Below are 72,089 nucleotides of genomic sequence, written 5' to 3' on the forward strand. Positions count from 1 at the left end.
TTCGAAGTACTGGCGCAGTTTCCTTGAGGCCATGAAAAAGCCAAAAATTAACTTTTGTACACTAGATTACCTGGATCTAGCCCCTGCAATAGGGAGCTGATGAAGTATACTGGGCGCTGCACCACCTTCCTCCTTGCTGCGTCCTTGTGGTTGCCTCCACTAATGTGCTCTCATCTATCTTGATTCACGTCTGGCCTTGCCGAGCTGTGCTCACTCTTTCCCCTAGAAGGGACACTGGCTGAGGCTGCTGCCTCTTCCACTTCCCGCTGCGCCACTAGTGCAGCATTAACTACTTGATTAGTTGCGGCCATTTATAGCACCAACAGCTCTTGTGGTTTGGGAGCAACCAAAGTGGCCACAGAAGACAAGTAGGTCTTTAAATGATATAGTGCTACGTCCGCTTCCAAAGTCCACTTCATGGGCCCGTCCTTCTTCAAGATTTTGAAGAACGGCAAGGCGCGCTCGGCAGACTTGGAGATTAATCTGCTAAGCAGGGCAACGCACCCTATCAAACGCCTCACATCCTTAACTATCTTAGGTGCTTGAATCTGATCGATACCCTTGATCTTATCGGGGTTGGCCTCTATCCCGTGATGGGACACAAAGAAACCAAGTAGCTTGCTGGAGGGAACGCCAAATACACACTTCTCCGGGTTTAGCTTCAAGTTGATATTGCACAGATTAGCGAACATCTCTTCTAAGTACTGGATGAGGGTCGACCTGTCCTTGGCCTTGACCACAATATCATCCATGTAAGCTTCAATGTTCTTCTGCAACTGTGATTCAAAACCAATCTAGATCGCTCTTGCAAAAGTGGACCCGACACTCTTCAACCCGAAAGGCATTCGCACAAAGCAGTATGTGCCACATGGGGTGATGAATGACGTCTTCTCTTTGTCCTCCTTGTACATAAAGATAGGGTGATATCCATAGTATGCACCCAGAAAGGAGAGGAAATCACACCCAGAAGTGGAATCCACCATCTTGTCGATGTGCGACATGGGAAATGAGTCCTTCGGGCATGCCTTGTTCAGATCCGTGGAATCTATGCAAAGCCTCCATTTCCCATTAGTCTTGTGTAAGACCACTGGGTTTGCTAACCACGTTGGATGTAGTACTCCTCTGACCAAACCAGCTGCCTCAAGTTTCTTGATTTCCTCGACAATGAACTGCTGCTACTCCAAGGCCTGCTTTCAGACCTTCTGCTTGACAGGTCGGGCATGTGAGCAGACAGCAAGGCGGTGCTCGATTACCTCCCTGGAAACACCGGGGATATCGGATGGTTGCCAGGCAAACACATCGATATTCACCCGCAGGAAGCCAATGCGCGCGCTTTCCTATTTTTCATCAATGGTGGCACTGATAGTGAAAGTAGCATCAGTGCCAGCCAGCCCTGCCGGGACCTTTTTCACATGGGGTGCAGCAGCCTTGGATCTCCCGCTGTTGGAACTCTCTGGCAAATCCTTAACAGGTGCAACATACTCCGAAGTGGTATGCTTCCCAGATTCCTTATTGGTGTCCTTGCTAGCCTTCGTCTTCCCATTTCTTTCCTTGGCGGGAATTGTGCCATCAGCGGCCTCTGCCGCGACTATGTCCCGGTACATCTTATCCACGCAAATGCTTGCATCCTTCTGGTCTGACGAAATGGAAATGGTGCCCACCAGCCCTGGCATCTTCATGGTGTTATAGGCATAGTGGGATGCCGCCATGAATTTGGCCAGAGCTGGACATCCAAGCATTCCATTGTACAACAGGGGGAGGTTGACCACATCAAACACAACCTTCTCAGTCCGGTAATTCAACTCTCCCCCAAATGTCACCGGCAATGTGATCTTTCCCTTAGGATGACTCCTGCTGGGGTTGATTCCTTGAAACGTGCCCGGGACCTTGAGCTCTTCCTCTGCTATCTGGAGTTTGTTGATGACCTTTGGGGAAATCAGATTCAACCCGGCCCCACCGTCAACCAACATCTTTGTGTCCTTGAGGTTGCGAATTGTTTGTGAGACTAACAACGGCAAGGAACCTACCACGGTGGTGTTTTCAGGGTGGTCCCCTTCGTCAAAGATGATGGGCGTGCGTGACCACTTGAGCGGCTTCTAAGAGTCTGCCGCTGCTCCACGGCATTAACTTCACACGCCCACTATTTAAGCTGGCGGTGAGAGGAGTGCAGAGATGCACCCCCGTCAATGCAAAGGGTGTCAGTGGCCTTCTGGAATTCTGGCTCACTGGTTTCCTCTCCATCCCCTCCATCACTATCATCATTGCAATCTTCCTTCTCATAATCTATGGCGGGTTTTCCTTGATTCTGAGGAGCCTTGCTGGGGTGACTTGCTTTGCCGCCTCAGCCCTTCTCGCCAGCGCCATTCTGACCTTTCTCCTTATCACGCTTCTCATACTCAGCCCTCTTCTTCTTGACGAGGTGTTCAACTTGATGACACTCTTGGAGATCATGACCATTGGTCCGATGAATCGTGGAGTACGACCCATCACCTTTCCTAGCCTTCTCGGCAGCCGCAGCCTCCCGGTAGTTAGTGCATGCGGCAACTTCCTTGCTGGGGGCTTCGGCCTTAGCCTTCTTGTCGGTAAACGATGTGCCCGATCCCACAACGGTCATTACTACCTTATCCTTGCGCCTCTTGTTGCGCTTCGTGTTCTTCTTCTTTTGACTGGTGGCCTCATCGTCATCCTTTGAGTCGATGTCGACTCCATCTACTTCTCCAGGTAGTTTCCACCCCTCCTCCACCTAAGCACACATTTCCACCAAGGTGTAAAGCTCCTTCACAGTCTTAGGCAACCGAACGTTCATCTTGTAACGTATCAGATGATTGCGCACGTTGGATTGGAACCCAGCTATCACAACTGCCGGTTGGATATTTGGAATATTTCTATGGACTCGGCTAAACCTCTACATGTACTTCCGCAGGGTCTCTCCTTCCTTCTGCGGGAGAAGCTGCAAATCACTGGGCTGCCCTGGTTCTTGATGGCTACCCGTGAATGCACCAACGAACTCATGGCACAAGTCAGCCCAAGTCGAGATGGAGTTCTCCCGCAGGTGCATCAGCCAAGACCTCATGTTTGGCTTCGGTGCCAAAGGGAAGTAGTTGGCAAAAACCTTCTCATCTCCTCCCCTGGCAGTTTGAACAATGATGGTGTAGATTCTCAAGAACTCTGTCGGGCTTAGTCTCCCATCAATCTTCTCTAGTATCTCTGGCTTGACATGCGAGCGGACGGCTGATAACCCAGAAGTATAGGGGATTGCAATAGTTTTCGAGGGTAGAGTATTCAAACCAGATTTATTGATTCGACACAAGGGGAGCCAAAGACTATTCTCAAGTATTAGTAGTAGCTGAGTTGTCAATTCAACCACACCTGGAAACTTAATATCTGCAGCAAAGTATTTAGTAGCAAAGTAATATGATAATAATGGTAACGGTAGCAAAAGTAATATTTTTGGGTTTTATAGCGATTGTAACAAAAGCAACGGAAAAGTAAATAAGCGAATAACAATATAGGAAAAGCACGTAGGCATTGGATCGGTGATGGAGAATTATGTCGGGTGTCATCGATCATGCAACAGTTATAACATAGGGTAACACAGAACTAGCTCTAGTTCATCAATGTAATGTAGGCATGTATTCCGAATATAGTCATACATTCTTATGGAAAAGAACTTGCATGACATCTTTTGTCCTACCCTTCCATGGCAGCGGGGTCCTATTGGAAACTAATGGATATTAAGGCCTCCTTTTAATAGAGTACCAGACCAAAGCATTAACACATAGTGATTACATGAACTCCTCAAACTACGGTCATCACCGGTAATGGTCCCGATTATTGTCACTTTGTGGTTCGTGGATCATAACACATAATAGGTGACTATTGACTTGCAAGATAGGATCAAGAACTCACATATATTCATGAAAACATAATAGGTTCAGATCTGAAATCATGGCACTCGGGCCCTAGTGACAAGCATTAAGCATAGCAAAGTCATAGCAACATCAATCTCAGAACATAGTGGATACTAGGGATCAAACCCTAACAAAACTAACTCGATTACATGATAAATCTCATCCAACCGATCACCATCCAGCAAGCCTATGATGGAATTACTCACGCATGGCGGTGAGCATCATGAAATTGGTGATGGAGGAAGGTTGATGATGACGATGGCGACGGATTCCCCTCTCCGGAGCCCCGAACGGACTCCAGATCAGCCCTCCCAAGATAGTTTACGGCTTGGCGGTGGCTCCGTATCGTAAAACGCGATGAATCCTTCTCTCCAATTTTTTTCTCCCTGAACACGAATATATGGAGTTGGAGTTGAGGTCGGTGGAGCATCAGGGGGCCCACGAGGCAGGGGGCGTGCCCCCCACCCTCGTGGATAGGGTGTGGCCCCCCTGACGTGGATCTTTTCGCCAGTAGAATAATCTCCGTTGATTTTTAGGTCATTCCGAGAACTTTTATTTCTGCACAAAAATAACACCATGGCAATTCTGCTGAAAACAATGTCAGTCCGGGTTAGTTCCATTCAAATCTTTCAAGTTAGAGTCCAAAACAAGGGCAAAAGTGTTTGGAAAAGTAGATACGATGGAGACGTATGAACAACCAACAGACTAGTTGCAGCTCACGGGTGAAGGCAGGGCCCCTAGCCTCAAAAGGCAGGTACCCGCCTCCGCCGAGCGCAGGCTCGTCGACAGTGGCGGTTTTCGCGGCATCGCTCGATGGTGACGCACGCGCCCTTCCTCTGCATATCCTCTGGGGCTCGCCGTCGGCCTTGATGTGCTCAAGGATCAGATGAAGCCATCAAGACAACATCAAGCTCTTGGTCGCGTTGCTCTCGTGCTGGTTGCTGCGGTGGGGATTTCACCGTGGGGGTGGCCCCTTCCGCGTGGTCAACAGCGTGGGATACCATCGTCGTCTGGGGAGGCCACGGCGGGCCAGCTCGCTGTGAGCCTCCAGCCTCAGCAAAGCCAATAAGGCTCCGGATTGTGGCTCTCCACTCATCCATCTAATCAGCTGCCAGCGGAAATCTCAACAGTAGCTGGGCCCTCGCCATGGACTCCGAAGCGGTTGTCGTCGTTCTGGGAACGGGGGTCCCCAGACTTGCCTGCCTGCGGCCTGCGGCGTGGCTCAAAGGGGGGCCCAGCACGACCCGTCTTCATCAACATAGACCCAAGACCCTCGCGAGGGGCCAAGCCTCGCGGGGCGGACGACACGGAGGTTCCTCAGGCACGGCCTCATCAGGCTGGCTCGCGAGGAGGTGGAGAGATCAAGGCGGGGTACCTCACGAGGTGCCCGTGACGCAAGCCATGACGACCAAAGGCGCCAGGCGGGTGCCAGCCGCGCAATGTCCTCCTTTCCTCTTTGGTGCAAAGGGAGCAAGCGCAGGTGAGAGCATCAAGCAAAGGCACCCGTTTCGATGCAACGAGACCAAGACCAGTCCAACGGTAGGGAGGAAGTCATTGTGGAGCCCCAGCCACCGTCACCACCAGAGCCTTTGGCAGGCGAGGACCAACTTTAGTCAGGATAAGTGTACCAGATGTTCCCCTTCAAAGTGGCCAATTGTTGGCGCCCTTCCCGCTCAATATTTGGGAAGAGGCCCAGGGCCTTTGCCTATAAATAGGACTAGCCACCCACAGGGTAAAAAAGATCGGATCCCAATCGAGAAGAGAGAGAGAGAAGGGTGACTGAACTCCTCCTAGCAGTTCGTCGCCCCAGCCAAGAACAGACCCTCACGAGGCTGTTCTTCCTTGTATTGCTCATCATCATCAGCCCAAGAGGCAATCCACCACACCACACACTGGAGTAGGGTATTACACCACAACGATGGCCCGAACCAGTATAAACCCTGTGTCTCTTGTGCTGTTCTTTCCATAGCTTAGATCTTAGCGAGGCGGAGGGGTGCAGGTAGGTAGAAGGTGAAATCTCCGCGTGCACCCCAGTGTTCGTACCTCAAGGGTCTGCCGGAACCCGAAATCCGACATTTGGCGCGCCAGGTAGGGTTGCGCCGGAATTCGTCTTCCACCACCCCGTTCTCCTCCGACCATCGCGTCCATGTCTGACGCTCGTCGGGCCCGCGCCGAGCGCCGGGCCGCTCTCGCCTCCCGCGTCGCCCAGACGGCTCCTGTCGGCGGGCGTCCTCGCCGTTCCCCGTCACCTATCGTCAACGCCGCCACCGGCCCGGCGGGGGACGAGCAGCAAGCGTCGTCTCAGCATCTGTCCGTCCCGCAAGACGGCCGCACCGCTACTCCCTCGCTCACCCCAGCTGGTTCTTCGTCCCGCGCGCTCCGCGCACCCATGGAGGCTCGAGCTGCGCTCATCGCGGCAAACGAGCTCCTGCGCTACTGTCCCGTCGACAACGTCTACTAAGAATGGCTTGACCGCGTCGCCGAGCTCGTCCGCGCTGTAGGGGGCTCTCCTGCGCCGTCCGTTCCGCTGCACCGCACCCCGCCCCACGCGGGTGACGAAGCTCCGGGGGTGCCCCAGCCGCCTCCTCCTCAAGAAGGCGCCATGGCTCCAAGGCGCGTGGCCCCTGGGCAGAACCCGCTCCATCAGGTGCCAGCGCGGCAAGAGCAGAGCTGCCAAGAAGTCCCTCGCCCGCAAGAAGCTGCCCGGGCGCTCCCTACTCCAGCACGCCGCGACCATCCTCCTACTCCCGCATGTCAAGACCCCGCGCTGCTCCCAGCTGCAGTGCGTGGGAACATGCAATACCAAGCTCTCCGTCACCCAAGGCCTCCCGTGGCCACAGCAGGCTGCCGTGCCTTCACCACCGAGCTACGCAGCATCGTGTGGCCCGGCAAGTTCAAGCCAGACCTGCCTCCTCGTTACGATGGCACGGCCGACCCTGCGGAGTTTCTCCAGCTCTATGAGCTGGGCATCGAAGCTGCCAACAGAGACGAGAAGGTCATGGCGAACTGGTTTCCCATGGCGCTCAAGGATGGGGCCCGCACCTGGCTCCTGAACCTGGCTCCAGGCACAATCTCCTCTTGGGACGAGATGCGCACCCGCTTCATCGCCAACTTCCAAGGTACTCGCGACCGGCCACCCGCCGTGAGCGACATGCGCCGCATCAAGCAACAACCCGGAGAGATCCTGCAGAAGTACATCCAGCGCTTCAACAACGCATGCCTCAAGATTCCCAAGGTGACCGAGGAGGCCATCATCTCAGCCTTCTTCGACGGCGTGCGTGATGTCAAGATGAAGGAGGAGCTGGCGATGCATGAAGACCTGTGCACTTCCTTGGAGTTGTTCAACTTGGCAACCAAGTGCGCTAGGGCTGAAGAAGGGCGTCTCTCCCTCCTCGAGGTGCCTGCCGCAGACCCAGAAGAGAAGAAGCCCAAGGCCAAGGATGTGAAGCGCAAGGGGGCTGCCGTGCTTGCGGCAGAACCAGACACCAAGCGGGGCAGAGATCAGTCCGAATCTTCCAAGGGCAGTCGGTACTGTGTGTACCACGACCTCCACACCCACAACACCAACGAATGTCAAGAGCTCCGAGCCGTGCGAGAAGGAAGGATCGGCCGTCGCCCCGACCGCGATGACCGAGGCTACGGTCGAGGAGGAGGAAGGAATGCAGGACACTGGGAAGACCGCTGCCCGCGCCAAGGGTGGTGCGATCGACCTCGCGAGGATCGCTGGCAAGACCCGCCTCGCGAGGAAGACTGGAGGGATCATCCTCGCGATGATCGCCCGCAAGGCAACGCAGGCCTCCATCCGCTGCCGCCGTAGCCAAGGAGAAATGAGGACCGCCATCAGGATGAGGGGGCTGGGGGCTTCTAGGAGCCGCGCGCGATCGCCTGCATCCTGGGTGGGGCTCAAGCCCCAGCCTCTCAACACATCTTCAAGCAGTTCGCCTGCGAAGTGAATGTAGTCCTCCCCAAGCTCGAAGCCACGCGCCCTCTCAGGTGGTCGGCGTGCGCCATCACGTTCAGCTGAGCAGATCAGCTCAAGTGTGCGGCCACAGCCGGAGTCCTCCCGATGCTTTGTTCCCCAATCATCAGCAACGTGGTGGTCACCAGGACCCTCATTGATGGCAGGGTAGGGTTCAACGTCCTGTCCGTGGAAACATTCAACAATCTCCAAGTGCCCTACAACCAGCTTCAGCCAACCAAGCCTTTCTCCGGAGTCACCGACGGCTCCACGGTCCCGATTGGGCAGGTCCGCCTCCCTGTCACCTTCGAGGCACGCGACAACTACCGCACCGAGCTCATCGACTTCGACGTCGCCCACATTCGCCTGCCGTACAACGCCATCCTTGGGTACCCAGCGCTGGAAAAGTTCATGACCATAACTCACCACGGCTACAACGTCCTCAAGATGCCAGGAAGTGGCGGAGTCATCACGGTGCCCTGTGAAGAGAAGGACGCGGTGCGTTCCCTGGAACGAGCCTTTAAGGCCGCATCACTGGAAGACCCGGACTGCGGAAGCAGGAGGCTTCCCAAGACCGCCCCCAAGAAGAAGAAGAAGACATCGTCTGGCCCGGCCCCTCAGGAGGCAGGCCCCTCAGGGCCCGCAACTGCCCATGGGGAACCTCCTTCCATCGCATAAGAAAGCGCGCCCGGTGCCCTCCTCTGGCAGGGCTCGGGGCTCTCCCCTGGAGGGCCACCGACCTGGCTAAGGTCACGAGGGAGGCGCTTGGGCACCACATGGAGGCGTGTTTCGAAGCACGTTTCCCTCAAGAAGGAGTAAGGCAAGGAGAGCCAGACCCTCAGGAGTTCGTCAGCAAGGCCATTCAGGAGCTACAGGAGTCAAGAGTCATGAAAGGCGGCCACCGCCTACCAGCTGTGGCTCCCCATCCAGGCGAGGATGGTGGGTTGTGCGTCTACATCGACATACCAGGGCTCAATCGAGTCACCTCTCTGGAGCGCCTCTGGCCCTCACGAGTGGGGCGTTGCGATGGTCCACCCCACAACTATGTTCGCATGCCTTATGGCTTGCCGAACGTGGCTGCCACGTACCAGCGCCTCATGAGGGGTATCATGGAGGCTCAAGAGGCCAGGCGTTCCGCAGCCCTGGCGGAGATGGAGATGGTCCGCGAGGAGCCACCAGCGCCTCCGGAGCCTCCCGAGGCCCCTGGGCCTGGGGGCTCGTGAGGATCGGCTTCCGCAGCCCACCGAGTCTGCTACACCAACACTCCTTCATCCTCAACATCATCAGGTGACATCTTTCAAGTCTCATTTCCAGCTGGGAGCGCTCCCCCAGGGCTGCATTATTCCCAGGCCGCGTGGGTCCATCCCTGCAGCATGTATCCCTTTTATTTCATGTTGTTAGCTTACCTTGTTGGGGGCGCCCCTCGGGCTGCATCATCCCCCAAGTCGCTCGGGCCAGACCTAGCGGCATGTATCCCTTTTGCGTTTATTTCCGGCTATGCGTTCGACCCAACATGCTTGATTATTTGATGCCTGTCCATGGCACCTCTTCTTCTCCATGCCGACCACTTGCACGTTAAAGGGGGGGGGGTACCTGAGCATCGCGACTCAGGGCTCTTACTGGCTCTCCAGCCCTGACCCTCTGGCCTTGTCCACGGCATCGCGTCCTGGCATACCAGCGACGGCTGAGACCAGCTCGAGGGCCGGGACCCGAGAACGTAGAGTGCCAGCATCTAACCAAATTTGCAGGGACACATCACAAGATAAGGCCCAGTGCCAGGCGCAACCCGCCTAGAGGTAGGGCTCTGTGAGTCCCGCGCTGGCTCACGGGTGCCCAGATACACCTTGCCAGGCCCTACCGTGCTAGCCACGTGTCAGGGCGGGGCTATACACGCCCCGGGGGCTCCTCCCGGAGGGGAGCCCCCTCCCACGTACCAGTGGAAGCACCATGCTCCGTGCTGGCTGACGACACTGCCAAGGAGCGGCTATGCCCGTACACATACGGAAGCGCTATGCTCCACGCTGGTGATAAACAACTGAGGGCGGCCCCCGGGCCGCATCAACCTCAGGGAGCCCAGAGCTCAGTGTCTAGCCTCATCATAATGCCTCCCCTCGGGAGTGCCGCGCGAGGGGGCTGGGCACGGGGGCTGTGCCTGGGTCACGCTCAGACGCATGCCACCTAGCCAGGCCCCCCCGGGCCTGGTTCGTCGCGCGTCTCTCCCCGAGCGGAGCCAAGGTATGAAGGCCGTTTGAGCGTCAAGGGGGACTCCTGAGCATCGCGACTCAGGAGCCTAACTGGTCATGTAGCCCCTCACTCCTTAGTTCCGAAAGGCTAACGGCGGTTCAGGTTTGCGCGCGGCCGGGCTCTGCAGACATAGAACAGTACATCCACCCACATCACACCTCCCTACTTGTTGTTCGTGCGCCAAGGGGGACTCCTGAGCATCGCGACTCAGGAGCCTAACTTGTCACGTAGCCCCTCACTCCTTGGTCCCATCCTGGTTTCCAGTCGGGGCTAACGGCGGCTGAGGTATGCGCGGGGCCGGGCTTTGCCGGCGTAGAACATAAGCAAGTAGGAAGGAAAAGCGTAAATTTCAAGGAATTCAAAAGAAAATATTACAGTCCACACTGTTATCTCAATGCCAAACGCAAGTTTAAACGCCTCCCCGAGGCATAATACATGTGCAGGAATTAAAGGCAGGACAGGAGCCACAACGGAGTCACTTGTCGGCGGTGGAGCAGCGGGGAGTGGGTTCGCCTCATGGAGCAGCGGGGTCGGAAGCGCCTTGCTTCGGCTTGGTGCTGAAGGCCCGGAACTTCCCCAGCAGAGCCTCCGCGCAACCCTTCACGGCCTCGGCAGCGGCAACGGCACGCTCGCCGCTTACTGGCTCCAGCAGGCTGTCGAGGTCGACGCCGGGATCGCGAAGGTAGATGTGGGTGAGGGCCCGCGTCAGCACTACAGAAGACAGGACACATGCCTCGGCCTCGGCCGTGGGGCCAAGGCCAAGGGCGACATCTTCAAGAGCGCGAACCAGGAAGGGAAGCATCTTGGCGGGGCTGTCCTCGGCGCCAGCCAGCGGGCTCTCCAGGCCGCTGTCGTAAAGCGTCCTCAGCGAGGAGCGAGCCTTCGCCTCCATCTCCGCAAAGGCCACGCGGTCCTCGGCAAGAACCTGGGCCTTGTCATCCAGCTCGACCTTCATCGCCCCCAACTCCTGCTCCAGCGCGCCTAGGCGGTCACGGCGCCTCCTGAGCTTGATCTCCCTCTCCTTGACGGCCACCTCGCGAGCCTTCACGCCTTCTTCCTGCTCTTGGCGAAGGCGGGCCTCTTTCACGAGCTGGTCCCGCAGGCCTTGCAGTTCGTCCTCCAGCGCCTTGCAGCGACCACGGACGTCGACCACCTCCCCCAGGGTTGCGTCATGAGCAGCCTTCGCCTCAAGGGCGGCCTGCCTCTCCTCATCGCAAGCCGTCGAGTTCTGGACCAGCGCCGCTCGAATCGAAGCGTCGGAGTGAATCCATCCTGAAGCCAGCTCCAAGCGCCCGGTCACCAAGCGAGGGTCGGCGCCAAGAAGTTCCTACCGCAGCCGGTCCAGCTCAGCAGCAGCACGATCCAGGATGGCAGGAGGAATCAGAGAGATTGTAGTCGGTGGAGTAGGAGGAGAAGGCGGCAGCGCGACCACAACATCCTGAGGCGGAACTTGCTGCGCCCCAACGGCTGAAGTGGCGGTAGCAGGCAAAGGCACCTTGGGAGTCACTTGGGCCATGGGAGCTGAGCTCGCCCCAGCCGGCTCAGCCAGGCCTCGCGAGGACGACCGGGCAGGAGAAGCCCGTGCGTCGCGGTCACCTTCCTTCACGGGCAGAGGCGCTGCCACAGATGGAACCTCCGGAGCTCCCTTCGGCTTCTTTGCTACGGGCGCCAGCCTATCCAAGAGATGCGGACGTCAAGCCTCAGAAGCAGAACAAGAAATAAAGACAAGAATCAAGCGCTTACGGGTCGTCGCCAGTGAGCTCAAGCAGCCTCCCGCCAAATTTGAAGCCCGAAAGCCGGCTGGAAGGGTCGACCTCAGGAAGCTTGGAAGCGGAAGGCGCGTCTGCGGTCCGCCTCGGGGCCGGGATAGACCCGCGGGAGATCAGCTCGGTCCTGTCCTTCTTCGGGATCGGGGGCAAGCTCTCGCCGTCCTGCTCGTCATCATCCTCGTCGTCATCGCTCGGAGAGATGGGGAGAACGCGGGACTTGCACCGGGGGAGGGGAGCCCTCGACTCTCCGTTAGTCGCCTCGAAGTCAGGCCCTTTTTCCTGCTCCCCTCCTTCCTCCTCTTCGCTGGATTCGTCAGAGGACACGTCCACCGATTCCCCGGGAGTTTCCATGGGCACGGGCCCGTCCCCATTGAAGACGGGCATGGACTCCACTACCTGCTCCCAGTCGTCGTGGAGGAACAAGGGCGTAGGAGCGCCCTCCAACCTCGCCACATCGCCCCCGACCAGAGATTGGAGGACCGCAGCCAGATCTTCGTCGCCCAAGGCCGCAGGGCTCAGATGGGGCCTCCACATCGGAAGTGAGTACTGCCGAAGCGGAGCCAGCTAGTGCTCCAGGAATTCCCTCAGCAGCGACGCGCCGGTCAGCTTCGCCGCCGCCATGTTGGCCAGCCTCAGATCCGTGTCCATCTTCTCCAACACCAGCTTCGCGCGGGGGTCCACGAGCTCTACTCGACCCCAATCACTGGAGCTGGTGGGTTGCTCTGTGGGCAAGATCAGCTGAGGGTGGATGCGCCCAGCATCTGCCAAGACCCACTTGCTCCTGAAGCCCTCAATCCTTTTCCCGGGGTTCGAAATGGCAATGGCGCCACCATACGCGATGAAGCTCGCGCAAGCGGAAGCAGGACCGCGAGAGGTCTGTAGGTAGAAGTAGTGGCGCAGCAAGGCCACTGAGGGCTGCACCCTTACGTGAGCCTCGCAGTAATAGGAGAAGGTTGCCATGAGAAGGACGGAGTTGGGGTGGAGATGCAGAGCCTGTAGCTTATAATGGCGGAGGACAGAGAAGAAGAACTCAGAGAAGGGAGGCACCAGGCCAGCAGCAATGGCGCTTACAAAGAACAGATAGAAGGTGCTCCCTTGGCCCTCAAGGGTGGCGGAGCCGGCCTTGAACACCTTCCCCCCGTCGATGCCCTGAGCCGTCGCCATCCGGCGCAACCGGGCGAGGCTCGCCTCCGACACGTTCGGCGAGTCCAGGGCCGACGAGTACCAAGCTCCGACTGGGGACTGACGAGGCGCCATGGCTTCCTAGGTCACACGGTCGGAGTAGATCTGGAAATTTTGGAGGAAGGAAGGAGAGGCGCAAGAAAGGGGATCTGAGCAGCAACCGGAGAAAGCAAAAATCAAAGCCTAGGCTGATGCCGCTCCTTTATCAACTCGCGCGGTTGCTGAGGCGCTCACGTCCAATCAACCACCACGCGGCGCCCAAGGCCGCAGGCTGTTAGGGCCCGCAGCGCTTCACTCTTGCCCTTTCGCCTCCCTGCACGGCCAAGTCCGGGCGCGCCTTGGGCCCGGGGGCTACTGTCGGCATTCTGGGAACGGGGGTCCCCAGACTTGCCTGCCTGCGGCTTGCGGCGTGGCTCAAAGGGGGGCCCAGCATGGCCCGTCTTCATCAACACAGACCCAAGACCCTCGCGAGGGGCCAAGCCTCGCGGGGCGGATGACACAGAGCTTCCTCAGGCACGGCCTCATCAGGCTGGCTCGCGAGGAGGCGGAGAGATCAAGGCAGGGTACCTCACGAGGTGCCCATGACGCAAGCCATGACGACCAAAGGCGCCAGGCGGGCACCAGCCGCGCAGTGTCCTCCTTTCCTCTTTGGTGCAAAGCGAGCAAGCGCAGGCAAGAGCATCAAGCAAAGGCACCCGTTTCGGTGCAACGAGACCAAGACCAGTCCAACGGTAGGGAGGAAGTCATTGTGGATCCCAAGCCAGCATCACCACCAGAGCCTTTGGCGGGCGAGGACCAACTTTAGTCAGGATAAGTGTACCAGATGTTCCCCTTCAAAGTGGCCAATTGTTGGCGCCCTTCCCACTTAATATTTGGGAAGAGGCCCAGGGCCTTTGCCTATAAATAGGACTAGCCACCCACAGGGTAAGAAAGATCGGATCGCAATCGAGAAGAGAGAGAGAAGGGTGACTGAACTCCTCCTAGCAGTTCGTCGCCCCAGCCAAGAACAGACCCTCGCGAGGTTGTTCTTCCTTGTATTGCTCATCATCATCAGCCCAAGAGGCAATCCACCACACCACACACTGGAGTAGGGTATTACACCACAACGGTGGCCCGAACCTGTATAAATCATGTGTCTCTTGTGCAGTTCTTTCCATAGCTTAGATCTTAGCGAGGCGGAGGGGTGCTGGTAGGTAGAAGGCGAAATCTCCGCGCGCACCCCAGTGTTCGAACATCAAGGGTCTACCGGAACCCGAAATCCGACAGCGGTACTTGGCATAGGTGAGGATGATGTTGAATGCAGCATCGCCCAGCTCCCGACGGTGCCGGCAGCGGCTGCACCGGGGTCCCATCATCGGGAGCTAGTCGCTTGGATGGCATGGTGACGAGGTGGTGGCGTGTGTGGACCAATGACCACGTTCGGAGCATTGCCTGGGCCAGTTTTCTCAGGGGGCGGTGCATGTCCTGCGACCACGCCCGCGGCGGGGGCGGCTGGAGGATTGCAGTTCGTCTCAAGGTGAACGTCACCACTATGGCTATGCCCCTCGGCAAGGCAGGGAGGGACGGAAGCAATAGCCTCTATACCCGTACCTCGTGGAGCATGGCCGTCGGGATGTTGTTGGAGCTATCCTTCTTTGGTGCCTCCCGCTCCTTCTCTAGTCGCAGGGGAGGCAGTAACAACGCCGCCTACATCGAACATGTCCCCCGCAACGTCCACACTTCCACGCATCCCCGCGGTCCCCGTGATGTCGGTGGTCGGGAGCGGCGGGGCCTTCAAGGTCGACGGGTGAGCTGCGGCACCGGTCTTCTTCTTGGGCGCCATAGTTGATGGAGCCGTTGATGATGAAAAATGGCGATGAAGGTGATGCGTTGCTTACACTCTTGGGTTCACGCAAGCGCCTACACCTACCTGGCGCGCCAAGGATGTCGTGGGAAACCATGGCCACCTACGGGGCCATGAGCCCATTTTGGTTTGGTGGGGGGATGGGTATGTTGCACAAAGAGCGGAGAAGCGTAACATAGCACGGTCGAGATCACGCGGGCAGTTTTACCTAGGTTCGGGCTGCCGTGAGGCGTAAAACCCTACTCTTGCTTTGGTGGATTGATGGTGGATAATGGTGGAGAATGCAACTCTCTTGCTCGGCAGGGTTGCCTCGGGGCGAGACTAGCTACGCGGGCGTGAATATGTGAGGGTATGAATCCCCCTCTACGGTTGCCATGGGCCTCCATTTATAGATAAAGGGGTCACCATAGTGGCAAATCAGACTTTTACACACTAGTTATATAGCAAACAGTGCTATCATACCTAACTCTACAGGAAGACAGAGCACATTAAATATGCTGCTTAGTGTCACATCATAGCGTGCCCGGTAAGCCTTACCAGGATGTTTTACTAGCTTTGCGCCTGCTTGCTTAACACGTCTCAGGAAGAGTGTCATTTGGAGGTATTTTTTGTAGAAAGTGGCTGCCATGTGGTAGGAAGCAACGACTTAGTCACTTGGGGGCTTGACACCGCACTGATCAATGACTTGCTTCGCTGTGAGGTGGTGCGGTGGAGTAGTTCGCCTCCGCAAGCCCCGGCAAGCCTCGTGGCGGGGCGACGAGCTGCTCGTAGGGCGGCGGTGGTGGTGCGCAAGGGCGGCGGCGGTGGTGCGCAAGGGCGGCGGCGGTGGTGCACGAGGGCGGCGGCAGTGGGGCGCAACGCCGGTGCAGGGCAAGGCGGCGGTGCAGCAGAACAACGGCGAAGGGCGAGGCGGCGGCGCGGCACAATGGCGGCAAAGGCGCGGGGCATGCGCGGACCGGTGACACGGCAGGATGGGCTCGGGCGGGCCGCGCCCGGGCTTCGCATGCTGCGGTGGCGTGCCGGCCACGTGGCGTGATGCGTGCGGAGGATGGAGGCGGTGGAGGCGATGTGGCACCGTCTGACTGCCCGGAACGCGTGGCGGCGGCGGTGAACAAGCCCGGCGCGGCGCAGACGCGTCCGGATACGCGGTGGAGGAGTGTATCTAGGGTTTCATCCACGAATTTTCAGGGAGGGGCACATATTTATAGGTAGATGGAGGTATGAGTGTCCAAATGAGGCGACAACGGAGAACTTGGAGGTGGTTTAGATGGGTTATTTGGCTGTTTTGGAGGTGTGTTGGGGTGCAACACAAAAGAGACTTTTGCGGTTACCCGGTTAACCGTTCGGGCATCAAACGGCCTCCAAATGGAACGAAATTTGACAGGCGGTCTACCGGTGGTGTACCAAGGCCACTTGACAAATCTCGGCCCATTCCGAGAACATTTTTCTCCCGCTGATGAAAAGAGACAACAGGGGTGCGCCAGGTGCATGTGGGAGTCTCGGATTGCGAAACGGACAATGGGGAAAATGCTCGGATGCATGAGACGAACACGAATGCAAATGCAATGCACATGATGACATGATATGAAATGCATTACATGAACAGAATGCAAACCAAAGACAAAAACCCAACCATGAAGGGAATCTCAAAACATAAAGCCGAAAATGGCAAGAGTCAGAGTTACAAATATGGAATGTTGTATCCGGGGTGTTACAACAATTGTCCTACATCAAAAAATATCGCAAGCCAGAGTACTTGTTCTTCATTGAATAAAAACATATCAATAAAAAATGACTAGACAGAATTCACCTGATTTGTCCGGGCGATATATGATCCATTCCGTGAACAACTTCCAGTACTTGCAATGGCAATTTAGCCACTCTCCCCCACCCTTGCAAAAGGGAATCATGCACAACAAGTGGAAAGACGGTGCCTCAGAACGAGGCCAATCAGGGCGGCTCAACATGAGGTCACAGTGACGATGGCAGAAGCGGCGTCTTGAAGCACGACCGTGGTGGAGCCTGGAACTGGGCGGCTTAGCACCGATCCTCCGGGTCATTTTTTTTAACACCTAGCCACTAGACTTTTCTTGCCCCTCTTATGGAAAAAATTATTATACGACCGAGGTCGTACGCTCCTCCAGAGGAGACCCACTCCGATTCGTGACACGTGTATACATCAATCTCGAAGCACGAGTGCCTCTGTTATCTCTATTCTTCCCAATTACCATATGTTCTTTATTTGACAACCCCTCACAAGTGGCGGCCATGTGGCACGACGCCGTTGTCTTCGATGTACCTGCGTGGACTACCCCTTGCCGCCGCCGGCCATGCGGCATCTACTCTATCACGCGCGAAGTAGGCCATGGCGATGAACTGCACAAGGTACTGTCAATGGCAGCTGAGCTGTGTAGTCGGCCATGGCAACGAACTCCATGCCAGAAAAATAAATGAGGTTTTCCTTTGTTCAATTTTTTGCAACGCACACCAACAATTACAGGGGACTTGCGAGCTAAGTCGTGTAGTGAACCCCGGTGCCGAGAAACAACAAGTGACACATGGACGGCGAGAAGCATGGCCACAGCCTAGTGGTGCATGCAGCTTGCACAATATGTCGGCGGTGCTGCAAATGGAGGAGCCAAGAGCATGGCCGGCGTCGAGTAGCACACCGGCGGCTGGAGTTTGGAAGCTTTGGATAGATCGAACATGTTACAAGAATCGCGATTTGGGAACAATGAAGTGGGGAATGAGATGGCCACTGCTTTGAAATTTGTATTCCCAGTTGTCAAACGGGGGAGAAGGTCTCCATTCAGCTGCGTACGACCAGGTCGTATAGGATTTTCTTCCCCCCTCTTATCCCTTTCTTCAGGCAGCCGCTTGTAGAAGAACACGCAGGAGGCGCAACATCTCAGAGGAAGAAACAAGCGGGGGTGACGGGAGTGGCGGTTCTTAAGCGAGGTGAAAGAGATTCGGCAGGCGACTCAAGGCTCGGGCAATGGTCACTAGTGCATAACCGGGCTTTATCATCGGTTAGTAAGGTCCCCCCCTTTAGTACCGGTTCAGCACGAACTGCCACTAAAGGGCCACCACGTGGCACGAGCCAGGGCCGGGGGCGAGGAGACCTTTAGTACTGGTTGGTAACATCAACCGGTACTAAAAGGTTTCGGGGTTTTGGTTTTATTATTTATTTTTCCTTTAATTTTGTTTTTTCTATTTAATTTTTTCCATTTGCTGGTATTTTATGATACTACATATTGTACACGTTTTGCATATATATAAATAGAATTTCTCGTAGAACCGATCATATATATCATCGAATGTCTCGCACCACCATATTCACACATACACACACATAATCATCATAGTCATTACCACCAACACTAGCTATTTAATCATCACAGTCATAGTGTAGCACATCATCATCTTCACACTCATTCTAGCTTAAAGAAGAAACATTCACTTGTACCAGAAGCAAAGATATCATCAAGTTCAACATGGTCATGAGATTATAAGCATTCATAATACCACGAAAGCAAATCACTTTGAGATTAAGTTCAGAATGAAGAACACGGACATGAGAGGACAAGTACTAAGATCAGGAACTAGCTAATCACTCCTGCTGCCCTCTCACAGTTAAAATAGCATATAAAATGTGTAGCTCTCCTTATTCATCATATTGGAGCATGCAGATGAACCTCTCTCCTAATTGTGGGCTGTGCTTCTGATTGGTGCCTCCTAGTACTTCTCTGGGATCCTTCACAATTTTGCTCCAGTCGTTCACTATTAAGCATTCCTTGGTTTTAGAAATCCTGAATGCACTCATGTGCGATGTAGGATGTCTTGGCCGTAAGCTAACCATTGCCATGCGACCTTTAGTCTCGATCCAATGAGGCACAACTATCATCGGGAGTCCCTATTTAAGAGCATCATATAGTAACATACTTACCAATGAAGTTTAGCTTAAAAATAATGTATGCAAAAGATGCATTGAGGACAAATAGTAAAATCTTACCATCTTTCCTAGATAGATGTGATAGTATTTCAATACGAACACTCTTGGTTGCACGTTTTGAGTACTAAGATTTTCAAGTCCAGGAAAATAATTTCTCTTGACAGCATCAAGATCCTTAAGCCATGAAATATAATGACTTAACTCCTCATAGTTTAGCTCAGCACCAGGACAGTGGACAATCCTGTCTACCAAGCACCAGACATGTTTGCTTGAATGGAAATAAGCTGTCAATAGAAATTAGTTGTCAACTATTTTTGAATAAACAATATCGAAGACATAAATGTGGTTGAGAAACTCACATAATGGTAGAACTGGAGGCGTCTGCACATCGACCCAGATGTCGATATTACCTTCAATATCATCTTCCAGACGAATATCAAAGGTGATAACCATATCAGGCACAAATTCATAAGCCGCGCGTAGTGCTCTCCAAGTTTTGCATTCAAAATAGGTGTAGGTGTCTACATTGTATAATTTTGTGTCGAAAGCGTAACCATGCTTAGTTTTGAAGTAAACTCTCTTTACCTCCATAGTTTTCATAGGACTGAAACCAACCTTATCCAAGACAAAAATTCTTGCATGGCAGGGGATACGCTAGTAGAATAGTAAAAATTAACATTATAAGTTGAAGCAAATTAGCATAAGTCATGCTTAATTATGAAAAAGACTTGTCGTTGTGACTTACTGTATCCACTTCAAAGGTCTCATCCAGCTTGATCCTGAAGCGCCTATCATCAACTAGGAAATTTCTGTCGCATAGGCCGCGCTTGTCTTCGCAGTATTCGCACATACCGAAATCCTTTTCTTCTTCAGACATTTCCTATGTTCATGGTTGAAACATTAAGTAATAAACACTTACTAGTTCTATTAATTCAAGTAATTCAACTAGTTCTATTAATTCAACTAATTCAACTAAGCACTTACTAAAAATAAAATAGTTCTATTAATTTTCTAACTAAAAAAAACTACTTCTATAGTAAAATTTTAATTAGATCATCAAATCTCATATAACTAAATTTTCTTACTAAAAATAAACTGGTTCTTTTAATTCAACTAGTTTAACTAAGCACCTAGTATAAATAAAAATAATTATTCTTACTAATTCAAGTAAGCACTTATTAATTTTCTTACTAATTCAACTAAGCACTTAATAATTAATCTAACATTAATATATATAATTCATCTAACATTAATATATCTAATTCATCTATAACTAAAAGTACAAAAACTAACTCATCTAATTAACATTAATTAATATCTAGCTAATTCATCTAATATTTGACATTAATATCTAACATTTCTATCTAATTCATCTAACATTTGACATTAATCTAACATTCTTATCTAGCTCATTCATCTAATTCGAGCACCTAATTAACAATTTGGCATGCATTAATCTAATTCATTTAGCTAGCTAAAACTTTGACATTAACAATTTGGCATTAATATAAAAAACAGAAAATAAGTAAAAAAATGTGTGTGTGTGTGGGCGCGCGCGTGTGTACTTGTGTGTGTGTGTGTATGTGTGTGTATGAGTGGGGGCTCGATCGGGGCACGACCATGGCGCGCAGGGGGCTTACACCGCGGGGAGACCGGGGCGGTGACGGGGGGCGGCGATCGACCGGCGCGGTGATGGGGCGGCGACAAATGGGGTGGCGCCGAGACGGTGATGATGCAGACGGCGACGACGGGCCGTGGCATCGATGGGGATGGGGGCGGCGGAGACAGGGACGGCGCGCGGTGGGGGCGTCAACCGGGACAGCGACGGGTGATGGCGCCAGATGGGGGCAGCGTACGAGGCGGCGACGATGTCAAAAGAAATTTTTGAAGTGCTGCTTATATAGGATGGACCTTTAGTACCGGTTGCAGCCACCAACCGGTACTAAAGGTCAAATTTGGCCATGCCAAACGGCAGGAAGCGACCCCCTTTAGTATGGTTTGTGGCTGAAACCGGTACGAAAGACCCCCCCTTTAGCACCGCTTGGTGCCACGATCCGGTACAATAGGGGGTGTGCTGCCACCTCGCGGTGCACAAAGTTTAGTCCCACCTCGCCAAGTGAAGGGCAGCCGCACTGGTTTATAAACCCAGCAGCGGCTGCTCCTTCGAGCTCCTCTGTAATGCAGGCTTCTAGGCCTAAACTACTGCTCTGCCCTGTGGGCCTACTAGGCCTTGCGGGCCTGCATCCTGGCCCAACTACATGTTGGGTTTCTAGTCGTATGCAGGCCGTTGTGGCCCAGTAGGTGGATTTTTTTTCTTTTGTGTGTTTTTCTTTTCTGCTTCATTTATTTTATTTTATTTATTTGTGAGTTGTTTTTTGCTGTATTTAGAGTTTCTTTGTGAATATTTTTGCTTTACGTACAAAAAATTACAAACTTTGTGTTAGTTCTAGTTGTTTTCAAATTTGAATAGTTTAAATTGGAATTATTTGAAATTTGTGTGAATCACTAGTTTGGGAATAAATTTACATTAAAAATAAATTTTTATGTGATTTTTTTATCTTATGTTTAATATTAGTGTGTTTTATCACTATAATCAAATTGGTAATACTTAGGTTATTAAATCCCTTTGTACTAGATGAGTTTCGTCCGAAATCCTGATACTTCGAAAGAGATTGTCCAGTTTGTACACAAAGTGCATCCATTTTTGGCCGTAACCCTCTCTACTTTTTTGCACATGCTATGTGGATGAAATGATGATACCATGCCAAGTTTCACCTTTTCAGAGTTCATTTGTAGTGCTTTTCAATTTCAGGGTCATATAGCTCAAAAAAATTAGTAAATGCATGAAAAATAACAAATGATGTCAGAAAGGGTTGAAAGTTGATGATGTGGCTTTAAATGGTGCATACTGAACGCACAAATAGTCTGGAGTTGTAATAATTTAAAAAATCAAGTGCCTTTGTAACAGAGAAGTTTTCGTCCGAAACCCTCATACTTTGAAAGAGATTGTCTAGTTTGTAGACGAAGTGCATCCAGTTTTTGTCGTAACCCTCTCAACTTTTAAGCACATGCTATGTGGGTGAAATGGTGATACCACGCCAAGTTTCAACCTTTTCAGAGTTCATTTGTAGTGCTTTTCAATTTCAGGGTCATTTAGCTCAAAAAAATCATTAAATAAATGAAAATAGCAAATGATGTCAAAAAGGGTTGAAAGTTGATGACGTGGCATTGAATGGTACATACTGAATGCACAAAAATTCTATAGTTTTAATAAGTTAAGAAATGGAGTGCCTTTGTAATAGATGAGTTTTCGTCCGAAACCCTGATACTTCGAAAGAGATTGTCCAGTTTGTACACAAAGTGCATCCAGTTTTCCCTCTCAACTTCTTAGCACATGCTATGTGGGTGAAATGATAATACCATGCCAAGTTTCAACCTTTTCAGAGTTCATTTGTAGTGCTATTCAAATTTAAGGTCATTTAGCTCAAAACAAATCACTAAATGCATGAAAAATAGCTAATGAAGGCAGAAAGGGTTGAAAGTTGATGACATGTCTTTGAATGGTGCATACTGAACGCACAAAATTATAGACCAGTGTAGGTGAGATGGAGCAAAGAAAAAGAGTGACACATGCACTAGGGGGGTTCGCCGCGAGAAGTCCAGCTTTGAGTGGTGCATACTGAACGCACAAAAAGTCTGGAGTTGTAATAAGTTCTAAAATAAGAAATCCCTTTGTAACAGATGAGTTTTCGTCCGAAACCCTCATACTTCAAAAGAGATGGGACTAAAATACCGCTGCAAAAAGAATCAACTAAAAAACCGCTTGGCGAGGTTGGACTAAAAAACCGCTGCAAAAAGAATCAACTAAAAACTCTAGTACCAGTTTGTAGCTTCAACTGGTACTAAAGGTGCTGGTGGGGTCTCAGCCTGGCAACAGCCTGCCACCACCTCTTTAGTAATAGTTCATGGCACGAAGTGGTACTAATGGTTCACCAAGAACAGGTACTAATGAGCGCAGCCCACCTAGTTGGTGGAACCGGCACTAATGGTCACATTACTGTAGGTTCAGTTAAAAACCAGTACTAATGTGCTTCACATTATGCCCTTTTTCTACTAGTGGGCGGTGGTCGGCTCGCTACAAAGGCGGTGGCAGCAGGCCGGTGCCACAGTAGAAAATACTTCATCGGGGCTCATGGCGAAGGCGGCTTGATGGCCATGGGGGCGACTTGTGGTGGCGACGTCGAGTGAAACTAAGGCGGAGGCGAAGTGGCGGTTTCAACAAACCGTCATGGCTCACTACAAAGGTGTCACGACGAGAACCAGCGCGGCCGCTCACTGCAGTCGGGCAGGTCAGCAACTCGGCTGTGTCGCAGACCGCAGTAGATGTAGAGCAGTGGCGGCTCATATGCATAAATGGGTGGCTCACCGAAAGGAGACGGATGCGGCTTGAAGTCATTGAGGCGCAGACACAATGGTGAAGATGTGATGACGACGACTTGAGGCCATGGGGGAGCTTGAGGCAATGTCTAGCAGAAGGAGCGGGCGAGCCCCAGCAAAGCACAGAGGTGCTTCTGAGGGCAACCGGGTCGTGGCCACTCGTCCACAGCAGAGCAAGCACAGGGAAGCGGCTTATACGGATGCTTGGTAGACGGGTGTCGGTGTGAAAACCGGTGGATCTTGGGAAGGGGGTCCCGAACTGTGCGTCTAAGGTCGATGGTAACAGGAGACAAGGGGCATGATGTTTACCCAGGTTCATGGCCTCTCTATGGAGGTAATACCCTACATCCTGCTTGATTGATATTGATGAATACGAGTATTACAAGAGTTGATCTACCACGAGATCATAATGACTGAACCCTAGAGGTCTAGTTTGTATGGCTATGGTAATTAGTATCTCCGTTTTCGGACTAAGTCCTTCGGTTTATATAGACACCGGGAGGATCTAGGGTTACACAAGGTCGGTTACGAAGGAAAGGAATCTACATATTCGGTCGCCAAGCTTGCCTCCCACGCCAAGGAGAGTCCCATCCGGACACGGGTGTAGTCTTCGCATCTTCATCGCCCATCAGTCCGGCCCATGGCTAACAGGCCGGAAGCCCGAGTACCCCTTAGTCCAACAGTCCCTCAGTAGCCCTTGAACCTGGCTTCAATGACAAGGTATCCGGCGCGTAGATCTGTCTTCGGCATTGCAAGGCGGGTTCCTCCTTCCGAACTCCAAGATAGTCTTCGGACGAAACAATTGTGTCCGGACCTGTAAAACACACCACACACACAACCGCAGAGAGAATATAATTTTACACGAGTCTAATCTGCTGACAACTTTCCGTAACATGACATCACATCTGTTCGGTCATAATTTCAAACCATTTTTCATATGCCGCTCCATCTCTCGAGAGGCAGTTGCCATTGGCACGTCTTGTCAAAGCAGAGATCGTGTCCCCTTATTACGACATTCTCATCAATATGGGCGTGGGTAACCCAACCGTGTCATTTACACAGCCCTTGGGAATAGGCGAGTTTTAAGGTGAGAAGGGAGGCGTTCGGCATTCGCGTGCCTCCTCCTTCCCCTGCCCATCCATTCTTGAGCTCCAGCGCCCAAGCTCTAGCTTCCCACGCCGGAGAAAGAACTCCAACCATGTTCGGATCTGGAGCTGGTGGCAAGTGGATGGCCACCTCTGTTAGGAAGAAAGACAGAAAGGAGCTCCGAGAGGCCGGATACCTGGCCAAGGAGATCGTTCACCATCTCCCGGCCGAGGACATATCGTCCCTACCCCAGAGCCCCATGAGAGGGTTGTCTTTCTCAAACATTTCGTCCGCGGGCTGGGATTCCCTCTCCACCGTTTGTCCGTGGACTGATGTTTTACTACAGGCTGGACTTCCATGATCTAGCCCCCAACTTTATCCTCAACATCTCGGCATTTATAGTCGTTTGCGAGGCCTTTCTCTATATCCCACCTCACTTCGCCCTATGGCTGAAGACTTTCAATGTAAAGCCGAAGGTGGTGAGAGGCCAACAAGCAGAGTGCGGAGGCGCCATGGTGGGCAAGATGCCCAATGTCACATGGCCCGAAGGCTCCTTTATGGAGATGGTGAAGGGGTGGCAGTCGGGGTGCTTCTTCATCACTGAGTCGCACGACAACAACTGGCCGGTGGCTCCTGAATTTCGATAAGGAGCTCCGCTGCGGCTCACTTATTGGCAAGAGAAGGGCCTAACCTGGGGTTCTTCGAACAAGCTTACTGGGCTCCAGACATGCGTCCAGAACATGATAACCAAAAGAATCAAACTTGTCAACATGATCCAGGTTATGCTCATTCGCCGGATCCTTCCGTGCCAATGTCGGACTTGCTATTGGTGGGAGTTCGACCCGGCCAAGCACCAGAAGCTGCTAGAGCTCTTCGGCACAATGCACGAAGACATCTGGAAAGTGCTCTTAAAGGCCGGTGACACACCACTGCCTATGATCGAGGATTGCGGGCTCAGCTGAAAATGCCAGGCTAATTCGGTATGTTCTTTCATTTTTTCAAGGTATAGCCTTTACTGGCATATTTTGAGAAGGAGTCTAAGCCTTCCTATAAATTTTTAGGCCTGGATGGACATAGCGCGACAGATTAATTGTCCGGCTCTACTGCCTGAAGACCAAGAAACCCTGTTTCTGACGAAGATGTTGTTTCTGGTGCCTTATGATGTGCCAGAGAAGAAGGCCAAGAGAACCGCCAAGGGGGTCCGGAGTGGCCTTCACCGAAAAGGCGCTTCGGACGTGACGTCCGAAGACGTGACTCACTCTTCGGCCGCCGAAGACGACGAGGAGGAGGAGGAAGAGAGCGACTCCCCTCCTAGGGGGGACGGAAGAAAAGGGGGGCCTCCCCAAATTTGGAGGCGAAGGTGCCCAAGAGGGAGAAGGGCTCCCTTGCGGATAACTTCGCGTGGGATGTCGATAGCAGTCCGGAGCGAATGCCCCGGACCAAGCCTTGGGCCGCCTCATAAGTACAAAAACTTTCATAAGTACAAAAAAACTTTATGGACGTCCAAACGCCTGGCATTTCCATTTTGTAATATTAATATGTTTAAATTATGCCATCATAGTCCATCCGACAACAGCTCCCTGCGATCCTCGACAAAGGGTTCGCTAGATTCAATGGAGATGGCCAGCATGTCACCACCGCCCTCTCACTCCCCCAAGGCTAAGGACGACGCAGAGGTGTTGTACCGAAGGACTTTCCCGGGCCAGGGAGAGGCTCAGGAGGTGCCAGAAGGCGATGCCTCCATCACCGGACACCAGCGGGAGCCGATCCCCACGGATACCGGTGGCGAGGAGGGCCGTCTTCAGTCCGGCCCTTAGCCGGACTCGATTCTGGAGACCAATGCGGCTCCCGAATCTGGCACGCAACCTCCTTCAAAAGAAGGGGGTATGCGTATTCCGCCGGTGACCCCTGTCCAACGTGGGGCACCGGATAATCTGATGGAAGCGCTGCGAGGCGCTTCCATTGTGGATGAGCATCGCGTCCTTATGGGCACGGTAATCGAGAAGATTCAGTCCGCCGAGAGCGGACTGACCGAAGCCTGCGCTAGCCTTCTAACAGGCTTTCAGGTACGCAATGTAATTGTGGAGAGAATATCACAGTGTATAGAGTAGCCCCTGATGCTCTGTTCGGTGTCCGAAAAGGAAAAGCTGAACAGAGGATCAATTTTTTGTGGAGGAGTCTAATATAAGATGTCTATGTGAATAAGCAAGCGTCCCTGCCGGCTGCTGCTGCTCATACTGCGGAGGTTTCCGGATTGAAGCAGAACCTGGAGCGGGCCGAGAAAGAGCTCGACCTCGTGACGAAGCAGCTGGAGGACAGCCATGGTACGCAGGAACCTGCGTGTATATTTAGGAAGGATGAATGTTTCGTGCTGACTAAAGTGCCATGAACTTTATTAGGGGCCACGACCGAGGTGGCGGCCCTCAAGAGGGCGTTAGCCGAGGCCGAGGATAAGCTACCAAGGAACGCATCACGCGCGAGCAGCATGAGGCTCGGATCAGCGAGGTCCAGCAAGAGCTCCAGGACACCGTCAAGAAGTACGAGTCCCTGGAGCGTGATTCTAAGATGCAAGGGTCCGAACTTGTGAAGGCCCGCCAGAGCGCCCTTCAGGAAATCCAGACGGCCAAGAAGATCGCCGCGGATAAGGCTTTCGTTATGCAAAGCAAGTCTGCGAAGGAAATGTTCCTTTTACTTACCCGAATTTGGAGCTCTCCAGGGGCGTTTACGGATTTGCCGCACAACGTATCGGATGTTGCCGAGTTATATTGAGCCAAGGAAGGGAGTTCTACGGAGAAGCTGTTCTGGTCTCAATACCTTGGACCAGAACATCCGGTGCCCTTCAGCGACCAGTTGAAATAGCTGGTCGAGTTGCACAAGGCGGCCGAACTAGCCATGAAGGACCAAATAGTCCAACTATGGCCTGCCGAGCCCATGCCCGACAGCTACTTTGGACTTGTGAAGCGGCAAGTGGGTGTCTGCCCACGGCTTGAAGTCGTGAAGCGGTCGGTCTGCATAGAAGGTACACAGATGGCCTTTGCTCGCGCCAAGACGCACTGGGCGAAGATGGATGCCAAGAAGCTGATGGCTGAGGGGCCGCCTGAGGGCAAGGAGCACCGCCGACCCGAGCTATATTTTGATAGTGTCCTGGAGGGATCCCACCTTGTGGCGGAGCAATGTGCGAAGGATGCTATATTCCCATGAAAACATTCATGTTGTCCTATCCTATAATATGAAACAAGGTCGTTATGTAATATAGTGCTTGTGATTTTAAAATTTTACCTCCTATGCGGCCGTTTATGAAATCTGAGGGTTGACCAGTCGTCGGCTTCTACCGCCACGTAGATAGTAGGGGGGTCTTCGGTATAAATCTAAACACTCTTTACTCCATATTTTGGTCCTTAAAGGAGGTGTTTAGCACAACAAACAAGGCAATCAGACTATACGGCCTTTATCGCCCTCACTTAGCCATAGGAGTTTGACAATGAGAATTTTGGTGAAGCCCCTGGTATTCGGAAGGCCGAACAAGGGGCGCTATACACACCTGACTAGATAAAAACCGATTCCTCGCGTAAAGCGGAAAACAATCTCTAAGGATTTGAAACCTCTCGAATAGCTGACCAGCTCTCGCTGCAACATGACAGTCAGTTTTTGGCTTTATCTACTGAGGTGCTCATCTAAAAGAACCGGGACACAATGGCAGTAGTTCTCCCTTTACTACCCTAACTGATATAGCAGAATGTAAGGTAGTAAGCGCAGCAGCCGGGCAACCCAACTATTGACCAAAGACATGATTCGGAGCTGATGCATATAATGCTATAAGTTCGGGGTGCCGAACTGTACTGTAAAAAGTGTTCGGACTTTGTTGCCGTATTGCGGGGCGCGATGAAGCCCCTGGCGAAGTAATGCGTACCAGAGTGTACGGGTGCAATGAGTAATGGATACAAATGTAAGGAAAAGGGAAAATTAAGGAATAAGCCGACGCTACCATTTATTTTACCATTTGTAATGTGATTAGTACGTCGAGGCGTACTTGTACACGTAATGCGATAAGCAAGTAAGGCTATTTAACATGCCATGACCAAGAGCGAGCTGCGTGCGGGTATGTAAAACAGGTATAGCAATCGTTAGCAGAGACCACCTAGGGATTGCCTTGTACGCCAAAGCTCCTTCCCTCCTTGGTGTGTCCGAAAAACGGGTTTTCAGGAGAAACCTCGTAAAGAGAAAAACCCAAAATGAAAAGGAAAAGTAAAAGTGTGCGAATCCTAGGGTCGGTCGAGCCGCACCATGCCTCCGTTGATATCAATGGGATTTTGAGTGCATAGTTATGTACATGTCGTACGAATGCCGCTGTTTGATCGGGACTGGGACGGAGGCCAAATTGCTAGTTAAGCTCTTAAAGAGCCGGGCTGTCTTGCTTCAGAATAGTCCAGATTCCTTTAATGGTGTCTGGGGTTTGCTGCTGAACTAAGGTTCTGCTGGAAAAGGTCGCGCTGTATTTCTGCTGCTAAGGCCGTTGTGTGCTCCTCGGTACGGAGGGAGCGTTCCGTATTTCCATTGATTGTTATGATGCCGCGTGGACCGGGCATCTTGAGCTTGAGATAAGCATAGGGAGGTACCGCATTGAATCGAGCGAATGCGGTTCGTCTGAGCAGTGTGTGATAGCCGCTGCGAAAGGGGACGATGTCGAATATTAACTCCTCACTTCGGAAGTTGTCCAGAGATCCAAAGACAACCTCTAGTGTGATTGAGCCCGTACAGCGGGCCTCTATGCCTGGTATGACTCCTTTAAAGGTAGTCCTTGTGGGCTTGACCCGTGATGGGTTAATGCCCATTTTGCGCACTATATCCTAGTAGAGCAGATTGAGGCTGCTACCACCGTCCACGAGGACTCGCATCAAGTGGAATCCATCAATGATTGGGTGTAGAACTAGTGTGGCTGATCCGCCATGCCGGATACTGGTCGGATGATCCCGACGATCAAAAGTGATCCGACACGATGACCATGTATTGAATTTTGTGGCGACTGGCTCTATCGCATAGACGTCCCTGAGTGCGTGCTTGCGCTCCCTCTTAGGGATGTTTGTAGCATATATCATGTTCACTGTTTTGACCTGAGGGGGAAACTTCTTCTGCCCCCCTATGTGTGGCTGCAGGGGCTCCTCGTCATCGTCCTTGATCTGTGATCCCTTTTCCTTGTTTTCAGCATTTAACTTGCCGGCTTGCTTAAAAACCCAACAATCTCTGTTGGTATGGTTGGCTGGTTTGTCTAGGGTGGCATGGATTTGGCACGGACGGTCGAGCATGCGGTCTATGCTGAATGGTCCCTGATTGTTTCTTTTATACGACTCTTTTCACTGACCGGGCTTGGAGCCGCTGAATCCGGCATTAACAGCAGTGTCATCGGTGTTGTCGTCATTACTTCGGCGTTTGTGTTTGCCGCGTTGGAGCTTGTCGTTGTGGTTCTTAACCTCAGATGGGCCTGCCTCGCTGGCTGTGTGTTTGCTACGAGCCAACCAACTATCCTCACCCGCACAAAGCGGGTCATGAGTGCTATGAGGCCTGCCATAGATTTTGGCTTTTCTGGCCGAGGTGGAGGGCGAGCCATTCGTCGCGGATGCTATGTTTAAAGGCCGCTAGGGCTTTGGCATCCGGACAGTCGACGATCTTGTTCTTCTTGGTTAGGAACCTAGTCCAAAATTTCCTGGCTGACTCTCCAGGTTGTTGGACTATGTGGCTTAAGTCATCAGCATCTGGTGGCGTCCGTCTATGGTTGTCGGCTCAGGCGTGATTAGGTTTCTCACATCCGAATAGGTAGCTGTAGTCATGTATCAAGGTACATCCTCGCGATCCGTTGATCGATTGGGTATATCCTGCTTTATTGTTCAGGTCATGTCGAAGGTCATATGTATGACCATGAGCTGATTTACCTCTGCCTTTGCGATGAGGCAGGGCGGGCTGGTGTTCGGCTTGAGTTGCTGCTTTGCCCCGTCCACGTCGTGGTCGGTTAGCTGCATTGCACGATGGTGGTATGTGTTACGATGCCTCGTTGTCGAACTGAGGTAGTAATTTGCGCTTCGGATAGCTTTTGGCCGGGCGCTTGAGGTTGTATTCTTCGGCTACTAGGACGTCGGTCCTTTTATCGTTGAGCAGATCTTGGTCAACTTGAAGCTGCTGCTGCTTCTTTTTCAGGCGCGATGAAATCTTCAGTGCCGAGGCTCGCCTCATCCTCAGAGAGCGGAAGATAATTACTTTCCTCTGAGTCCTCATGCATGGCCTGTCTACCAAGGATAACCTGCCCATCTTCCCGTTCATCCCGTTCGGTAGCTGCGTCAATGGGTTCTTCGTTGTCTTCGGCACCTTCCGGAGTGTTATCTTCTCCTGTGTCGGTGTTGCTACCTTTACTGCAGCGTGACTTAGAGCGGCACCGCTGATGCCGGTGTTTCGATTGTATCTCAGGAGGTTTATCCTCAACTAGGTCTTCTTTGTCATCGCCGCTATTCTCCTTTGGTGCATCCACCATGTACACATCATAGGAGGAAGTGGTTGTCTAGCATCCGGTGAACTGCGGGTCCTGGGCCTCTTCTTCTCCGGCATCGTCATCCATACCGTTGATGTCATCGGAGCCGTAATCGAGCATGTCTGTTAAGTCTTTGATAATGGCTATAAAGTGGGTGGTGGGTGGGGGCAAAATTCCCTGTCATCAGCTTCTAGTTCGAACCGGATATAGTTCGGCTGTGAGCCCCCCGCCAAGGACATGTTCTTTAATGAGCCTAGCACGTTGCCGAATGGTGAGTGCTAGAAGATGTCTGCGGCAATGAACTCGAAGATCGATAGACGATCAAGTTCGGCATCCGTGGACTCACATGGTTGGGAACTTACACCCGGAGACGAGTCCAGGGTTCCGGTGAGAAAAATATTGTGTGCGTTTAAGTCCATGTGTGGCTCCAATGCAAGGGAATCTGTGGCCTCTGTGGTGGGGTTGAACCTCCAGTCCTTAGATGGCGCCGTATGCTCCGGATCTAAGGCCAGAGCAGTTACAGGAGCTATCTCCTGAATATGGTCCGATGACAGATTTAGGTCAAGTTCATCGAGGTGACAAGGAGCGATTGCCGTGGTCTCGAATCCAATGAAAATCAGATCTCCATGGATGTTTGTGACGTAGTTCAAGCTCCCAAATCTGACATGGTGGCCAGGGCCGTAGCTATCGATCTGCTCTAGATGGCCAAATGAGTTTCCCTACAGTGGGAAGCCGCCGAACACGAAAATCTATCCATGGAGGTAAGTTTCTCCTTGGACAGCGTCATTGTTGACGATTGAAGGGGACATCGAACCTTTTGAGGATAGCACTGTGGAACTCTCAATGAAAGCACCAATGTCGGTGTCAAAACCGGCGCATCTCGGGTAGGGGGTGCCAAACTGTACGTCTAAGGTCGATGGTAACAGGAGAGAGGGGACACGATGTTTTCCGAGGTTCGAGTTCTCTCTATGGAGGTAATACCCTACGTCCTGCATGATTGATATTGATGAATACGAGTATTACAAGAGTTGATCTACCACGAGATCGTAATGACTAAACCCTAGAGGTCTATTTTGTATGGCTATGGTAATGAGTATCTCCGTTTCCGGACTAAGTCCTCCGATTTATATAGACACCGGGAGGATCTAGGGTTACACAAGGTCGGTTACACAGAAAAGGAATTTACATATTCGGTCGACAAGCTTGCCTTCCACGCAAAGGAGAGTCCCATCTGGACACGGGTGCAGTCTTCGGTCTTCGCATCTTCACAACCCATCAGTCTGGTCCATGGCTAATAGGCTGGACGCCCGAGGACTCCTTAGTCCAGGACTACCTCAACGGGCAGGCGGGCGCACGGGCAAGGCGGCTGGCAGACAGAGCTCGACGACTTGGACGCAGGCCCCTGGCCATAGCAGCGGCTCGACGCGGTAGGAAGCGGTGTTGCGGCAACTCGAACCCAGCATGAGGCGAGTAGACCTAGCGGGGCAGCAACGACAACTTGCAATGAGGCGGTAGTTTGACAGGCCGGCTCGGTGAGGCTGCTCGGCGGTGAAGAGGCGAAGGTCAGCAGAGGACGTGGCTCTGGGCCGGCTCGAGAGAGACCAGCAGAGGAGGCAGTTCTGTGAGGTGAAACTGTCGTGGCAGAGTCCCTCCCTACTTCCGGCTCGTGGCCGGTCTGTCAGGATCCCGACTCAATGCCACATCGATCTAGCATGTAACACCTCATATCACTTTGCGGCCTCACGCATGGTATTCCCACGGGTGTCGCCTTACCTTTGCCCGGGACCGTTTGCGCCTTTTGGCACATGTATATGATAGTGTCGCTAGCATCCATATGATAAGGAGCCTGGGCTGACATGGCTAGTCGTAAGCCCAAAGTGGCACAAACTTACAGGGACAGGCATCCATGACCCAGCATCGAACATGTCGGTCATCAGCGAGTGAATCCAGGCTGTAACACTGGGCTAGCAGGACTCCGGTGAACCGGGCTGTAGCGGGCTAACAGGACTCCGGTATTCATCGCGTGACATTTCCCCGAAGGGACAGACACAGGAACGAAGAAGGACACATGCCGGCCAGCCTAGGTGTTCCGGAGCAGTAGCAAGCTACCATGGCTCGGTGGAAACACTAGGAGACATTTCCCGGTAAGAGAGGCTACTAAAGATAAACAACTAGATGGTCAGATCCCACACATACCAAGCATTTCAATAACATACACACAATATGCTCGATATGTGTAAATACAACATGGCATCACAACATGACTCTACGACTCAAGTAATTTATTCAATAGGCTCCGAGGAGCGAGATATTACAAACATGGGTCTCATGACCCAACAATCAGAGCATACAAGTCAAAGCACATGCGGAAGCTTAACATGTCTGAGTACAGACATCTAGAAATGAAAAAGGCTGAGAAGCCTGACTATCTACCAGATCCTGTCGAGGGCACAAGATCGTAGCTGAGGTAACAAGCTAAACGTCGAAGTCCACGCGGAACTACTAGTGAGACCGAAGTCTCTCTGCAGAACATAAAATAGGCAAACGTGAGTACAAATGTACCCAGCAAGACTTACATCAGAACTAACTACATATGCATCATTATCAACAAGGGATGGTGGGGTTTAACTGCAGCAAGCCAGCTTTGACTCGGTGGCTATCTTGAACTACGACTGCAAGTAACTCTTTTGAGGTGGCGCACACGAGTCCACATATTCACCATATCAATACACCACTATGGATCCGCTCTCGTCTCCCTACGAGAACGCCGTCCATAGCACTCACGCTTATCTTGCGTATTTTAGAGTATCCACTTTCACTTGTCTATGAACTGATATAAGAAACCCAGAAGTCCTTTACCGCGGACACGGCTATTCGAATAGATGATGTTAACCCTGCAGGGGTGTACTTCTTCATACATGTTTCCACCACTTAGCGTCTGCACACGACATGTGCTCGGCAGACTTCAAGCGAAAGCCGACGTGGGTGTAGACCACGACCTACCTAAACACCTAAGTCTCTAGTCCAGGTTTATCGCCTATTCGGGTTCCATCCATGAGGAGATCCGGCCGGAGTTTCGCTCACAGCCCCAAACGATGTGAATAGGGTTCCGTGACACCAAACGGGCATCCGGTACACCGTGCCACGTACCTACCGCATCACAGCCCACCCCTACGGTCAGCGCTGTCCACGGCCTCCAGTAAGCTACAAACACCAGAAACTACTTGCAACTCCTGGACAGAGGACTAGGGTGAATACGAAGTCGAGCGGGGTCATATTTCAGGGCCCAATGCATGGTAGTAGCTGAATCATGGATCACAAACACAGAACTCAGTTCCTAAGGACGGCTTCAATGAGACAACCCACCATGTACTCCTACATGGCCTCTCACCGACACCTTTTACCAAATCGTGTTCACACACTTAGCTCACACACAGTAGGACATGTTCACACACCTCTGATTCATCCCGGATGAATCAGACCTGACACAACTCTAAGCAGTAGCAGGCATGACAAACAAGTATGAATGAGTAGGCACAACAGGGCTCAAACAACTCCTACTCATGCTAGTGGGTTTCATCTATTTACTGTGGCAATGACAGGTCATGCAAAGGATAAAGGGGTTCAGCTACCGCAGCAAGTAACAGATGAATCGATGTTGTCCTAATGCAGTAAAAGAGAGCAGGAGCGAGAGAGTAGGATTGTATCGGAATGAACAAGGGGGTTTTGCTTGCCTGGCACTTCCGAAGATAACATTGAGTCTTCATCAGTGTCAACGACCACATCGTCGGTACATCGTCTACCGGGAGGGAACAGATACCGACAACAAAGAAGAAATACAATCAATGCAATGCACAATATGATGCATGCTTATGACATGGCAATATGAATGTGTTTTGAGCTAATGCAACTAGCAACAAATTAAATGAAGTTGGTTTAAATACAAGATTCAAATTCCAACTCCATATATGATTATTTAAATGCCCTTTAATTGATTTGTGCTAAACAACAGCTATAAGTTGTTCTAACATGCATGAAAATGGTACAGATGGATTCCTTGAATTTTTCTGATAATTTTTCATATATAAATTATTTCATTTGGAGTTACGGTTAATTTTCTATGATTTATTGAAGTTTTAGCTATTTTCTAAAATTTCCTGAATAAAAATAAATCCAGAAAACCTATTACTGCGTCAGCATGACTTCACAGTGACGTCAGCAAGTCAACGGAGTTGTCCAGGTCAAATCTGACCTGTGGGACCCACATGTCAGCTGCACAGTGATTTAACAGAGTTTAATTAACTTAACTAAATTGTTAGCCAGGTTAATTAAACGGTAGGGCCCACCTGTCAGTGGCCCTAGGCCTGGGTTAGCGAGGTGGTTAGGCCCTAATGACCGGCCACGTCGGATTCGCCGGCGGTTGGACGACGGCGACGACCCAGAGCGGCGGTGGCTCGCCGGAGTTACGCCAGAGGCGACGGATCGACGCGCCAAGGGCACCAGGAGGTAGCCCGTGCCCGTGCGCATCTAGGGGGACCAACGGGAGGTGCGGGGGTGGCCGGGGTTCGCCGGAATGGAGCTCGCGGCGGCGCCGGTGTTCGGATGAACTAGGTTTCGGGGTTAGGGAGCACGACAGGAGGCAAAGAGGGGTGTTACGACCTCCTGGGGTTGCACGGAGCACGACCGCGTGCTCGGTTGCAGCTCTAGCTAACGGTGGCTACGGCGGCGACATGGCCGGCGGCAAGCAAGCTCCGGCTCCGGTGGGTCGACGTAGAGGGGCTTGGGGTCCGGGCTGAGCTCGGGTACACAGAGAGGGAGCGAGGAAGTGGCTGTGGCCGCGGTGGTTGCGAGCGACGTCGGCGGCGACTCTCGGGTGAGAGAGGGAGAGATCCAGGGAAGGGGGTGAGAGCGCGGGAGAGTGAGGGAGAGAGGCAGGGAGGTGCGTGGCGCTCGGGGAAGGCGTCCAGAGCGTCAAGGAAGGAGAGCGGCAAGCAGGAGGTGGCCGAGGCAGCATCGGCGCCCGTCGGCCACGCGCGCTGCCTACTGGTGCGGGGAAGACGACAGGAGGGGAGCCCTTGGTGGGCTGGGCCGGCTTCTGCAGCAGGCCGCACAGGTAGGCGCCAGGTAGATCTTCTGCTCTCTCTCTCTTATTTCTATTTAATTCTGTTTTTCTATTTTCTGTAGTTTGTTTTGATTTGATTTAAAAATATCAAATCATTTTATAAAATCCTGGAAACAATTATGGGTGCTTTCTGAATTATTTCAGTGACCCTTAACAATTTCCAACATTTATTTGAACATTTAAATTATTTATAGTATTTAAATGCCCAAGGTCAAATACAATAGGATTTAATTCAAAAATCCAGAATGGCCTAGAAATATGTGCATCATTGTTGGCAGGGGTTTTCACCTCTAACAAAAATAATGAACTTTCCTAAAGGGCATTCTGGGTTTATTGAAAATATTTTTATTTTGATCCTAATTGCATTTTATTTAGTGCTAGGGTTTCTCATCCCCAGTTCAAGTTCCATGAACTTTAAACATGATGCATGAATGCCTTAATGCAACTAATGACAAACAAATTCTAGGGCTGTGACAACTCGCCCCCACTAAACAAAAATCTCGTCCCGAGATTCAAGCGTAGGGTAAGGTGAAGGGGAAACGCAAACTAGCACGATCTTCAGGATCCAGGTTGCACTTCAATTGAACGTTGATTCGTTCACCATCATTGTCTCGAAGTCTTGCCTTGAGAACTCCAACTATCATGACAACGAGGGGAAAGGAAAGACCCTAAAAGAATTGTTCTTCTCGAAGGTCGAACAACTCAGGATTAACTCTCGGAATGAGACATAGCAACATCTCTTGAGCGGAGAGACGAAGCACACATCCATAGGTATGGAGTGAAGCAGATGACAAAGGTTCACTAGGTAGACCACAATTCCACACCTAAGAAGGTGGTAAACGATTGTCAACGTAGCGAGGAGTTGAGTTGCCATGATACCACGACGAAACATCCTGGAGGAGGGTGATTCGTAGATTATCCCCTTAAGTGGCAAAAAAATTACCTTTGATTCAGAGATCATTGAGACTCTTTAAACCAGCCTAAGGCAATTCTCGAGCGATCGTTTGGAGGGGGTCGGTAGAATGGCATACTCGGACTTGGATGATGTGGATTACCTTGTTGAAGACAACGTCATAGATGATTTTGTTTATCATCGGAAATGGATGAGACCCATGGTAGAATGGCACATTAGCGGTGCAAGCTGGGAACAAAATGCAAATGCTAGGAATGATTCTGGTAACTAGGGAAGAACCCAACAATAGAGAGTGAATTCACTGTTTGAAAAGATCATAGCATTGCCGAGGAAACTGAGAGCAAACCCAGTTAGTGCTAATGATAACACGTAGCGCTTGTGCGTGCTCTCAAAAACTTGAGCATTTCCATAATCATCAAGATTTTACCAATATCCATGTCAAGGATCCTGGCAACACAACTTGTTACCATGATGAATGATGATGGATGATGCAGATGCAAAGGAAGATAACACTTTCTCAGATTTCACCCTTGGCGGGGCCAGGGAAATAAAATCTGGATGATCGACCGAGAGACATTTAGCACTCCGCTTCTAATGTTCTCCTTGATGTACTAGCGTATCCCATTCCTTGAAATGGTCTAGTATCTAGAACATCAAGTAAAGGTCGGACTTCGGGAGCACAAAAATCCATAAGGAACAACTAGGGAGTAGATCCTACGAAATCCTTATGGGGAGGTGGCCAACTTCTTCAATCAAGATACTGCAATAATAGGTCTTTCGGCTGGGAGGTGCTGGCCACGAAATCCACTTTATTAGTTATCGAGGGACCAATATTATAGTTCTTGGGAAATGTTCCAAACCATCATATCTGCCTGAGATTCAGATCTGGTTGGTGTCAGGATATTCCAGACTCATCGAGTCTAGGAAGAAAAACGAAAGTTTGCAACACAAATCGACGAGATGACATTGCGAGATTCTCGGGGAATGAACTACGATAGTAAGCTCCAAAACATGAGCTGGTTCTGCTACAAACATGTGAACACGCTGTCCCAGACAAACATGACCACGTGGTAGTCTTATAATAAAACACTACCGAGTTCAGGTGGGGAGCCATCAACGAGGATATCAAAATCCTTGCATAAGGCATGCTCTTAAGAAGGAACTTCTTCTCCTTGAACAAATCAATCAGTGGCTTGGTGTGCTCGGAACACATATGGAATGAAGGTTGCAAGTCTCCAGACCACAGAATACTTCGCACGTATGCATGACTGACTTGGGATGATTCCAGAGGAAGCAAAACTAACTTTCTCAAATCCACGGCGGCAACTTTCACCAAAAGCACGTGTATAAGAGGAAGTCACTCCTTCCATCAAACAAATACTTCATGAGCTAGCATGAAGATAATGCTTTCAAAAGTTTCCAACACTAACTTATTGTCCAACAAGATCTTGGAGAAGATAAAATGATGTTGATGGGCTCAACAACAAATCATCGAGATTTCCATGAAGACGGAATTCCACGACTTGGTGAACAAGGTGATAGCATTGGTCAGACCAAAGATGTAGTGGTGTATGCTCGAGGGATCAACCACGAGTAAGACAACATTACGAATATCGTTGGTTCGGATTTGATTTGAGAATAGCCCATACTCAAATCAAAGTTTTGGCAAGACAATAGCTCCAGCAACTGGTCTCAAGGATCAATTGATGAAGATACCATCTTTCTTCAACACACACTACACAAGAATATCCCTTTGGAACGAACTAAGTCAGACAAGCTTTTATCTTCCAACTCTCCAAGTTGTTGTCTAGCTTAACCAACTAGCTCAGGGATATCTAACACCGATTCTTGGAGAAAAAGTGGTTTATTGGAAAACCAACTTGATCACGAGCTCAACATAACAGTCAGGTGACAACCTGGTGATACTTTCGAGAAGATATTCGGAAAATCACGAACCACCGGTATGTTACTAAGCTCGAGAACAATCTCGCTGTTGAGGGCAAGACGATATGATCAAATGAGTGAGGACTTGACAAGATCCTAACTCATCAATCGAAGGGTGCACCAAAATAAGGACTAGGTAGCACGATCAGTCTTAGAAGGATGATTCAAAAACCAACACGCTAAGAATGAAATTATTATCCTTTAACTACCAAGCAACGAGGTTGCTGGGAGTATTGATTTCACACATCACAATTCAGTTGTCGGTATTCCGGTTGCATCAACACGAGGACCGAGGAATGACTAATGATGGTGAGAAGTATCACTACGTCAAAATTCATGAGAGTTGGTGCAGTTCTCATGACAATTCTGACATAAAGGGGGTAATACTCCAAGGTAGAACAGAACCAAAAGCTGGATTGGCATTTGATCTGCGGAATACAACTACTTTGACCCAATCCTAGATATGGATGAGGTACTGGAGTTTGTTTCTCCAAGTCATTCAGGACAGAATGGCTTGACGGACCACAAGGGTAATAGGCATCGATAAACGAATGCATGCATACCCTTGACTATCAATTGATAGACGAAGGTCAGTAGACAACTAAAGAGGGACAACTCAAAGGAACATATAACTTTCTGAGTTGTGGATGCATAGATTAGTATGTCGAACCAGGTTCAACATAATTCTTCCGGATAACCCATGCAGAAAGGTTGAGCTGGCAGAGTCACAATATAGCATGGAGAACTCAACAAGAGCTCTGGTTGTGATCTTTTGGTTCAAAGAACTTCTGCCATAAACGGTTCATAGTATTTGGAAGAAGGAAGTACCACGGACCTTGAGGACTATCGCAAAGGATACTAGTAAACTAAAGAGACTAGCAAACACTATCCACATGAAGTAAGTAGGGTGAATCTCGGGTTCAGAACCCAGGAGTAGAATACCTACTAACTAAATGGCATCACGGGATGCTTTCGAGAATAAAGGCCAGAATCATCACACTGGAAACACAGATCATGGCTAGACCACTAGATGATCCCCTAAGACACCTAGGGTCATAATACCAGCTCCAACATATATGTCAAGGCAATAAAGTACCTCAACTCACTGATTTGTGTGATTAATCTGACCAAAAGGACATCGGAAACGGGAAGAAGGGATTTGCAAATGCATCAGACTATTTAGAAACCTGGGATGACTCGGACAGCATAACGGCTGTAAATGCTCAGAAAAGATTTGAGACATTCACAAAAATGGTGGCATAACCACTCAGAAGCACAATATCAAGGTCTCGAGATCAATAATTAACATACAGAGGTAGAACTGAACTGAGGCTTAAATCCAACAATCTATAAGTCTACGGATTAGTAACACGTGATCCTGATAGAAAGAAGAGATAGCCTAGTTCTTAATCCCCACAGGAAAGATAAGATGACTCAGATCAGAAGGGCATAAAGTATAAGGAGTAAAAAGAGCCTTACGTTCCATCCCACAATCAATTCCCTTATATAACTAAAGAATTTCTAGACTCAACTTCGACCAGTTTGGCTTGGTAATCCTACAGGCAGTCAAGCTCTGATACCAACGCTGTCAGGACCCCGACTCAATGCCACATCGATCTAGCATGTAACACCTCATATCACTTTGCGGCCTTACGCACGGTATTCCCACGGGTGTCGCCTTACCTTTGCCCGGGACCGTTTGCGCCTTTTGGCACACGTATATGATAGTGTCGCTAGCATCCATATGATAAGGAGCCCGGGCTAACATGGCTAGTCGTAAACCCAAAGTGGCACAAACTTACAGGGACAGGCATCCATGACCCATCATCGAACATGTCGGTCATCAGCGAGTGAATCCAGGCTGTAGCACTGGGCTAGCAGGACTCCGGTGAACCGGGCTGTAGCGGGCTAACAGGACTCCGGTATTCATCGCGTGACATTTCCCCGAAGGGACAGACACAGGAATGAAGAAGGACACATGCCGGCCAGCCTAGGTGTTCCGGAGCAGTAGCAAGCTACCATGGCTCGGTGGAAACACTAGGAGACATTTCCCGGTAAGAGAGGCTACTAAAGATAAACAACTAGATGGTCAGATCCCACACATACCAAGCATTTCAATAACATACACACAATATGCTCGATATGTGTAAATACAACATGGCATCACAACATGACTCTACGACTCAAGTAATTTATTCGATAGGCTCCGAGGAGCGAGATATTACAAACATGGGTCTCATGACCCAACAATCAGAGCATACAAGTCAAAGCACATGCGGAAGCTTAACATGTCTGAGTACAGACATCTAGAAATGAAAAAGGCTGAGAAGCCTGACTATCTACCAGATCCTGTCGAGGGCACAAGATCGTAGCTGAGGTAACAAGCTAAACGTCGAAGTCCACGCGGAACTACTAGTGAGACCGAAGTCTCTCTGCAGAACATAAAATAGGCAAACGTGAGTACAAATGTACCCAGCAAGACTTACATCATAACTAACTACATATGCATCATTATCAACAAGGGATGGTGGGGTTTAACTGCAGCAAGCCAGCTTTGACTCGATGGCTATCTTGAACTACGACTGCAAGTAACTCTTTTGAGGTGGCGCACACGAGTCCACTTATTCACCATATCAATACACCACTATGGATCCGCTCTCGTCTCCCTACGAGAACGCCGTCCATAGCACTCACGCTTATCTTGCGTATTTTAGAGTATCCACTTTCACTTGTCTATGAACTGACATAAGCAACCCAGAAGTCCTTTACCGCGGACACGGCTATTCGAATAGATGATGTTAACCCTGCAGGGGTGTACTTCTTCATACATGTTTCCACCACTTAGCGTCTGCACACGACATGTGCTCGGCAGACTTCAAGCGAAAGCCGACGTGGGTGTAGACCACGACCTACCTAAACACCTAAGTCTCTAGTCCAGGTTTATCGCCTATTCGGGTTCCATCCATGAGGAGATCCGGCCGGAGTTTCGCTCACAGCCCCAAACGATGTGAACAGGGTTCCGTGACACCAAACGGGCATCCGGTACACCGTGCCACGTACCTACCGCATCACAGCCCACCCCTACGGTTAGCACTGTCCACGGCCTCCAGTAAGCTACAAACACCAGAAACTACTTGCAACTCCTGGACAGAGGACTAGGGTGAATAAGAAGTCGAGCGGGGTCATATTTCAGGGCCCAATGCATGGTAGTAGCTAAATCATGGATCACAAACACAGAACTCAGTTCCTAAGGACGGCTTCAATGAGACAACCCACCATGTACTCCTACATGGCCTCTCACCGACACCTTTTACCAAATCGTGTTCACACACTTAGCTCACACACAGTAGGACATGTTCACACACCTCTGATTCATCCCGGATGAATCAGACCTGACACAACTCTAAGCAGTAGCAGGCATGACAAACAAGCATGAATGAGTAGGCACAACAGGGCTCAAACAACTCCTACTCATGCTAGTGGGTTTCATCTATTTACTGTGGCAATGACAGGTCATGCAAAGGATAAAGGGGTTCAGCTACCGCAGCAAGTAACAGATGAATCGATGTTGTCCTAATGCAGTAAAAGAGAGCAGGAGCGAGAGAGTAGGATTGTATCGGAATGAACAAGGGGGTTTTGCTTGCCTGGCACTTCTGAAGATAACATTGGGTCTTCATCAGTGTCAATATGATGCATGCTTATTACATCGTCTACCGGGAGGGAACAGATACCGGCAACAAAGAAGAAATACAATCAATGCAATGCACAATATGATGCATGCTTATTACATGGCAATATGAATGTGTTTTGAGCTAATGCAACTAGCAACAGATTAAATGAAGTTGGTTTAAATACAAGATTCAAATTCCAACTCCATATATGATTATTTAAATGCCCTTTAATTGATTTGTGCTAAACAGCAGCTATAAGTTGTTCTAACATGCATGAAAATGGTACAGATGGATTCCTTGAATTTTTCTGATAATTTTTCATATATAAATTATTTCATTTGGAGTTACGGTTAATTTTCTATGATTTATTGAAGTTTTAGCTATTTTCTGAAATTTCCTGAATAAAAATAAATCCAGAAAACCTATTACTGCGTCAGCATGACTTCACAGTGACGTCAGCAAGTCAACGGCGTTGTCCAGGTCAAATCTGACCTGTGGGACCCACATGTCAGCTGCACAGTGAGTTAACAGAGTTTAATTAACTTAACTAAATTGTTAGCCGGGTTAATTAAACGGTAGGGCCCACCTGTCAGTGGCCCTAGGCCTGGGTTAGCGGGGTGGTTAGGCCCTAATGACCGGCCACGTCGGATTCGCCGGCGGTTGGAAAACGGCGACGACCCAGAGCGGCGTGGCTCGCCGGAGTTACGCCAGAGGCGACGGATCGACGCGCCAAGGGCACCAGGAGGTAACCCGTGCCCGTGCGCATCTAGGGGGACCAACGGGAGGTGCGGGGGTGGCCGGGGTTCGCCGGAATGGAGCTCGCGGCGGCGCCGGCGTTCGGGTGAACTGGGTTTCGGGGTTAGGGAGCACGACAGGAGGCAAAGAGGGGTGTTACGACCTCCTGGGGTTGCACTGAGCACGACCGCATGCTCGGTTGCAGCTCTAGCTAACGGTGGCTACGGCGGCGACATGGCCGGCGGCAAGCAAGCTTCGGCTCCGGTGGGTCGACGTAGAGGGGCTTGGGGTCCGGGCTGAGCTCGGGTACGCAGAGAGGGAGCGAGGAAGTGGCTGTGGCCGCGGTGGTTGCGAGCGACGTCGGCGGCGACTCTCGGGTGAGAGAGGGAGAGATCCAGGGAAGGGGGTGAGAGCGCGGGAGAGTGAGGGAGAGAGGCAGGGAGGTGCGTGGCGCTCGGGGAAGGCGTCCAGAGCGTCGAGGAAGGAGAGCGGCAAGCAGGAGGTGGCCGAGGCAGCGTCGGCGCCCGTCGGCCACGCGCGCTGCCTACTGGCGCGGGGAAGACGACAGGAGGGGAGCCCCTGGTGGGCTGGGCCGGCTTCTGCAGCAGGCCGCACAGGTAGGCGCCAGGTAGATCTTCTGCTCTCTCTCTCTTATTTCTATTTAATTCTGTTTTTCTATTTTCTGTAGTTTGTTTTGATTTGATTTAAAAATATCAAATCATTTTATAAAATCCTGGAAACAATTATGGGTGCTTTCTGAATTATTTCAGTGACCCTTAACAATTTCCAACATTTATTTGAACATTTAAATTATTTATAGTATTTAAATGCCCAAGGTCAAATACAATAGGATTTAATTCAAAAATCCAGAATGGCCTAGAAATATGTGCATCATTGTTGGCAGGGGTTTTCACCTCTAACAAAAATAATGAACTTTCCTAAAGGGCATTCTGGGTTTATTGAAAATATTTTTATTTTGATCCTAATTGCATTTTATTTAGTGCTAGGGTTTGTCATCCCCAGTTCAAGTTCCATGAACTTTAAACATGATGCATGAATGCCTTAATGCAACTAATGACAAACAAATTCTAGGGCTGTGACACGGTCATAGTAATATTCTTCCATATTTGTTGAATCAGTTTCCTTGTGTGCATGTATCAATCGGAGATGACCAAAGGAAAGAACCAATTTTGTCTTCAGATCACGTAAGAGTCGGAGATGCCCATCGTGTATTTTTTTTGAACTTAATTAGTCTTCACGTCAGGAAAAACTAGCAACGGCAATAGTTTATTCCCTTAGGAGTTGACGTCTAGGAATCGCGAACATGGAGCAGTGGAAAACATGGGACAACTGTTGCACCCTTGTACAACACTTCTCCGGTGGGACATGCATTCTTTGTTGACTTGTGATCTGACGGTCTGCGAGGCACATGGTATGCCGCACTCCTGTCAGTCTCCGTGACTTCATTGACTTTGGATCACCAGATGTGAGCAGTGGTTTGACCCTTTGTTGATTGTCATTTTCATATGGAACAGCTTCTATCACAATAGCATAGATTTCTCGTCCATCAGCCTATGACTTGATGGAACATTAAAGGTTGCCGTCACCAAAAAACTTTTGTCTTGGACTCAGCGGATCAGCATGGCCGTAAAACATGCGACCCTCAAATCCCAATCTTGGTCTCATTTTCATCATCTAGCACATCTTGTACACACTGTTCCAACTGCTAGTCGACGAGGTAGATCCTTCCATGCCTCATTTTCTTCATCCAACACATCGCGACATTCTCGATCCCTAAATAATTTCCTCCAAGAACACGACACCACAATGTGTGGCCCCATGGTAGGCTCCGATTGTCGTGGTTTTTGTCATAGCAGATGTCCTAGTGTGAGGACTTAGTCGTGATGCCAACACATCTACGTGGTAGCTTCAGAGGGGTTGAGTGGGATGAGAGATGCGAGGTTTTACCCAGGTTTGTCCACCTCACTACAGAGGTAAAAGCCTACATCCTGCTTCATTGATATTCATCATGATGCTCATACTTACAAGGGTGCTCTTTTGCTACCTCTCCCTCGAGAGCGATTCACTTGTCTGTCTCATCTAGACTTGTATGTCTAAAACTTGTCCCTCTTGGGGTGCCCTACCCCTCCTTATATAAGTTGGAGGGGCGGGTTAAATGTGGAGTCCTAGTAGGATTAGGACTGTTCTATTACAAGTGGAATCCTAGCCTTGCTTCCCCTGTAAAGGAAATATTCCTTATGCCTTCCTTCTCAAGCAGGCCCACCGGACATTATACCTTGAGCCGTTCTTCTTGTAAGTCACCTTCTAGGCCTTAGGCCTTGTCCTTCATCTGACCCATCTGCCAGGTCACCCAGGAGTCGCCAGGCTTGGCCGGCTCATTAGTGAGTCGAGAAATCTAGGCGGCTCACTTAGTGAGTCACCAAGTCCGAATGGGTCACTAGTGAGTCACCAAGTCCGTCCGAGTCATACTTTCGGTGGGTTAACTTACAACACGGGATATATCCCCGACACTATCCTTTATTTCCCAGTTCATTTTCTTCATGTGTGTATGATTGTATGTTTGCATGTCCTTCACTCTTATGTATCCTGATTGCATGTACTCTGATGCTGTGATGACTTAGTCTCCTTTGTGTTTCTATTTCTTCACTCTAGTCTTCGTCAAATTAATCTTTTAAGAACTTCCAGAAATCTCCCGTTCACCCCCCTTTGGGAGTAAACCTGCGCTTTCAATTTGATAGATCGTATTGTCATATCACCTCTTCTTTGGAAATAAAGAAGAATTAGTTAGTTATAGGTTTGAATGTCAGGCAAATATCAAATAGAAGAAGTGTAACACCCACGATGCGGCTATATCTCCCACGTGTCGGAGCACGACTTAGAGGCATAACCGCATAGTAGGCATGTCACAAGAGGGGTAATCTTTACACATCCCATGTACTGAATAAGAAGGGATAAAGAGTTGGCTTACAATCGCCACTTCACACAATACATAAATATAACATTACATCATCCAGAATACAATCAAGGTCAGACTACAGAACCAAATAAAGAAAGACAACCCCTAATGCTAGATCCCCGATCGCCCCGACTGGGCTCCACTACTGATAAAAAAGTAACAAAACAAAACAAAGACCAAGGTCTTCATCGAGCTCCTCCTTGAGCTCGGTTGCGTCACCTGCACTGGTATCATCGGCACCTACAACTGTTTGGAAGTATCTATGAGCCACGAGGACTCACCAATCTCACACCATCGCGATCAAGACTATTTAAGTTTAAGAGGTAGGAAAAAGGGGTAGTGAGGGGGAGCTGCAGCAAGCACTAGCATATATGGTGGCTAACTTACACAAATGAGAGTGAGAAGAGCAGCAAAGAACGGTCGTGAACTAGAAGTGATCAAGAAGTGATCCTGAAACTACTTACGTCAAACATAACACAAGAACCGTGTTCAGTTCCCGGGCTCCGCCGAGAAGAGACCATCACAGATACACACACAGTTGATGCATTTTAATTAAGTTAAGTGTCAGGTTTTCTACAATCGGATATTAACAAATTCCCATCTGCCCATAACCGCAGGCACGGCTTTCGAAAGTTCAAAACCCTGCAGGGGTGTCCCAACTTAGCCCATCACAAGCTCTCATGGTCAACGAAGGATATTCCTTCTCCCAGGAAGACCCGATCAGACTCAGAATCCTGGTTACAAGACATTTTGACAATGGTAAAACAAGACCAGCAAAGCCGCCCGATGTGCCGACAAATCCCGATAGGAGCTGCACATATCTCATTCTCAGGGCACACCGGATAAGCTAAGCATACAGGAGCCAACGTAACCCAAGTTGCCAAGGGACAACCTTGCACGGTGCTCTAGTTTGGACCAACACTCAGAGGAGCACTGGCCCGGGGGTTTAAAATAAAGATGACCCTTGAGTCTGCAGAACCCAAGGGAAAAAGGCTTAGGTGGCAACTGGTAAAACCAAGGTTGGGCCTTGCTCGAGGAGTTTTATTCAAAGCAAACTGTCAAGGGGTTCCCATTATAAGCCAACCGCGTAAGGAACGCCAAATCAAGGAACATAACACCGGTATGACGGAAACTAGGGCGGCAAGAGTGGAACAAAACACTAGGCATAAGGCCGAGCCTTCCACCCTTTACCAAGTATATAGATGCATTAATTAAATAAGAGATATTGTGATATCCCAACATATCCATGTCCCAACATGGAACAAACTTCATCTTCACCTACAACTAGCAACGCTATAAGAGGGGCTGAGCAAAGCGGTAACATAGCCAAACAACGGTTTGCTAGGCAAGGTGGGTTAGAGGCTTGACATGGCAATATGGGAGGCATGATATGGCAAGTGGTAGGTATCGCGACATAGCAACAGATTGAACAACTAGCAAGCAAAGATAGAAGTGATTTCAAGGATATGGTCATCTTGCCTGCAAAGTTCTCCGAGTTGACGTAAGCTTGATCCTCGTAAGCATACTCAACGGGTTCCTCGATCACGAACTCGTCTCCCGGCTCTACCCAAGGCAAGAACACAAGCAAATGAAACCACAATCAACCACAGTTCAATGCGCAAGCAACATGATGCAAAACATGACATGACATGCGGGATGTGATATGCAATGCATATGCGTGCTATGGAAGGAACAGATTGAACCAGGCCTCAACTTGATAAACAAAGTGCGCCGCTGGAAAGATGAGTTTATTTCGGTCGAAATCGATATGAAGATCACCGGAATTGGATGCACGGTTTGCAAATGGCGAGCAAAACAAGAATGTCACAATACTGCGATTAACAGCATGATGTAATCTAAAATGCAACAAGAAACTAAGCTAGTACATTCTAACATTGCAACAAAGCACATGGCAGTGATCTACTCAAGATGCTTGACAAAAGATGAACACTGAGCTATGGCTAAATCAGACAGGAGCAGGTTCAAACAAGCATGGCAAAAGGGCAAAACATATCAGCATCACAAACTTAGCAGCAAACTGGACATGGCATCAACAGAATTATGAAGGCATGTTTGCAAGCTCGATGCACTCAACACAAGGCATTGCATGACAAGCTAAGCATACTACCAGCAAGAATACATGACCATGAAGCTAACCAAAGAAAGAACAAACTCATAGCATGCATGGATCAACTACAACAACCTTGGCAAAATTGGTTAACATGTAAACAATCTGCCAGGAACATTTTATAGCAAAAGTAGAGCAAGATTGAGTCATGCTAGGGAACTCCATAAATGCAAATAGGGGCATGGATGGATATAGCACAACCATATGTCCAAATTATCCTTACTGAACATACTCAAAAGAAGCATGGATCTCTCTGTAGCAACATGAATACATGGCATAAAAATAACAGCAGAGCAAAGACTTAGTGAAATTCTAAGTCTCTGAAATCAGCAATATCACGAGAGCTACTCTACATGCTTGTGCTAGTCACCAAATTGATCACAAAAATACATGGTATACACCCCTGTAAAGATGGCATGGCATAGCCCAAAACACATGTAGAGCTCATGCCCATATGCAGCACACAATAATCATGGCAAAATGACAAATGCTGAAGATCTGTTAAGAATCATCACCTAACATTTTATAGCACTCTTGCAACAGTCATTTAGGCATCAAGATGGACTCAAACAAGCATGGTGAAATGGAACAAAATGAAGAGCACAACTTGATGAACACTTTGATACATCATATGCACAAAATGGACCACCGAGCACAAAGTTATGGCATGATGAACAGAGGCATAAAATTGCACAGATCTGGGACTTTGCAGTTACGGAAAAAAATGATGAGCGCGAAATAGTGAAAATTGCACCGGGCGTGACTTAGGCGGGGAGCTCACCATGGGCTCGGCCCATCTGGAAAGAGGCAAGGCGGGCCGGCGGATCTGGGCCGGACCACGGGGCCCACGTGGCATCGGGGTCGTCCCCGACCGCGGGGCAGGTCGACGGCGGCGGCCCCTGGCGCAGCTCCGGCGAGGCACCCGAGGCGCGCGGGACGGGCGAACGACAACGAAGGAGCACGGTAGCGCGGCACGGGTCCGGGATCCACCGGAGTCGGAGCGGAGCACCGAGGGAGGAGCAGTGAGGCGAAGCCGGCGTAGGGTAGCGTCCGGGCGCCAGGTCACCGGCGACATAGGAGGCTGCAGGGTACAGAAGTAGAGGCGCAATGGGTGGTAGGGTCCAGTGACTTGCCGACCGACGATGGAACGTCGAGGAGGCCGAGGAGCTCCTGCTCCGGCGAGGTCAAAGAGAGAGGCGACACGGAGGTGCGGCGAGGCATGGTGCGGCGCTGGCGAGGCGGTGGATGGCATCAGCGAACGGGCGGCGAGGCGCGGGTGCTCGCGGGCCGCGACGGCGGAGATCCGGGCCTGGGCGGGCCTCGGATGGGCTCAACGGGCCGCGGGGTGGAGGAGGGCGGCGGCAACATGTGGTGGCGCGCGAGTGGAGGAGGAAGGTGGCGATGCTGAGGTGGCGGCTCCGGATTGGCCGGGCAGCGTGGAGGCGGCGGTGGACATGTCCGGTGCGGTGTGGGCATGTCCGGTAGCACGGTGGAGGAGGGTCTAGGGTTGGTACTGCGCGAAAAAGAGGAAGGGGAGGTGTTTATATAGGTAGAGGGAGCTAGGAGAGTCCAAATGAGGTGCGGTTTTCGGCCACGCGATCGTGATCGAACGACCGAGGGGATGGGGGGGGGGGTTGGATGGGTTGTTGGGCCACATGGAAGGGGTGTTGGGCTGCAACACACGCGAGGCCTTTACGGTTCCCCGGTTAACCATTGGAGTATCGAACGGACTCCAAATGGAACGAAACTTGACATGCGGTCTACCGGTGGTGTACGAAGGCCGCTTGGCAAATCTCGGTCCAATCCAAGAACGTTTAGCACCCTCATATGAAAAGAGACAAAAGAGGGCGCCGGAGGACGTAGTAGTGTCGGATTGCAAAACGGACAACGGGGAAAATGCTCGGATGCATGGGACGAACATGTATGCAAATGCAATGCACATTATGACATGATATGAAATGCATGACATGGACAAAATGCAAAACGAATACAAAACCCAACCACGAAGGGAAACTCATATCGCATCTCCGGAAAAGGAAAGAGTCGGAGTTACAAATATGGAAAGTTGTATCCGGGGTGTTACAACACTCCACCACTACGAGAGGATCTCGTCCCGAGATCTAGCATGTCACTAGAGGGAAAAGGAAGAGGAAGATAAGAGGTAAAACTAAGTTGCTTCTTTGACAAACGAGTGAAACCAAGAACCTTGAAAGGTTAAACCATTTCAAGAAAAGAGTACAACGAAGATGAACGAAGTTGAAAACACTCCGTTAGAAAAGATGAACGAGGAAGAACAAATTCGGACAGCACTCCGGTTGAGAATGGAGGCAAAACTTGATAAGATAAGGGAACTTGAATGCAGAACACGATACTCCGGTTGAATGTATAGGCACGAAAAGAATACGATCCTCACCATTCGAGATGATGAATGAAAAGAGGAACATCACGAAGCCTCCGGGAGAAAGAATAGAATATCGATCATTGTAATAAGAATGGAGAAGAAAATGCCAACTTCTGCCATGAGTGAGCTTAGAAGCACCCTTCCAAGAAAGATATAACGAAGTTGTTGGAAAACCAACAATGAAACGAATAAACTGGTAGTGGGCTTATGGAAAACTTCTCAAAATTGAGGCGAAATTCGGCCACTACAGAAACAAAAGATTGGATTCATATGAACAAGCAGACGAGAAACTTATTTCACCGGGAGGATAAAAGAAGAACTTGGGTCATTCATAAGCACATAAATAGCAAGAATCCTTAGGGAAAGCTCTAGGTGAAATATAACCCAAGATAACTCCAATGAAGAGATTAATGGATTTAAACTACCTCATTCTTGATAACTTCTGAATCATGAAACACGAAGGGAAATCATCCAAAATGACATAACACCACCTCAAAAGATAAAATAGGAAGAACTACACTTCGGAATGCAAGATGAAGAATACTTGAGCTCCTATGAAAAGAATCTTGATGAGCACTTCGAGAAGGAATTAAAATCCTTGATGAACCACCATCTAGAACCTCCATGAAGAACTCCGGTAATAAAAGAATGATCCAAAGAAGTGAAGGATGAAAAGAATAAGATTGAAGCCTTGCAATGATTGGATGGAGCTTTGCGACGAGATAAAGTGGAAACCTGGAACTCCAGGAAAGAAAAGATGAAACAATTGAAAACGACAATTTACTCATCGGGAACACACTCCGGAAGAATGGATCCATCACTTGGATGAAACAAGAATAAAAATTATGTCATGCGTATCCTTCATCAATTAAATTTATGACAAGCAAATGGATTTGGCATACTACTTATTCTCGTAGAAATGGATTTAAGAGATATATATCGCAGACTTGAATAAGGTCTTGATGGATCCACCGGTAGGATTGAAACAACGAACGAATTGATATGATAAACAAGGAAGAGAGATCTTGAACGAACCACCGTAAGAATTAAAATGAACGTAGCACAGGCACAATTCACCGGGCAGAATATGAATAATGAATGAAGATACTTGAGGGTATTTAGATACAAGTGAATGAAGAGATCAAGAACTAATTAGAGGATACGTGAATGATGCACCGGTAAGATTTGGAGAATGAGAGCTGAAAGCTGAGAATGAATAAATCTGAGATGATGGGCTCTGGAAAATCGAACTACAAAGACTCTTGAATTGCTCCGGAAGGATGAAAAGAATTGTCACAACCGAAAACAATTATGAGAGGATGGCATCAAGCTAGAACCATGAATCTCTGAGAGAACGGACGAAGGTTTAGAGGAAACACTATTCTTTGGTCTTCAAAATCCGAGAATGATGACAAGAAACACCACCATGAAATGTTGAGATACTCCGGGATGACGAATTTAAAGGTTTAGCCAACGGCGAAGAATTTGGAAGACCTTGGTGAAAGACATTTGACTAATGATAACTCATTCTTACGTCAAACCTTAGAATATTTGAGAATAGCTCCGAGACAATAGAAGAGTCAGGTAAGATCCTGGGAAAAGACCTATGGGTTAAGGCCCACTCAAAAGAAACACCATTGAAATGGTTGCTCGAAAGAGAGATTGCACCGGTTGAATTAAATGGCTTGAATGAGATAACAACTTCAAAATAGCTTGAACCGATTAAGAGTGGAAACACGAATCTTCTGAGATATCTTCAACAATCCGGAACAAATGAATAGCGACAGGTGAACGATTCAGGGGTGCACCAGTGTGACGCCCGGATAATTAAGCTAAAGTGAACCGCTGATAATGATGCCACGTCACCATGATTACTATTGTTAATCTTGCGTTAGTTCAAAACTGATTCGAAATTCTAGTTCAAAATAAGGCCAAACAATAAAAGTTTTCAAATATCTAAACTAAAATGTTCTAAATGTGACAGATAATTCATATATAATAATGGTTGAGAAACCACTCTTTTATAAAATGCTAAATGCTCTAATGTAATGGAAACAACAGCAAAAATTAATTAAATGCTTTTTTACAATTAATAAGATATTAAACCACTTCATTTAGTGGCCAAAAATTAATGGGGCAGTAGAATATCTACTAATACTAATTTAGGTGCTAGTTGTAGTTTTTATAAAACTAGATTTAAAAAAAGAAACTAAGCTAAAATAGAAAAGAGATAAAATAAATAAAAGTAAAGAATAACATTGAAAAAAGTAGAGAGACAAAAGCCCCCCCCCCCTTCCCACACTGGGCCAACTGGCCCAGCTGGCCTCAGCCGCTCGAACGGGCTGGCCCACCACCCATCACCTACTAACCCCGAGTCCCCCGCAAACCCTAGCCCGGTCCCCCAGACTTCCCCGATCCACCTCCCTCCTTCCCCGATCTGGATCGAGCCCCTCCTCCTCCTGACGCGCCAGTGCCCGAAGGCCGGCGCCAGCTGGCGCGACCTCCGCCCTCGCGCCGCCGCTGGCCGGCGCCAGCCTTCCCCATCCCCCTGGCCAAGTTGTGGCCATGCCCCGGTGAGCGCGCTCATGCCCGTAGGCCTTCTCCTGCCCCACCGGTCATCGCCATCAACCCGTCGTCCTGGTGCCTCCCCGGCCGTGTCGAGCTCGCCGTCGACCTCCTGCCTGTGAGCCAGGTATGTTCCCCGTTGTTTCCCTTCAAATCCCTCACCATAGCCGCCGTTCCTGAGCTCTGTCCGTCCACGCACGCCCCTGCCTATGCGTGTGCTTGCCTCGCCCGTCCTGCCTCGGCTCGGGTCGCCCCTTCCAGGGCCTCATGCGCGCGCCCGCATGCTGACGCAACCCGCTACTCTGTCAACCTGCGCTGCGCCTTCGCCCGCTCATCGCCACCTCCAGCCGCCGTGCTCAACACTCCGCGCCCCTTCTCCCTGCTCGCTCGCAAGCCCCTACTCCACCGCTGTCGTCCGATCCCCTGTAGCCATCTTGCTCGCGCGCCTCCTCCCGCATCCATCGCTGGTGCCCACCAGAGCTCCACCCCGGCGCTGCTCGCCGCACGCCGGTTTCCTCCCACCAGTTGTTGCTATTGTTGTCAATGGCATTGGCCATGGCCGAGCGGCCATGCGTGCGTGCGTGCATACGGTGTGCGTGTGTCCTGCGTAGGTGTGCATGTGTGTGATGTTAAGATTAGTTTAGGGGCTAACAAAATGTAATTAAAATCTAAGCCCCATGCTAATTACCCTATTGTATCAATGACAATGGGGTCCACTGCTTAGTATAAATGTTAAATCAGTGTTGAAATTACTAGAGAGAATGACAGGTGGGTCTCGCGTGCACTGTTCACACCGTTGACCGGTCAACAGTTGACTGGGTCAACTAGGTCCCCTGGTCCCACATGTCAGCCAATGTACATTTTTGTGTACACTATGCTGGGTACCCCTAGCAATTTAATATTTAATTTCGAATTAAAATAAATTCATAAAATTCGTTAAAACTTTGAAAATTAATATAAAATAAACCGTAGCTCGGATGGAAAAACTTTGTACATGAAAGTTGCTCAGAACGACGAGATGAATCCGGACACCCATCCCGTTCGTCCATCACACATCCCTAGCATAGTGAACACGCAGCTTTCCCCCTCCGATTGATCTGCCCGAAGACGCGAAACATCGGGAATACTTTCCCAGATATTTCACCCCCTTCGCTGGTATCGCCTATCCCTACGTTAGGTCACCCCTAGCACCACGTATTGTCGCGTCTTGCTTTGTGTTACATTTGATTGCTCTATTATTTATTGTGTTCCCCCTCCGTTACTCCTTTCCGGTAGACTCCGAGACCACTGCCGATGTCCGTGCGTTCGACTACATCGAAGATGACCCCTCCTTCTTGCTAGAGAAACCAGGCAAGCCCCCCCTTTGATCACCAGATATCGCCTACTCTTCTCTCTTTTTCTTGCATTAGAGTAGTGTAGCATGTTACTGCTTTCCGTTAATCCTATCCTGATGCATAGCCTATCCTTGCTACTACTGTTGTTACCTTTACCTGCAATCCTAATGCTTAGTATAGGATGCTAGTTTATCATCAGTGGCCCTACATTCTTGTCTGTCTGCCATGCTATACTATCGGGCCGTGATCACTCGGGAGGTGATCACGAGTATATACTATATACTTTATACATGATACATGTGATGACTAAAGTCGGGTTGGCTAGAGGAGTACCCGCGGTTGATTCACGAATTGGGGGCTGGAAGGACAAACTTTCCCGATGGCCCTCTCTGTGGATCTTTGTGGCGAAGCGATAGGGAAGGTTGAGACCACCTAGGAGAGAGGTGGGCCTGGCCCTGGTCGGCGTTCGCAGTTATTTCAAGATAAAACATTTAATGAGATCTTGGTATTTGATCTGAGTCTGGCCACTGGCCTATACGCACTAACCATCTACGCAGGGACAGTTATGGGCACTCGACGTCGTGGTATCAGCCGAAGCCTCCGTGACGTCAGCGGCTGAGCGGCGCGCGCCAGATTGGACCGTAAGCCTGCTCTTGTATTAAGGGGGCTAGTTCTGCTTCCGGCCGCGTACGCAACATGCAAGTGTGCAATGTGTGATGGGCCTAGACCCCCGCGCCATAGCATTTAGACCAGCATGCTGACCTCTCCGTTGTGCCTAGGTAGGGCTGCGACCTGTTGATCTTCCCAGGCCGGGCATGACCTAGAAAAGTGTGTCCGGACAAAGGGGATCGAGCGTGTTGGGAAATGTGGTGCACCCCTGCAGGGAAATTAATCTGTTCGAATATCCGTGATCTTCGGTAACAGGACGACTTGGAGTTGTACCTTGACCTTATGACAACTAGAACCGGATACTTAATAAAACACACCCTTCCAAGTGCCAGATACAACCAGTGATCGCTCTCTCGCAGGACGATGAGGGGAGGATCATCGGTTAGGATTATGCTATGCGATGTTACTTGGTGAACTTACCATCTACTCTCTTCTCCTGCTGCAAGATAGAGGTTACCAGAAGCGTAGTCTTCGAAAGGACTAGCTATCCCCCTCTTATTCTGGCATTCTGTAGTTCAGTCCACATATGTTACCCCTTTTCCATTTGATACCAATGCATACATATGTAGTGTAGCTCCTTGATTGCGAGTACTTTGGATGGCTACTCACGGTTGCTTTGCTCCCCCTTTTCTCTCTTTCTATACCCGATTGCTGCGACCAGATGTTGGAGTCCAGGAGCCAGACGCCACCGTCGATGACGACTCCAACTACTCTAGAGGGGCCCACTACTACGTGCCGGCCGTTGACGACAACCAGGAGTAGCTTAGGAGGATCCCAGGCAGGAGGCATACGCCTCTTTCGATTTGCATCCCAGTTTGTGCTAGCCTTCTTAAAGCAAACTTGTTTAACTTATGTCTGTACTCCCATATTGTTGCTTCCGCTGACTCGTCTATGATCGAGCTCTTGTATTCGAGCACTCGAGTCCCCTGCTTATAATATAAAGCTTGTATTATCTTAATTTCTGTCTAGAGTTGTGTTGTGATATCTTCCCGTGAATCCTTGATCTTGATCGTACGCATTTGCGTGTATGATTAGTGTACGATTGAATTGGGGGAGTCACAAGTTGGTATCTAAGCCGACTTCCTATAGGAATCCCCCTTCCACACTCCTTGGCCGAAGTCGAGTCTAGACATTGCAAAACTTTTACTAACATGGTTGTGTGTCTTACGGGCCCACGTTGCCATTTGGGTGGTATTAGGATATTTTAGTCCTCATCTATACTCTGGGACTCTGATCTCTCTTCTATTCGGGTTAAAAGATTTTGCCTACTCTAACTCTAGGTTCTCGTAATTACATCCTCCCAGAGAGCCCCTTATTACAAATGGTCACCTACTGCACCAGAAGATTCAGAAGATACTCTCCGAAGTTATCCCACGAACTTGTGCTCATTGCGTTTACAATTCCCTTCCACCATTAACCCCTATAGATAACTACATGCACTGCCATTCTTACCTTAGTCCCCAGTTGCTCTTGTTATTACAAGATACCCCAAAATACTCGTTGTTGTTTCGAGAATCCTTGTGCCTACTGCCTTGCCCTTACTTGTCACCTGAATACACCTACAAATTAATCCTCACATACACCGAGGATTTGCTTCTCCCCAATTGTTCATGTGTTGCACCAAAGTCTTCGAAATACTATTTCATCTTCCGAAAATTCTCAGCAGCTTATTGCTCTTGAAATTCTTGCTTGATTGCATTATGGTTAATCCCATAAGTATAGTAATCTTATTGGCATCCTTTGCCACTATCATTTTGGAGCTCACCGATTCAATAAGTGCGAATGCTCACAATCCTCAACCAGATCCTAGAATTCATACTTCCGGCTCGGACGTCATTTTGAACATGAGCTGGATCTCGACCAATCAAATTTTGCCATCGATTGTGCCCCTAAGTCTATTCAACTTATCCATCCCTAATCAGAGCATTGCTTCTGATCCCTTATCTTGGAATTCATAATTACTTTGCATTGAACTTTGAGTTAGTCAGTTGTTTCTATAATCTGATCTCCTTGCATTCTTTCTCCCTCTGGTTGGGTACCGATGCTCACATCAGATCCCTTGTGGACCATCGAATCCTTTGTTCTATTTTATCCGACAACGTCCTTCATATTCAATCACTTTGGAAGTTCTTTCCCTGATACATAATGCCATTGGTAAATCCTATTCCTTGATTGGCCAACCATGCTCTGCTTTCGAGCTCGTGATATTTACTATTCAAGCTTGTGGTTTATGTTTCCATGATGCCCCGATGGGTTGAACCTATGCCTTCCATAAATCCATGTGAACCCGAAAGATTTCATGGGCCATACTCATCTTGTATTTCGCCAGGTAAAACTTTCGACACTAACGCCATTTTCAAAACAGGGAGTGGATGAAAGGTTACGCATTGGAAAAGTGGGAGTCGACCTTGAACTTTGTGTTCATGCCCATGGACCCGATGTGGAACTTATCATGGAAGCTTCTTGTGATAATGCTAATCCCCTTGTTATAAGTTTATCTGGTATATATGTTTGGTCCTTTGCAATCGTGGCTCTGACCATGTTCTCCTTTGCATAACATTTCTCGTGCAAGTTTAAGCACTTATCTTCTGCAGAGCAATACCCTAGTCCCACCTCTAGTTTGATCTGTCGTCGAGTATTACCCCCCTGGTATCTCGAGATTATCTTGGAACTACATAACTTCTTATGAGTTCTTCATTAAGTACTACATTCTCACTGGTTACAAATTTTCATGGGCTCTAAGTTATTAAACACTCAAAGACATTGATAACTGAATCAAGTCCGCACTATGATGCAACAACTCTTAGTAATCTTCTTTGAGTATGAGTTTGTACCCGATCACGCCATTCCTAGCCTGTTTGGCTATATCATTGTCGTGATCATTTTAACTGTGCTACGTGGTCCTTATTCTTGGAGCAGCACTTTCGACGATGAGCTAAGCTTACGTCGATTTTCCTCGTCATATCATTTCACCCTGAACAGCAAGCTTGATTTTGAGTTTGTGTCATACTCGTTGTTCCAATAACCCTTCACTTCATCATTCCTTTGACTTGATGTCGTCGCTGATCGATTTCATCTTCATGAAATCTCTCGACAAATGTGCGGTGATCATCATCAACCTTATGAGCTCTTCCAGATATCAATCAAATTCATGATGAGAAATTCCATCCTTGCCCTTGATGATTTGTGTTATCATCGACCACTTTATTGCTTCCCTCCAACACAAGCTTGTTCGTGTTTTATGTTATGCCTTGAGTTCCTTGCTATCCCGCATTTTTTCCTCTTAACCTTGGAATATTACCACCTTTTATGTCAAGAATGTCGTGGGAATTTTACCACCTCTTGAAAATTCTTGATATAAGTGATACTTCTCACCATCACCATTCCTTCTTGGTCCCCATGTCATTTCCAACCAAAAAAACCGACAATTGAACTTGGATGTACGAATTCAAAACTTCTAGCGACCCTATTGCGTTGAAGTTAATGGTCGATATTTCATTCTTATACCATTAGCTATCGAATCACCATTGTAACCTTGATCATGATACCTAAGCCCATATCTCGGGTGCACCTTTCAACCAATTATCTGTTGTGTATGCTTTCCTCGAGCATAGATCATTATGTCACTTGATCTGACAAATGTATCCCCTTGTTCACATAATTGTTAGAATCCATCTTTTTAGATATCTCGATGAGTTGTCACCAACTCCAGCAGTCACCTCCTCATCATCTCCTTGATTTAATGATGACTCTTGTATCAGAACTCACTTCCATAGTTTAGTTCCCGAGAATCTTACAATGTCATCTCGATAATTTGTGTTGCACCTTTCTTCTCAGGCGTCCTGAGTCTGAGTTATCCTGAGACCAATCAAATCTAAATCTCGGTCAGATATGATGGTAGGAACATATTTCCAAGAGTTACAACAATGGTTATTATGTGACCCGATAAGGTGATGTCGTGCCTAGCACACTTGGCCGGAGGCCCTATTGTTATAACTTCCTTTTTAGCAAGGTTAACCATTCTGCCATGAGGAAATTGTAAAACTTATTCTATAAGTTGTTTCCGATGGATCCTTTTTATCCAAAGTCTCATCTTTGCTTGAAGACCATGCCAATGCTATCTCGAAGCATGTCTGTGGTACTCTGATCTTCAAAATGCTATATTTTCTTTATCAATTATCCCGACATCGTTGTATGGGTAATGCCACGAAATTTCTCTCTCCTTTCCTAAAGGGTTTTCTACAATTATATCATGTCATGGATATCATGCTCTACTTGTCCTTGGGAAAGATATACCCTTGAAATATATGTTTAAGCACATTTTCCTTTCCATTGTTCTGTTTAATCTGATGATCACCTTTTCCTTTCCATTGTTTGGTTTAACCTTTCTTGAGGTCTATATGATCTAAGCAGTAAAATTATCCTACTTATGTAAACACCTCGGTCTACAATTCTATCAGCAAGACCCTGTTATTATTGTTGATGACATTCCAGTAGCCACCGATGGATGAGAACTTTGCCTATTGGTCCGCCTCGTTCAACGAGCAGGAAAATGGTTCTCTTCGTCCCAAGCCCTTGGTAACCATGTTGTTGCCGACATAACTGATAGGCTATCCTCTGACATGCCTTGCTTACATGATCGTGCAAGACATTACCGCCCTTCCTACTTTTAACCCACATGGTGGGCCCATAACCCACAGTTCCACATGATCGAAACCTGACTCTCCTGTACACCCACGGTTTCCAAAGTTATCCCTCGCGTGTGACCTCGTATGTAATTCACGGGCCACCGTCCTAGTGATCCATGCTGGTAACAGACGCAATACTCAATCTTGTTGCTCTGGACCCTTTTCACATGTTGTTTTAGACATCGAACCATTGCCTATCCATTTGAAACTTCTCATGGTACCATCTTACTTTGCTCTCGATATCTTCTTAAGTTTCAATTCAAGGGATACTTATGCTTCTTCCCCTGAGTTAACCGTTCGATGCTCAAATTTTTTTATATTCCATCCTTATAGAGTTTTCCCTCTTATCTTTTCATAAGTACGAGGGAATCTCTGAAGAAAGGAGGACGACTTCATCATGATGACCTCAAGCTGAAGTATGAAGACATCAGCGTTATGTATCGACCACTTCGAGGAGAGCAACTAAGACCGAGAACACTCATTAGAATTTCATAGCCAGATCGTTCCCCCTTACTCCACCTCTTAAAATCTCAAGACAAGATTTCTTGTAGTGGAGGAGAATTGTGACGCCCGGATAATTAAGCTACAGTGAACCTATGATAATGATGGCACATCACCATGATTACTATTGTTAATCTTGCGTTAATTCAAAACTGATTCGAAATTCTAGTTCAAAATAAGGTCAAACAATAAAAGTTTTCAAATATCTAAACTAAAATGTTCTAAATGTGACAGATAATTCATATGTAATAATGGTTGAGAAACCACTCTTTTATAAAATGCTAAATGCTCTAATGTAATGGAAACAACAACGAAACAATTAATTAAATGCTTTTTTACAATTAATAAGATATTAAACCACTTCATTTAGTGGCCAAAAATTAATGGGGCAGTAGCATATCTACTAATAATAATTTAGGTGCTACTTGTAGTTTTTTATAAAACTAGACTTAAAAAAAGAAACTAAGCTAAAACAGAAAAGAGATAAAATAAATAAAAGAAAAGAAAAACAATGAAAAAAGGAGAGAGACAAAAGCCCCCCCTCCCCACTGGGCCAAGTGGCCCAGCTGGCCTCAGCCACTCGAACGGGCCGGCCCACCCCCCATCACCTACTAACCCCGAGTCCCCCGCAAACCCTTCCCTGGTCCCCCACACTTCCCCGATCCGCCTCCCTCCTTCCTCGATCTGGATCGAGCCCCTCCTCCTCCTGACGCGCCTGCGCCCGAAGGCCGCCGCCAGCTGGCGCGACCTCCGCCCTCGCGCCACCACTAGCCGGCGCCAACCTTCCCCATCCCCCTGGCCAAGTTGTGGCCATGCCTTGACGAGCGCGCTTGTGCCCGCAGGCCTTCTCCTACCCCACCGGTCAACGCCATCGACCCGTCGTCCCGGTTCCTCCTCGGCCGTGTCGAGCTCGCCGTCGACCTCCTCCCTGTGATCCACATCTGTTCCCCGCCGTTCCCCTTAAATCCCTCGTCGTAGCCACCATTCCCGAGCTCCGTCCATCCGCGCACGACCCTGCCTATGCATGTGCTTGCCTCACCCGTCCTGCCTCGCCTTGGGTCGCCCCTTCCAGGGCCTCACGCGTGTGCGCCCGCTTGCTGCCGCACCCCGCTACTCCGTCAACCTGCGTTGCACCTTCACCCGCTCTTCGCCACCTCCAGCCGCCGTGCTCAATGCTCCGCGCCCCTTGTCCCTGCTCTCTCGCAAGCCCCTACTCCGCCGCCGTCGTCCGATCCCCAGTAGCCATCTTGCTCGCGTGCCTCCTCCCGCATCCATCGCTGCCGCCCACCAGAGCTCCACCCCGGCGCTGCTCGCCGCACGCCGGTTTCCCCCCACCAGTTGTTGCTATTGTTGGCCATGGCATTGGCCATGGCCGAGCGGCCATGCGTGCGTGCGTGCATACGGTGTTCGTGTGTCCTGCGTAGGTGTGCATGTGTGTGTGGTTAAGATTAGTTTAGGGGCTAACAAAATGTAATTAAAATCTAAGCCCCATGCTAATTACCCTATTGCATCAATGACAGATGGGGTCCACTGCTTAGTATAAATGTTAAATCAGTGTTGAAATTACTAGAGAGAATGACAGGTGGGTCTCGCGTGCACTGTTCACACCGTTGACCGGTCACCAGTTGACTGGGTCAACTGGGTCCCCTGGTCCCACATGTCAGCCAGTGTACATTTCTGTGTAAACTATGCTGGGTACCCCTAGCAATTTAATATTTCATTTTGAATTAAAATAAATTCATAAAATTCTTTAAAACTTTGAAAATTAATATAAAATAAACCGTAGCTCGAATGGGAAAACTTTGTACATGAAAGTTGCTCAGAACGATGAGAGGAATCCGGATTCGCAGCCCGTTCGTCCGTCACACATCCCTAGTATAGTGAAAACACAACTTTCCCCCTCCAGTTCATCTGCCCGAACACGCGAAACATCAGGAATACTTTCCCGGATGTTCCCCCCATTCGCCGGTATCGCCTATCCCTACGTTAGGTCACCCCTAGCACAAAGTATTGCCGCGTCTTGCTTTGTTTTACATTTGATTGCTTTGTTATTTATTGTGTTCCCCCTTTGTTACTCCTTTCAGGTAGACTCCGAGACCGCTGCCGATGTCCGTGTGTTCGACTACATCGAAGATGACCCCTCCTTCTTGCCAGAGCAACCAGGCAAGCCCCCCCTTTGATCACCAAATATCACCTACTCTTCTCTCTTTTTCTTGCATTAGAGTAGTGTAGCATGTTACTGCTTTCCGTTAATCCTATCCTGATGCATAGCCTATCCTTGCTACTACTGTTGTTACCTTTACCTGCAATCTAATGCTTAGTATAGGATGCTAGTTTATCATCAGTTGCCCTACATTCTTGTTTGTCTGCCATGCTATACTATCGGGCCGTGATCACTCGGGAGGTGATCACGAGTATATACTATATACTTTATACATGATACATGTGATGACTAAAGTCGGGTTGGCTAGAGGAGTACCCGCGGTTGATTCACGAATTGGGGGCTGGAAGGACATACTTTCCCGACGGCCCTCTCTGTGGATCTTTGTGGCGAAGCGACAGGGCAGGTTGAGACCACCTAGGAGAGAGGTGGGCCTGGCCCTGGTCGGCGTTCGCAGTTATTTCAAGATAACACATTTAACAAGATCTTGGTATTTGATCTGAGTCTGGCCACTGGCCTATACGCACTAACCATCTACGCAGGGACAGTTATGGGCACTCGACGTCGTGGTATCAGCCGAAGCCTCCGTGACGTCAGCGGCTGAGCGGCGCGCGCCGGATTGGACCGTAAGCCTTCTCTTGTATTAAGGGGGCTAGTTCTGCTTCCGGCCGCGTACGCAACATGCAAGTGTGCAATGTGCGATGGGCCTAGACCCCCGCGCCATAGCATTTAGACCAGCATGCTGACCTCTCCGTTGTGCCTAGGTAGGGCTGCGACCTGTTGATCTTCCCAGGCCGGGCATGACCCAGAAAAGTGTGTCCGGACAAAGGGGATCGAGTGTGTTGGGAAATGTGGTGCACCCCTGCAGGGAAATTAATCTGTTCGAATATCCGTGATCTTTGGTAACAGGAAGACTTGGAGTTGTACCTTGACCTTATGACAACTAGAGCCGGATACTTAATAAAACACACGCTTCCAAGTACCAGATACAATCGGTGATCGCTCTCTCACAGGACGATGAGGGGAGGATCATCGGTTAGGATTATGTATGCGATGTTACTTGGTGAACTTACTATCTACTCTCTTCTCCTGCTCCAAGATGGAGGTTACCAGAAGCGAGACTTTGAAAGGACTATCTATCCCCCTCTTATTCTGGCATTCTGCAGTTCAGTCCACATATGTTACCCCTTTTCCATTTGATACCAATGCATACATATGTAGTGTAGCTCCTTGCTTGCGAGTACTTTGGATGAGTACTCACGGTTGCTTTGCTCCCCCTTTTCTCTCTTTCTATACCCGATTTCTGCGACCAGATGTTGGAGTCCAGGAGCCAGACGCCACCGTCGACAACGACTCCTACTACTCTCAAGGGGCCTACTACTACGTGCAGGCCGCTGATGACGACCAGGAGTACCTTAGGAGGATCCCAGGTAGGAGGCCTGCGCCTCTTTCGATTTGTATCCCAGTTTGTGCTAACCTTCTTAAGGAAAACTTGTCTAACTTATGTTTGTACTCAGATATTGTTGCTTCCGTTCACTCGTCTATGATCGAGCTCTTGTATTCGAGCCCTCGAGGCCCCTGGCTTGTAATATAAAGCTTTTATTATTTTAATTTGTGTCTAGAGTTGTGTTGTGATATCTTCCCGTGAGTCCTTGATCTTGATCGTACACATTTGCGTGTATGATTAGTGTACGATTGAATCGGGGGCGTCACAACCGGCATCGTAAAGCATTTGAAACAATAAAAGGAACATGATCAACACGAAAAAATTGGATTGAATCCACCGGAGAAGAAAGAGAACGAAGAATGATGAACTAGTAGAATATCTTCACGAGAATCACCGGATAAGAACATTGACGGAAAAAAATGGAGATACTTCCCATCAATAAAAGGATACTCGATTAAGAGATCTGAGTACTTGAAGAAAAAGGACGGGAGGGCGGGGAAAACAAGGACAACTTCGGACGGATGAAACACGCCGGTTGAAAAGGATTGACATGACAATCTCGATTATCATGAAGGATTAGTACTCACATAGAAATATGAGAACACCGCTTAGGAATGGTATGGAATCAACATTTGACTTCGAAGCAACTCAAATACCACAACTCAAAACAAAACAAAGGGTTGGCTTGCAAAATAAGCCGGAAACAAACGTATGATAGATCCCATATCTTATCATGTGTCTGTTGGAAAGATATCCTACGATATACTTGAATTCACACTTATAAACTCCCGAAACTTTCTGGTTATGCAATCAGGTGTTGGGGATACATGGGAAGCATAATATCTCACCCAAAACTAGCAAATCCTACATCCAGTTGTATCCATCCTTCAACACATAACCAAGAAACCTTCGGAAATCATTTACCTCAACCTTCGAAAAGCACTCATTATACGAATTATGGCAATACTCCTGAACTCCTGCCCCAGTACTGGGTGGCGTCGAGGTTATCTCACCAACAACTGCATAAAGGAGATTTTCGATGTCGGGGAAGGCTCTGATTACCAACTTGTAACACCCACGATGCGGCTATATCTCCCACGTGTCGAAGCACAACTTAGAGGCATAACCGCATAGTAGGCATGTCGCAAGAGGGGTAATCTTTACACATCCCATGTAATGAATAAGAAAGGGATAAAGAGTTCGCTTACAATCTTCACTTCACACAATACATAAATATAACATTACATCATCCAGAATACAATCAAGGTCCGACTACGGAACCAAATAAGGAAAGACAAACCCTAATGCTAGATCCCCGATCGCCCCGACTGGGCTCCACTACTGATCAAAAAGAAACAAAACAAAACAACTACCAAGGTCTTCATCGAGCTCCACCTTGAGCTCGGTTGCGTCACCTGCACTGGTATCATCGGCACTTGGAACTGTTTGGAAGTATGTATGACCCACGAGGACTCACCAATCTCACACCATCGCGATCAAGACTATTTAAGCTTAAGGGGTAGGAAAAAGGGGTAGTGAGGTGGAGCTGCAGCAAGCACTAGCATATATGGTGGTTAACTTACGCAAATCAGAGCGAGAAGAGAAGCAAAGCACGGTCGTGAACTAGAAGTGATCAAGAAGTGATCCTGAAACTACTTACGTCAAACATAACACAAGAACCGTGTTCAGTTCCCGGGCTCGGCCGAGAAGAGACCACCACGGATACATACACGGTTGATGCATTTTAATTATGTTAACTGTCAGGTTTTCTACAACCGGATATTAACAAATTCCCATCTGCCCATAACCGCGGGCACCGCTTTCGAAAGTTCAAAACCCTGCAGGGGTGTCCCAACTTAGCCCGTCACAAGCTCTCACGGTCAACGAAGGATATTCCTTCTCCCAGGAAGACCCGATCAGACTCGGAATCCCGGTTACAAGACATTTCGACAATGGTAAAACAAGACCAGCAAAGCCGCCCGATGTGCCTACAAATCCCGATAGGAGCTGCACATATTTCGTTCCCAGGGCACACCAGATAAGCTAAGCATACAGGAGCCAACGTAACCCAAGTTGCCAAGGGACGGCCCTGCACGGTACTCTAGTTTGGACCAACACTCAGAGGAGCACTGGCCCGGGGATTTAAAATAAAGATGACCCTTTAGTCTGCAGAACCCAAGGGAAAAAGGCTTAGGTGGCAAATGGTAAAACCATGGTTGGGCCTTGCTGGAGGAGTTTTATTCAAAGCGAATTGTCAAGGGGTTCCCATTATAACCCAACCGCGTAAGGAATGCAAAATCAAGGAACATAACATCGGTATGACAGAAACTAGGGCGGCAAGAGTGGAACAAAACACCAGGCATAAGGCCGAGCCTTCCACCCTTTACCAAGTATATAGATGCATTAATTAAATAAGAGATATTGTGATATCCCAAACATATCCATGTCCCAACATGGAACAAACTTCATCTTCACCTGCAACTAGCAACGCTATAAGAGGGGCTGAGCAAACCGGTAACATAGCCAAACAACGATTTGCTAGGCAAGGTGGGTTAGAGGATTTACATGGCAATATGGGAGGCATGATATAGCAAGTGGTAGGTATCGCGGCATAGCAATAGAGCGAAAAACTAGCAAGCAAAAGATAGTTGTGATTTCGAGGGTATGGTCATCTTGCCAGCAAAGTTCTCCGAGTTGACGTAAGCTTCCTCGTAAGCGTACTCAACGGGTTCCTCGATCACGAACTTGTCTCCCGGCTCTAACCAAGGCTAGAACACAAGCAAAGGAAACCACAGTCAACCATGGTGCAATGCGCATGCAACATGATGCAAAACATGACATGACATGCGGGATGTGATATGCAATGCATATGCGTGCTCCAGAAGGAAAATATTGAAACAGGACTCAACTTGGCAAACCAAGTGCGTCGCTGGAAATATGAGTTGATTTCGGTCAAAATTGATATGAAGATCACCGGAATCGGATGCACGGTTTGCAAATGGCGAGCAAAACAAGAATGGCACAATACTGCGATTAACAACACGATGCCATCTAAAATGCAACAAGAAACTAAACTACTGCACTCTAACATAGCAACAAAGCACATGGCAGTGATCTAATCAAGATGCTTGACAAAAGATGAACACTGAGCTACAGCTAAATCACAGAAGAGCAGGTTCAAACAAGCATGACAAAAGGGCAAAATATATTAGCATCACAGACTTGGTGAAAATACTAACATGCCAGGAATTAACATCAGGCAGACATGTTTAGAGCAAGAAAACAACATGCTACAAGAGTAGAACATAAAAAACAAAGGCATGGAATGAATCTACTCAAAGCATATAACAAAAGTCCCTTACTGACCATAAGCCAAAAAGGATAATAAGATATGATGGCACCCACGTAAACATAGCAAGTTTCATTAACATATTCACACTTAGCAGAAAACTGGACATGGCATCAACAGAATTATGAAGGCATGTTTGCGAGTTCGATGCACTCAACACAAGGCATTGCATGACAAGCTAAGCATACTACCAGCAAGAAGACATGACCATGAAGCTAACCAAAGCAAGAATAAACTCATAGCATGCATGGATCAACTACAACAACCTTGGCAAAATTGGTTAACATGTAAACAATCTGCCAGGAACATTTTATAGCAAAATTAGAGCAATATAGAGTCATGCTAGGGCACTCCATAAATGCAAACAGGAGCATGGATGGATAGATCACAACCATATATCCAAATTATCCTTACTGAACATACTCAAAAGAAGCATGGATCTCTCTGTAGCAACATGAATACATGGCATAAAAATAACAGTAGAGCAAAGACTTAGTGAAATTCTAAGTCTCTGAAATCAGCAATATCACGAGAGCTACTTTGCATGGTTGTGCTAGTCACCACATTGATCACAAAAATACATGGCATATACCCCTGTAAAGATGGCATGGCATAGCCCAAAACACATGTAGAGCTCATGCCAATATGCAGCACACAATAATCATGGCAAAAATGACAAATGCTCAAGATCTGTTGGGAATTAGAACCTAACATTTTATAGCACTCTTGCAACAGTCATTTAGGCATCAAGATGGACTCAAACAAGCATGGTGCAATGGAGGAGGCCGCCACACACCTGAGCCGGTTGGGGGTGGATGAACAGGATCCCGTGGAGGTTCCATGAACAATAGCCAATGGAGGCTGGATGACCAGGACCCTGTGGAGGGCTGGTTGAACTGTAGCTGATGGAGGCTGGATGAACATGACCTCGTGGATGAACAGTAGCTGGTGGAGGCAGGAGGAAGTTGACGGTGGATGAACATTAGTAGGTGGAGGCTGGAGAAAGTCAACGGTGGATGAACAATAGCCAGTGGAAGCTGGAGTGAGGAAGTAGACCAGTAGGATGTGGAGTCCCATTTTGTAGTATGCCACACCCCTGCTGATAAACAGGAACCCATTTTGACCGTAGGCGCTCCAACACAAGTCCGTTTCCTCTGTTTTGCGGTACGCCACACCCCTCCCGATCAACAGGACCACGTTTCGACTATAGGCACTCGAATAGAAGGATGTTTCCTCTATTCCATGGTACGCCAGATCCTTCCCGATTAACAGGACCCCATTTCGACTGTACGCAGTCGAACAGTAGGCCGTTTTCCTCTATTTTGCGGTACGCCAGACACCGTTCCGGCTGTTCCGTCCAAGCCGGTTGGCTCCCGTTGAACATGACGGATTCCGACCCAGACCCAGCTGATTGCTGCTGATGAAAAGGACGACGTTGCTGCCGTCCATTGCCTCTCCATGTACACGAGCCCTGGCTATACGTATGTGCGAGTAGGCATTAGAGTCCCCACCCGTATGTACATATGTGGCCATATTTTTTGGCATCTGGCTGTACGTACATGTACACGGTTTTGACTGGACTACCTGAACTGCTACGTTGGGGGCTCTACTACTACACATGTCGCTGCTTGCTCGACCACGGTTCATCGTTGTAGAGACCGATCGACCAGTATGTACGTACACGTTCACGACCAGACAAACAACCCTACGTATGGTTCGGCCGGGTGGGTCCTAGCTGTCAAGGAGGATCGGAAGGCACTTCCTTGCGTGTGAAGATATAACTGGTGGGTCCCAGCCATTAGGGAGGATAAGGAGGCACTTCCTTGCGTGCGAAGATATAACTGGTGGGTCCCAGCTGTGAGGGGGAATGTTTTTTTCGTAAAATACAGAGGCCCTTTTGGTGTGTCCCAGCTGTCAGGTGGAGCAATATTTATTTTATGCACAATAAGGATGCACTTACTTGCTGCGACCGTGAACCCACCTGTCAGCCTCTACACGTACAGTCCTTTTCCGATGGAAGTCATTCCTTGACCATGTTGACCACGCCGCGCCGAGTGCACCAAGGCGATGGACGATGGCGAGGCCTAGTATGGGGATGGTGCGGAGCTAGGGAAGATGCGCTAGTGGATGCCCACGCGGAGGAGAGTATGAGGGTTGACTGGTTCGACTGTAGTGTGAGGCTCCCGCCGCCTTACAATAACAGGGGTTGTGGGTGAGTAGAGGGATGTCCTGGCCAGCGGTTGGAGTAGGAGGGGCGGTGAGGCCTGCATGGCAGTACAACCGGCCACGGGAGGCAAGAGCAGGCGGCACGGCCGGCGATGGTTTGGGCAGCTGGAGCAAGAAGTCCAGAGGTTGAAGAAGCACGACGGCCGTTGGATGGACATCATACAGTCACTGCAACTAGAGTCGTTTATATTGACTAAGTTGACAAAACCCTGCGTCCATGTCAAGTTAGTAGGACGACAAGTCAGCCTCCAAATATGGTGGGTCCCACCTAGCAGCGGGGCTATTCATTGTTTTGTGCGTAATAAGGAGACACTTCCTTGCGCGCGAAGATATGGCTGGTGGGTCCGAGCTGTCAGTGGGGCGAATGTTTTTTTGGGAAATACGTAGGTGCTTCCAGTGGGTCTCCATTGTCAGGTCGAGGAATCATTATTTTGCGTGTAATAAGGAGGCACTTCCTTGCGTGCGGCCATGGACCTAGCTGTCATCCTCTCCACGTACATTTCTCTTCCAATGGATGTTGTTCATTGATGATGTTGACCACGCCGCGCCGAGAGCACCAGGGCAGTGGACGACGGCGAGGCCTAGGAAGGGAATGATCCGGAGCCGGAGAAGACTCGACAGTTGTTTCCCACACAAAGGGGAATACGAGTGTTTACTAGTTCATCTGCTGTCATGGAAGAATAACCAGAACCGTGGGGGCGTAGAGGGAAGGCCAGGTCAGCAATGGGAGTAGTGTGGGGTGGTTAGGCCGGCGCGGCAGCATAGCCCACTACTAGGAAAAGGCCTACTAGTGGCGCACCAGTTTTGCTTACTAATGGCGTACTACTGGTGCGCCACTAGTACCACGCCACTAGTATTTTTTACTAATGGCGCCCCACTGGTGCGCCATTAGTATGCCTAGAGGTGCGCCATTACTATCTGACTTAGTAATGGCGCACCACATAGAAGTGCGCCATTGGTAATATTTTTTTCAAATATTTTAAAAAAAAATTAATTTTTTTATTTTTTCTTAATCTCAGGTCACTATGGCTTAATCTCTGGTCAAATCACACTCTGTGGTCAAACTTCCCGAAAGGTCATCCATCCTCACACTACTCCAGCCCAAGCACGCTTAACTCACTTAACTTCAGAGTTCTATCCAACCCCAGCACCAACTCACTTCACACGCACTTGTTGATATATCTAGCATATCAATCCTATTAAACCTTGTTGATGTTTAAGACTTTGTTCATGTTCATGAGTGTGACGAAATTTTGAAAAAATATTTCAAACTTTTGTTCATATTACGTATAATATTTTGAAAAAAAATCCCGAAAAAAATAGAAACTAATTTTTTTTCTGTTACTAGTGGCGCACCTAGCATACGGTGCGCCACAAGTAAGTTTGAAATTTTTTGATTTTTTTTGCCCCTAGATCTTAAAAGCCCCGTAACTTTTTTCTGTTAGGTTTTTGAGGATTTTGAAAATGTTTAACGGGGTTCCCCCGGTTAAATTTGGATGTAACTTTTCGAGTAGATGATTTTTCATATAGAAAACTTTTTAATCCGAGTTTGTATGCAAAAGTTATGCCCATTTTACAAATTCCAGAGAGATTTTGCAAATAAAGTCGAAATTCATTTTTGTAAATTTTCCCAACAACTAGACCACATATCACATGGGAAACTTATTTTCTTTTATTTTTTGACATTTTCATCATTTTCTTTTATTTTTTTAAAATTGAAAAGGCGGTCCACGAGGGGGGTGCATGCAAGGGAATTTTTGGGCGCACCACTCCCACGGTGCGCCATTACTAGTTTTCAAAAATATAAAAAAATTGAATTTTTTTTTGTAAAAAATTACTAATGGCGCACCGTGGATGTGATGCGCCATTACTAGTTAAACTAGTAATGGCGCACTATCCCCTGGTGCGCCATTACTAGTTTTGAAAAATAAATAAAAAAAATTGAATTTTTTTTACTAATGACGCACCGTGGATGTGGTGCGCCATTACTAGTTTAACTAGTAATGGCGCACCACTCCCCTGGTGCGCTATTACTAGTTTTGAAAAAAAAATCTTGTTACTAATGGCGCACCGTGGATATGGTGCGCCGTTAGTATTTGGACACTAATGGCGCACCAACACATGGTGCGCCATTAGTATATAGTAGTGGCGCACCACATGTCTGGTGCGCCATTAGTGTCAATTCCATCTATACCCCTTTTCCTAGTAGTGGCTGGCCGTGTGGTGCGCCATTAGTGTCAATTCCATCTATAGCCCTTTTCCTAGTAGTGGCCGGCAACGGGAGGCATGAGCAGGCAGTACGGACGGCGCTAGTTTGGGCGGCTGGAGCAAGAAGACCAGAGGTTTAAGAAGCAGCACG

Source organism: Triticum aestivum, chromosome 4A (genome assembly GCF_018294505.1).
Source record: "Triticum aestivum cultivar Chinese Spring chromosome 4A, IWGSC CS RefSeq v2.1, whole genome shotgun sequence".
Classification (NCBI taxonomy): domain Eukaryota; kingdom Viridiplantae; phylum Streptophyta; class Magnoliopsida; order Poales; family Poaceae; genus Triticum; species Triticum aestivum.